Below are 72,089 nucleotides of genomic sequence, written 5' to 3' on the forward strand. Positions count from 1 at the left end.
ATACATTTGTCCAATAGTAAATGTGTGGCATAAAAGGAAAAATCTGAAGCAAGGTTAAGTGGATGGTGGAGCCCAAATATGTGTCATAACACACTCATGCGTTGAGAAGATGGTTCTTACAGTGAGTGGGGTGTCAGGCTTCCGGATCAGATTGTCAAACCATCAAAAAGTAAAATGTTTGGGTGTTGTAAAGAGCTTAGAAGTGGAGGCATATGATGCAAAGGCAGTGGTTGATTTTCATGTGATGCAAGCGGGGTTGGGAGCATATCCTATTATATTGGGCAGGCCATGGTTACGTGCAGTGGGAGCTGTTCAAGATTGAAGACGTGGTACGATTAGCCTCTATGGAAAGACAAGTGCCAAGAAGCTATATAGTATGGACACAAGGAAACGATTGGAGGATCTCTATGAAGGTGAAGATGAGTCTAGTGATAAAGAATATTCCACAGTGTCTGACGAGGATAGGGATAGTACTACTAGCAGTGATGAGGTGCTGATGTTGCATTTCTTTTGATGGACAAAGAAATCAAGGAGTCTGGTTTAGTTGCATTTGCAAATGAGGTTGAAGATGAAAAGGAAGGGCCTTATGAAGTGATTGAAGGGCTGATGCAAACCAAGATCGAATTTTCAAAGAAGCAAGAATTGATGACACAAATGATCAGTGGAGACCTCTCACCTATGGAGAAGGAGATATGTTTGCACAGGCAGGTCTATGCCAAAGTAATTGATGGTTTTCTGAATGCAAAGTTGATATATGGCATCTCTATAGGTTTTCCTTGGAAACCGGGTGGAACCTTGATTAAGCTTTTGATGCAAGGAATGCCAAGTGTTTTTGTGTGGGATCCAGGTGGAATGCTCCTCTCGTTTTGTTGCTGCTGATCATGAGTGATCTAGCAGGCTAGGGGATGGGCAAATTATATCAGGAGTTTTTTGGAGCAAGGGATTGTTCATATGTACATACCCATGCATGGTGCATCGAATAAAGGATTGCCCATTATCCAGAGCCTGGTGGTTACGTGGGGCCCACATGAGTACAGGTAGGACAACGTGTACATAGTGCATCGATTTTCACTATTACTAGTACCAGTGTGTTTTTCTACAATAATGAGGAGTTCGTAGAGCGTGAAACTTCTCGAGGAAGATATCCGCGGACCGACGACATGAGGTAAGTAGGTGCGTCAAATGGCATTGAGTGGCGTCAGGAGGCCGAACGGGGTCAAGACTTGCACGTGGATAAGTATGGACACAACGTTGGTGTTTTGTTGTGATAATTATGCAAAACGATCATCATGAGGACCATATTTTGGGGCCACTTCACGTGGTGGCAGGATACATTATTGGAAAAAGATGAGTGCCAGGTGTGTGGATGATGCAAAAAGGTGACAACTATGCACTGCGAGGTCAGTTTTTGGCCTGTACGGGGTCCGTTTGAGGTCATCTAAAAGGCCAAGGGTGCCCAAGTAATAAAGCTAAGTGTGGGAACTGAAAAAATAGAGAGAAGACTAGAAAAAATGTGGAGAGAAGAGAAGGAATAGCCGCAACTGTGTTTTGGGGGTTTTTGGAGCCTGTTTTGGCCGTAAACTGGTCATCCGAGGTCGGATTTGAGCACTTTGACATTGTAGACTAGGGTTTTGGGCTGTTCCGGAAGCGATGGCGCTGTCCATTTTGCCAAATTCCTCACTCTTTTTCTGCTATTTTGGCTGTGTAAGTTTCTCCTATGAGCGAAGCTTCTGCTCCAATTTGTGATTGTATCTGGCTTATTTTACCCATATCGTGTGAGCTATTTGCCCCATTGCTATTGGCCCAAGCTCAATTGTATATAAACATCAGAAATTCTCCTCTTTTGAGATGAGTTTTTGAGTATGTGTGTGTGTGTCTCTCTCTCTGTGTGGAGTGGGCAAACGGATAGTCTCTCTCCTCTTACTCCATAGGTGTGTTCTCTGTCTTGGCCAGGTGTGTTGTGTAAGCCGAGTGGTGCCCCATAGTGTGTGTGTATATCATTCCAAGAGTGTGTGTCAGGTCGTTATAGAGGCATTCTGTGTGTTTCCATCCCGCTCACAATGCCAAGCTTGAGCGGTTCCAGTCTCTTCGCGAAGAGCTCTTCCGTGAGTTTTCGAGTGAGTTTTCTCTCTATCCGTGTGTCCGTTTTGTGATTGCTTTATGTCGTTGCGTTCACGGTGAGTAGAACTAAACTTTAGGACTAAAAATTTCCAGATTCGACGATGTGTAAATTTCGGCCTGTCTTTGTACGCGATTTCTGCACCATATGTTTACAGGTTGTGGATTAGGTTAGAAACTTCGGGGAAGTGTCCTCTAGGTGTGTAGAGTAATATCCTTGAGTTTGGTGACGAATCGACAATGTTTGACCATGTTTTGGTGAACAGAATTGTTGTAGGAAAGATTGCAGTTTAGTATGATTAGAGTGCTTTAGAATGATTTCCTTTGGTAGTGATTGTCTAGAGAAGGTCGAATAGTTGAGTGACAATCAACTATTTGTTTCCATGTGCCTGTGGATTAACTCCGTCCTAGGTTGACAACTTGTTGTTGGCTTGGTTCTCATTGTATTAGCGTCTGCGAGCAGTGTTTCTGCACGACAACATTGTGCAACCATCAATGCTACTGCAAAGAAAAATCTGCTTCTACAGACACAATACTGCCCACCTCTGAGCATTGTTATGGTGAGGTCAACGGAATTGACATGGGATCACTTCATAGCATGGAGTGGCTGCACCTTGATGTTTGTCATCCATCTTCTCCATAAAGGAGAAGATGGTTTTTGAAATTCTTTCCTTGTTGAAGTTGAGAAGGCTTTTAGGTTTGTAGGTCTAAGTCGATGTTGTCGCATGCATGTTTTTGTGCATTTATTTAAGGCCCTGCCATTCAATGGCACACCCACTATATTTATATGTAATAATATGTCTTTTGAAGCATTACAACCCCTACTAGGAGAGAAAAAGAGATTTTTAGAGGGTATGCATCAGGAATATAAATATTTATGCAAGCTAGGGGCTTCAGGTATTGGGATGTACAGTACTTAAAAGTTTGCACAACTTTGTATATATGCTTTCACCTAAAGCAGTGGATGTGTAAGATACGGAAATGTATACCTCTACAATGCCTTGAAGGGAATCTTGTGACATTTGACATTCATATTACAATACCAAATGATGTCTTTGAAACTGTGCAAGTTAGTGATTGCACAAGCTAGGGGCTTTGGATACGTACTTGAAAGTTTGCACAACTTTGTATATGCGCTTCCACTACGAGCGGTGAGACTGGGAAACGGATACCTCTACAAAGCCTTGAAGGTAATCTTGTGACATTTGACATTCATATTAAAATGCCAAATTATGTCTCTAAAACTATGCAAGTTAGTGATCATAGTCGTTGACACAGTTGCCTTTTTCACTTCAAACATTGCAGTTGCGGTGCAAGCAAACGTCATGGAGGAGGAGTTCTTGGCAATCCAAGCCAAGCTTGTGGAAAATCAACAACCTCTTCATGTTGAGTCACCTTGACTCTGATGCCCCAAACATTCTTGATGAGAGTACACCGTCCATAAACCTTTACCTCACACCAACTATGGACGATGACAATAGGCAGCATGCGGTAATTGCCTTCCTTGTGTAATTGGCCATCCCAATGTATTTTCCTCACACGAACTTTTGCAGGATCTTTTGGACACGGAGGTGTGGGCAGCTCGCAAGGCGGGAGAGAGCAATGTTTTTGGACAATAAGCAGCACTTGCAAACTACATCCGCAAACTACCCATGGGCGACATCTACATTATCCACAAGGACTTCTCCCTTGATGGACATTTTTCTTTGTGGGTCTTGAAGTTTGTCAACAAGCTCTTGTGCTTTTCTACTATACCTGAGACTCTACAAGTATTTTTTCTTGTAGAAAAATACCTTGCAATTTCCACTTTTGGCATAGGTTTTTGTGGAAAGTTCTTAGCCTGTGTAGCTATCAATCAAGCCTTAGTAGTGGAAGACCCACAAGCCAAAGAGACATCGGTCCAAACTTCCATCCTACCTAATGCTGAAGCAAGATGCAAGGAAGTTAGTGCACAGTTTCTCCTAACAGAAAACTTGTAGTGAACCCCTTTTTTAACTTCATATATCAATATAACATCAGCTCCACGTGTATTTTCCTATCTTGACTTACAATTTGGTGTAAATACATGGACTTTAGTGAAATTTAATTTTCTATTCTAAATGGGTTAGCTGTCTTGAATATTTATTTGGTATAGAGACATGGTGTTCCTTATATAATTTTAAAAGCTATGATTGTGTAAGTGCTTTGTGGGTCACTCTCTATCTACTGTAGATGTCGGGGGTCCCAACTTGCCAGGCAGAGGGGTAAGTGTAGAAGCCAATAATTGTCACACGACGTGTCATTAGATTTCAAATGGTATTCTTAATGATAATGTTGTACTGGATTTGTCCCAAAAATTTCAAAAAACCCCTATCAAGAAGGCACCAATTTTTGGAGAAACAACTACACTTGTTTTGCCTAAAATTGATGTCTTGTGGATAGGGGTTTTTAACGGTACTTGGGCCAAAACAAGCATATCTGGTGCCTTCTAGGTGTCAATCAAATACATTTTGGTTGTCTGACAGTCTTCCATAGGTACACGAGATTGGGAAGGTACTAGTAGAAAAAAAAACTATCAATGATTACTTTGTTGGGTTTTATTTTCTAGTTGAAATACACACATATTATTTTTTTTGGCCCTAGTGATGCAGAAGGCCCGTGTCCACAAGGCAGCGAGTTTGGGCCAGATGGGACTCCTTTCTGGCGTAAACTCAGTGCCTTGTGGACAGGGGCCTTTTGCACCACCAGGGCAAAAAAAAAAAAGTGTGCATTTCAACAAATGGCACTTGAAGCCTGTTGTGAAGTTTTTGTAGTACTAGCCATTAAAATACTCATTCACAACTCCCCCCTTCGCGTCTCTCCCTCCGTGTTCAATGACATGGTGTGTAAGAACCACCCAACAACGTAAAGACTAAATAAAACATTATTGAACACAAATTAGATACAAAGAGCTTACTTGACATAAGAAGCAAGACATTCCAAAATGAGTAAGCATCATTTCATTTCCAAATTTGAATTCATTACATATCCATTGGAAAAAGGTGTTGCTATACATATTACTAGCTACAAGTTCGCTTTTATCCGACGGGCTAGTGCCAAATCTTTTTTCATTATAGTTACATGCTTGGCATGGATGGCACACAAGTTGGTATCCTCAAATAAACCCACCAAGTAGGCCTCTGCGGCTTCTTGAGTCCTTCAAGGATAATGGGATGCATGTGTAACTCAATGTTGTAGCTTTGCACCCGCATGTCCACACAAAAGGAGCCCTTTGGATGAGAAGTTCCACACACTTTTAACAATGTCAAATATAAGCAAAGGATCTGCTAAAATGGCACACTCTACAAGGTTTCCTATATAGTGCCACTTGCCCGTCTTACTATAAAACTTTGTTTTGTGGCAGCGCTTGGTGGGTGGGGTTGCACAAAATTTTTGTTTCTAGACTCCTCTTCTTGAGGTCTTAACAATAAAAATATCACGCTCATCCTCTCTAGCCTTCATTACTTCACAATTTGGCATGCGTCAAGCTTGAAAACAAACACCAGCTTAGTTCCAAACACTGCAAGAGAAGAAAGGCAATACGTGAAGGTCATATAATGACAATGAAAGTGAAACCTCACATGATTCTTTCCTCACCATTAGAAGTGCATAAAAGACAACCATTTCTTGTTGAAGCCTCTTCCGATGGACAAAATATTATTTGACATAGAGTAAGGAAACCCCTTGTCAATATTATCAACACAATTTCTTGCATTGGTAGCTTTATTAGCACTTTCTAGAGATTGTACAAAGATAGATGAGGGCATTTTCTCCTCGATGTGCAAATAGTGACCTAGATGTGAGAAAACATCTTCATTGGAATTCCCTCTAGAAAGTTTCACCTTGCGTGGCATTGGGAATACATTCTCAATAACTCCTCACCCCCTCAAAGCATTCTTGAAGAGGCCATGTAATGCAGTGTAACCCTTTGTACTAATTCCAAATTCATCACAGTCCTTCTACAAATCAACATCACTGACGACATTAGAAAACCTACGCATCACCTCCTTGGTTACAACATCACTGATATGTTTTCCTTTTGGTGTGTGCAGAGGAAACTAGTAAGCAAATAAATGGGATCCTCTTGGCTTTGGCTACCACATGTTTCTTGGATGAAATTCTTGCAATAAGAATAAAAAACAAAACAATCACCACAGAAGTGACTTTATACATGTAGGAAATATGATAGGGTATTAAAAAATACACCCTGTAGCTATAACTCTTCTCTTGTGAGCACCATCTTTGGGAGCAAGGGTCTCTATGGATGAGAAGCTACTCTTATTCTCCCTTGCACCTAAAGGTGTCTCTTTCAAACTCAATATGGTACCCTCAAGCTTTGCAATCTTACCATCCTTCTCTTCCACATGAATGATCCTCTGTTGAGACTAGAATTGTTATGAATGATAACTTGGTGTTGATGCATCCACCATTGCACACCATGAGCTCTGATACACATTAACCAAACGGTCATTGGGGTGGAGGCAACCATCCACCCAAAGGTCCACATCTATGTGACATGCACTACAGCATTGTTGTGTTGTATGTAAGTCAAAATGCTTGGAGGGTGCAAGCTCTTTTGACAACCAGTTATGTAGGCGTTTCATTTTTGACCGTGATGATCGTGTTGTGGATGGGAGATTTGTATTTTCATTTGTATCCATATCATGGAGAGATGGGGTTGTATAGCATAGAATGAAGGAGGTAGAGAGGGACCAAGGTAGAGATTATGGGCTATATATTATGGGATGCAAAGGCCATTGTGTGCTATCAGATCCAATTGACGACAATCGTTTGCAGTATCCAAGAAGACTGTGAGCCCCTCTATCTACATATTGCAAGAATGAATCAAGGCTATTAAATGTTGGATACACATTGATGGATGGATCATTAGGATAGAGGAAAGCATGCACCCAAAAGTCCGCATTGGTGTGACCTACACCACGACGTTGTTGTGCATTTTGCAAGTAGTGACGCATTGAGGGTGCAAAGTCGTTTGGCGGCCAGACATGTAGAGAAACAATCTTCAAACTTGACGATCATGCTATGGATGGAAGGGTTGTCATGTCACCTAGCTCCATGGAAAGGGGAATAAAGATGGCCTCGAGCAAGAGTAGAGAGCTACAACAGAGCCACGAAGGGGAGAGGTGAGCTATGGAGTGAAGAAATATGGGATGCAGAGCTGCATGAGATCTATGGAGTGGAGAGGAGAGCTATGGAGCGGAGAGATTTGGGATGGAGAGCTGCAAGAGAGCTATGGGGAGGGAGAGCTGCAACAAAGCTATAGAGTGTCCTTGCAACAAGGAGAGGGAAGGAGGAAGAGTGTGTGCTAAAAAGTAGGAGAGAGAAGAGAGAGGGAGAGGAGTGGGAGAGGGAAGGAGGAACAGTGTGTACTAAAAAGTAGGAGAGAGAGGAGTGAGAGAGAAGGGAGTGATTTTGGAGGGGAAAAGAAAACGTGGAAAGTTTGATATTTTGCAGGTCTAGCAGTGAGATTTTGAGAGTGAAAATTGATTTTTGGGTATACATATGGGTCGGGGAGAAGTTTTAAGTAAAAGTGAGGTTTGTTTTTTCTTGAAATAAGTACTCTTTGGGGCTGAGGCTATGAACGCCCTTGATGGTGTGGCAACAAAAGGGAGGGAGGGTAGTTATTATCATAAGGACAACCACTCTTTTGGGTAGAGAGAGAATGTACATATCCTCCCTCCCTAGCCTCTATTTCAACCTACAAAAATCCTATGACAGTCTTAAAAAAAGCCTATGAGAATACCCTCATTCAATGGCCTTGTCTCCTAAACACACACATTTTTTGTCTTAATCCCTTAAAATTAGGGATCCTTACAAGGTCCTTTTGGGATTCATATTTTTCCTAATGCTTTTCAAATTTTGGCGTTTTCCTCCTCTCAATAAAAATTAAAGAATATTATATTTTTCTTTAAAAAAATAGAAAAGATATGAAAACATAAACAACTAGCTATTTAGGATTACACTTGGTTACAATTAAACTAATCATTGTCACTTGATTAACATAATTGTGCATGTTCACAAAATTAGAGAGAGAAAGAGAGGGGAGAGAGAGATGAATGGATTACACGACCAAAAAATTCATAACTTAAAGTATGCAAAATGTTTATGAGTCATCTTCCAAAAGTTCCCTACAAGAAGCATCATTTAATTCTAAGCCCATGGCTCCTAAATTAATAAAGAGAGAAAAGGAATTATTGTTTGTGGATGTGTTGGCTTCATCATCTTTGAAATCATCATCCTCCATCTCATCATCTTCATCATTATGAAAATCATCCTCGCTAAGACTGTCCGCCTCCGTGGACTTGATTCATCAACCTCCCTCTCCTCTGTCTCCACCTCATCCAAAGTAGGAGCTAGAAGGGGGTGGAAGATGGTCTCCACTTCATTAGTGAAAAAAAATGGTTCTCCCTGGAGGTGCTATGGGAATTACAAACCAAAGTTTTGGTTGGTGGATTGCTGGGATATAGATGACCTATAGGAGAGAAGATCAAAGTGAGTAACATTTATATAATTAATGCTAGAAACAAATAAGAATAAAAAAGGTAGTCACTCACTTTCTCACAATTGCGTGAAAAAACTAAATTGTCATACCTCCCTGTGTGATGCACAATAGAGTCCACCATGTAGAGGCCATTCTCATGTCGTCTAGACACATTTGCAAACCACTTGCACTCGAAGATGAAGGTATGAAAGGTTCTAAAATTAACCTTTAGTATCCTTTCAATAGCTCCCCGGTACTTGGCTTCATCACCATCTATGTCAAAGTTGCTTATGATGCCACAATCTATGGTGGTTTTGTGCTCGTCAGTGTGGTGTGTACGAAAGTGATGACCCTTTGACCCCATAGAGTTAAAGGAAAGGTAGTACAAAATAAGAAAATATCTTTTATCAATTACAAATATAAAATCAATAAAAAACTATACACCATGGTTTAGGTATATGAGTACTCTATCTTTGGTATTCAACCTCATGCATAGTCCCATTTTTTGTTGGCGATTTCTTCTCCGCGCGCTATTGCTTTGGTCATTCTTTCATGAATCAACACCGCACTAATGAGATTTGGAAAAAATGCAAGGTGTCTAGGCACTGGGGGTCCCCCTCCTTCCTCCATGTGCTTGTTTCCATGCTTCTCTCTCTTGCAAATACCTTGCCTTTGCCACTGTCCACAAGTCCACCCAGTTGGTCATAACCTTTGCATGAGAATACAGAAAGTATTGACCACTCGAGATAGATTCATATCCATGTTAACTAGTTTTCCCTTTCCACTTGGCAGTGTGAGTTCATCCTTGCATCTTCCTCGTTTGACCACATGCGAGGCATTGAAGGATCAACTTGTGACAAATACTCTGGGATGTAAATAAATTCCTCTTTCACGATCCACCCTTTGGCCGTACATGCCTGTGGTTGAGATCATAGCCGCACAATATCTTTGAGAGTCTTTAAAAAGCTCTCTAAGAAGAACATCCATCGTGCGTGCACTACTCCCCATATAAAGATCTCCTCCAGCCCGTGATCCAAGAGGTCGATTTGTTTAAGAAGAGCCGATCGAAGGAATGCATCCTCAATGGTGCACACATTTTTGTTGCAAGTGTTTGAGCAGTACGGATAGCATCTATTTCAATTTCCTTGGAGCTCACAAATTTGCAACAGAAGGAGACACTAAGTGCTAGTTGAGATTATTGTGTACATAAAAAAAGTGTATTTGAGTGGAGTCTTGTGGTGTCTTGTGGTGTACCTTACTAGCTCTCCAAGTTTGAAAATAGCATCCCTGACTTTCTTGTCTCGACATAAATACATACGCATTGGCAACATGAACTAAAATGTAAATTAGGGAAAGGGGAATTGAGAGAAAGTCATATACACAAACTATAGATAGTTTAGGGAGAGAGACATTACTTGAAGCATCTTGTGCCAATCGTGGGAGTTCAACCCATAGAATGGAATGCTTCCACCCTTCTTCGCTTTTGTAAAAGCTCCCTTTAGAGATCTCTTGTATCTTGTTGGTATGCGAATAGAAGCAATGGTACCCTTCACTTTGTCTATTTTGTCTTTGGCTAGCATCTATGGTGCTTTAGGAAGCACAATCTTTCCATTGCGGGGGGCACGGCATGGAGTAGCAGAGGTGGGGAGACATTTCAAAAGCCTCAAATCCTCCCTTGCACCCAACGAGTCCTTCTTGCCAATAATGTGGTCCCATAGTGTTTGGGTTACATTCTTGGATATGTGCATGGGATCCAAGAGGTGTTGTATTTTACTGTCCTTCCAATATCAAATCCTTAAAAATATGGAACACCTTGACATACCTTTTGGCGGCGGACATAGAGCCGGATTGTTGTTGTAGTGCTATTACCAAATGGTTACCCAATTTTCCATTGTGAGATTTAGAGGCGTGTTTCCATTTGTTGGAGCCTTGTTCTTGCTATGAGCTTGGGGTAAGAAACGATGGTTGTTTGGATAGATTACCTTGCACAATGCATCGGGCCTCTCTGTCACCAATGATGGCCCGCAAGTAGGAGATGCATTGTGACCTGATGTGGAAAACCTTTCATACATATCATATCGTTAGAGAGATAGAGGCCATAAAGGGAGAGACAAATAGAGAGAGAGGAGAAAGGATATACCAAAATCTCTCCAAGCCCAGGATAGTCGTGCATAGTCCACATAAGGATTCCCCTTATAATGGCTTCTCTCTCTCCCTTTGCAAGTGAGACATCTAAAACATGAATGCCTCTTTATAACTCCTGGATGGGGGGCTCAAGGTAGATGTCAATATTTGACACTTTGTACTTCCCTGGCGCAAGAAAAGAAAGAAGTATGTTTCTCTTCTAGGTTGTCTCCCATGGTGATATATTGTAGTTGACGATCACCACAAGCCAAGTGCTCCTTGAAGTAGACTTAGTGCCGAAAGGGTTGACACCATCACTTGCTAACCCAAGCCTCAAGTGTCAAGGCTCCAACCCAAACTCTCGCCATTGAGTTTGGATGTGCCTCCATAAAGGTGAATCGGTATGGTTTGTTGCATAAGAATGCTTTTCTCATATACATTACAACCTGTTCCTTTGAGGTAGATCCAACTATTTTCAAGGATGATCTTTCTCTTTACGTCATCAGCCATGGTACATACAATAGGTCTTTCTTCTGAGCGAGGGACTCCTTGTTTTCTAATTTGAGTACCATAAGCCATGATTCTAGACATGCCAAAGTATGTAGCAAAAAACTCTTCAATAGCAATCGCAAGAGATTGGGGTGTTTCCATGCTTTCCTCCTTGATTCCACGAATGACGATGTTCTTTGAGCGTTTTTGCCGTTTTTGCAATTCTTGAGTGTCCATATTTTCTACATTCTTTGCTTGGACAATGGTGTGATAGGAGATGTAGAAACCACATTATCATTACATATCTCAGCCCATGATTTGGATGCACTTCTCATCTCACATACATCATGTCATATTGTATTTATCGTTTCCTCTTTCAATACTTGATCACTCTCAACTTTCCTCAAGCGCTCTTTCAATAGATTCATGTCCACAAGAGAGCACTTACATTCTTGAACTTCATTCTCAAGATGCAAAAAATGTGTTGTTTGCATTTCAAGGACCTTCTTGAGGTGCTCATTCTCCACAACGAGAACTCTTAAAGTGCCATTATCCATTGCAAGTGCGCGCAACTCTTCACCTTGCTTGTTGACGCTTTCTTGTAAATGAGACCAAGTAAGCCATAATCATTGCTTCCGTTGTTGTAGACGATGTGGTTGGATTAGCATCCAAATTCCTTGGATATTTAATATCATTCTCCATGGTGAGTGTGAATTTTCCACCCTTACGAGTTCTGTCCGGCATTGCCTTCAAGTCGGTAACAAAAACGCAAAGTTTTGACAGTTTTTTCAATTCTGAGATGCTATTACAACAAAGCCTTTCATTGCTCTGAAAAATTCTATCTTTACATCAATGAGTAGAGGGCTTTGTGCTTTTTCATTAAGGCTAGAGAGAGAGAGATAAAGAGAGAAATAGATAGATAGATAGATAGATAGAGAGAGAGAGAGAGAGAGAGAGAGAGAGAGAGAGAGAGAGATAAAGAGAGAAATAGATAGAGGGAGAGAGAGATAGAGAGGGAAATAAAGAGGGAAAGAGAGAACGATATAGAGAGGGAAAGAGGGAAAGAGAGAGAGAGAGAGAGGGAGAGGGAGGGAGGGAGAGAAATAGAGATAGATAAAGAGAGAGATAGAGATAGAGAGGGGAAAGGGAGAGAGATGGAGATAGAGAGGGGGAGAGAGAGAAAGAGGGAAATAGAGAGAGAGGGATATAGAGGGGGGAGAGAGAGAGAAAGAGAGAGAGGAAAAGAGGGGGAGAGAGAGAGAGAGGGGGGGGGGGAACATAGATAGAGAGATAGATAAAAAGATTTTATTATCATCCTCGGAGGTCAAACATGACCTATGGGACCAAAGTTACATGTGATGTAGTATGTGTATGGCTAATGAGTGACTCTTGATGCTCCAAAATTGAGGTGATGAGAGTCGGAATGGAGAGCCCACACTGTGGCTAGGAGAGGAAAGTGTGTAGGTCTAGGTTATGGCTGAAAATGTGAGAGAACAAAGTTCGGATTTGACCGCACTCTAGTAGTGTGTGGTACTCAAACTCTTGAGCTTGTAGTGAGCACAATGTGCACAATTGATTTGACTCTTCTCCATTGCCCCAATACCCTATCTCGCATCGAAGGAAATGGGAGCTAATCCTAATGGCTGTGATAGTGCGTAACGCTGACAAGGGGATAGGCTTAAGCATGTGACTGTGAGTATGGTTTCCTCTTGCAGCGAAGAACATGGTTTCGTAGTTGGGGGCAATATGGGTGGTGTAATGTATGAAGCGTGACCCACCGGATTTCTCCCAAGCCGTTGGTGTAGCCAAAGTGTGTCAACTCTAGAAGATGGAATGGATAGATGTATGCAGGTAAGCAAAAGCATGGCAAAGGACTAGAGAAGCCAGGAAGGTCACGGGATAGCAGGTAGCAGCGGAAGTGTATGCATGATGCGGCTTATAGGCCAAGCAAGGCTACATAATGGGCTATTTAGGGTAGTAGGTGAAGGAGATGCAAAGTGCAACTTGTGGGTCTAGGAATGAAGAGCTTGAAGTGCAAAAGGAACAGGTCCAGACGGCTCATCAAACCGAGCTACGGAGCCCAAGTTATTGAAGGTTGAAGATTTGGTGGGTTGCAGATTCTTGCCGGACAGGGCAACTGGAGACAGGTGGTCCGAGTGGATCTTGAGGTATAGATGTGTAGAGCTCAATTCATGGATCCTACCCGTCTTTTTGGATTGCGGATTGGAGCCATGGTTTGCAAGATATGGTCAATTGAAGTTTGTCCAAGGGCCGGGTCTGAGTCCACTTGACCGCATTGGAGAATGTGCCATTTGGCATCTTCTGAGCCTTGACAAAGTTCTAGAGTAGGGTGTACATCATACGAAGCTAATAGGAAGAGACTGCATGCCAAACGAAGTCCGGAGCAAGAAGTTACAGCAGTTGTAAGATTGGGTATCTTTGGCCGAAGTTGATTGCAGATGGATTGACCGTGTTTTGGTCGCATTGGATCTTGGGCCTGGAAAAATTGGGTAGCAATGAGGATTATGGAGAAGCAAGGCCGCAGTGCAAGATTTCACCCGGGCATTGTGGCTTAGTAGTACGACATGGGAGTAGAAAATGGGAGCCAAGCAAATGCAAGCAAAAAAGTTCTTGGTTAAAAAAAGAAGAAAACAATGGGGTTTTGCTTATCTTCAAGGGCTTAAGGCTCAAGGCACTGGGTGCTGCCACGTGGCGGGGGTAAAAACCCATATGCAAAAGCAGGAGCGCTCGGGTTGTGGTATATAGGCTGGGGAGTGGAGAGCTCTTGGAGCTCGTGGCTATGGCGCGTGAGGATCACGGCGCTGCAGTGGTGACTGATGGCGGGTCGGGCGGCGGTTTTGGACGGTGCTGGAGAGGCGGTGGCGCTCGTGGCCGGCCGCATGGCGGTGAAGTTTGTTGGTGACATGGCAGGTAGCTAAGAGGCGGTGTGTGCGCCCGTTTGGGCCAGAACGTTTGAGGTAAGGGGTGTACCCCCTCCCCCCAATAGCAATATCGCTATTGCCTTGAGGGGAAGGGGCCAACTGCAAGGAGGTGGCGGTAAAGACAGTTGGCTAGGATACTCAAGGGGCAAGGAAAAAGAAGTCCGGCCGGCCAAAATAAAAGGTGCGAAGGGCAAGTGTGCACACCATGCAAAGCTTTCCAAAGTGAGCTAGGCCAAGTGTTGGCAATGCAAGTTAATACTAAAAGGAACTTCAAATGGATTCCGCGACATGGAATGACACCACATTTTTCTTTTTTGAGATTTCTAGACACACTCCTATAAAAGGAGGTGTTGGTTGATTTTTTCGGGATCTTTTTTGGCCAAAGAGGGCTTTTGGACCAGGAGGGTTTTTTAGTCAAGGCTTTTGGAGCTCTTGTTTTTTGGTTGCCGAGGTTTATGCCGGCGGTGTGTTGGTTGTACATGATATTGCCTATGCTAGTAGACTATTCCCTACTGTTTCGAGGCGTCATTCCCCCTTCCCCCCTCTCTTCTGTGCTTGTGTGCATGTGTTTCTGAGCGTGGGTAGGCGTGTGTAGGCGTGTGTGCCTCCCGAGGTTGGTCGTGCAAAGAGAAATAGAGAGGTGTTGTATTAGTGTGGAAGGCTGTGAATTGAGCGAAGCGGAGTGATTGAGTCTTTCTGGTGAATTGCAAGGCGTATGTGCGTATGGTTGTGTGAAAGCGGTGGTTTGTTTGCAGGTATTGTTGAGTTTTGAAGGTGAACTCTAGTGGATTGGGGCGCTGTGTATAGCTTGGGCTATAGTGAGGCATTGAGTTGTGTGCTGGGTGTGTTCCCCTTTTCGCCTCTCCATCTTTTGGTGCCCCCACTGAGGAGTTGTCTGATGCTCCAATTTGCGGTTCGAAGTGGTGTTTTTAGCCAACAAAGAGGTTGGCGGATGGTCGAGATGTTTGATGGTGGTCAAGTCTGAAGATGACAGAGATGGTTGAGCCAGGTTTTGAGCCAGGTTTTGGCCCGATATTTACGGGCGTCGAAGATCCCGAGGATTGGTTAGCAGATTTTGAATTATGGTTGCTGACGATGCGTATGTTGACGGATTCTAAAAGGGTACAGACGGTGCCGTTGTTAATGCGAGGACGAGCCAAGGTGTGGTTCGATGGCTTAGAGAGCAGTGATCGAGAATCATGGAAAAGGTTGGAGAGTCAGTTTCTGGAACGGTTTCGAGAGGTGATTACGGCTGAAAAAGTAGGTGCAAGGCTGAAGGCGGTACGCCAGGATGTAAGTAAAGATTTCTCTCTTTTCATTGAGCAGTTTTAAGCTTGTTGAAAGCAGGTAGAGATTGCGGCTGGGGTCAAAAGCACTCAATCTTTGAAGCTATCAAAGCTATTAGAGTGCTTGCATCCGAGGATTAGAGAAAAGGTCGAAGATTGTGCCGATACCTATGAAGACATGGTCTATCTCACAAACATAAAGAGCAGAAAGGTGAAGCAGAAGTTGGAGTTGGTAATGTTAAAGCCAACAGATTATATGCCTGTTGTTGTGGAGGTAGCGAAGTGCTCTTGGGTCCAACGAAAGGTGATTTCAATTGTGCAAAATGCACGGCCTGTGGAGGTAAGACCTATTATTGGTTATGTTCCTTGGAGGTTTCCGGTTTGTGATGTGCATGTGCCAAGGGTGGAAGAGCTTGTCAACGAAGAGAAGCTTCATGTCGAGGTGAACCAAGATGCAGAAACGGTAGCAGATGTGGAGGTTCCAGTACGGATTGAAGAGGTAAAGCATGGTCTTGTTGAAAGTTTGCATGGAAAGGTAGCAGAATGCAATCGAAATGCAGATGCCGAGGGTTCAAAAGCTGATGAAGAAATTTTGCAAAGTGGTGAAGATGTTCAAGCTTTTGTGGAGCAGCAAGTGGATGCAGATGCTGATATGGAGTCGGTATATGATGCCGATGCCGATGATGATACAAGCTCGATTTGCTGGGAGACAAGTGAGGAAGATAGAGCGGATGAGCCCACATCCTATGACGAAGAGACGGAATCTGATGATCCCAAACTGGTAAGGTAAATCTGCCCTCTTATATGTTTGATGATATGGTAGTAGCCCATGTGCAAGAAGAATAGGGAACAAAGAAAGTCGAGATAGCTGATGAAAGCCAAAACATGCGGTCTAGGCCTACATATGATGGAATGCAGGTGAAGGTGGTATGTGGTGCCATGCTAATGGCAGTGCTAGTGAAAGTAGCGGTGGAATGTGCCATGGTGGTGCAACATGTGTGCAGACTTTTGCCAAGAGAGATAAAGTGACCGTGTCTATGGAAGAACTAGAGGTGGATGCGGTAGAGAACGAGTTTCTCTTTTCCTTGGAGGAGCATGATGCAGCGGTAGGAGAGCTGATTGAAGAGCAGGAGACTGAAGCTCGACAGAAGGAAGTGCTGAGCGACCTTGAAGGGCCAATCGATGAGGAAGGGCTTAATGATAGTGTAAGTGAGTTCGAAGAGGAGGTGCAAGAGAGCATGAATCCAGTGCAAGAGATGTGTTCTATAACATATGGAGGAGGTTCCCACGATGTGTCCAAGCTTTCAAAAGAGATATGCGACCCATGGTTGAAAGGTATGCTTGTAAGTGCAACTGTGCAGTATGTTATCCGTCAAATACAGGGTTCCCTTGAGAGGAGCTCTACTTTACATGGCTGGGAGGGAGGGTCAAAAGTGTTGGCTAGTACAGATGATGTGGTTGCAGAAACAAGTTCTTTCGGTTGGTTTGAGTAACCTTTTGGCAGAGCCATATAGGTTGATGAGGTAAGATGATGTCCGAAGAGGTGCTAAAGTGCTATGGGCCTTTGGTGTGCATGGATGGCTACGTGCTTGGGTAGGTCACTATTGGAGGTTGTTGCAGATGGATGAAAGTGAACAGAGCCAGGTGTTCGATCCAGGTGGAAGCTATGTTATGCAGGCGGTGGGGCAACCCACTTGAAGTTTTGGCCATAGGGTAATATAAAACAGTGTACATATGGTTTTAGTTTTCTTATAGTGTGTGCCAGGTTTTGCAGTTTATAGGAGAATAAAGCTCTTATGTGGATAAGCATGAATTCTCAACAAGGGGGTGGGCAATGATGGTGCAGCCAAAGAGTGTCGACTCTAGAAGATGGCATGGACAGATGTATGAAGGTAATCAAAAGCATGGCAAAGGATTGGAGCAGCCAGGGAGGTCACGGGATAGCAGGTAGCAGCGAAAGTGTATGCATGATGCGGCTTATAGGCCAAGAAAGGCTACATAATGGGCTAATTAGGGTAGCGGGTGAAGGAGATGCAAAGTGCATCTTGTGGGTCCAAGAATGAGAGCTTGAATTGCTGAAGGAACATGTCTAGACGGTTCATCAAACCGAGCTATGGAGCGCAAGTTATTGAAGGTTGAAGATTTGGTGGGTTGCAGATTCTTGCCGGACAGGGCGGCTCGAGACAGGTTGTCCAAGTGGAGCTTGAGGTATAGATGTGTAGAGATCAGTTCATGGAGCCTACCCGTCTTTTCGGATTGCGGATTGGAGCCATGGTTTGCAAGATATGGTCAATTGAAATTTGTCTGGGGGCCGGGTCTGAGCCCACTTGACCGCATTGGAGAATGTGCCATCTCACATCTTCTAAGCCTGGACGAAGTTCTAGAGCAAGGTGTACATCATACGGAGCTAATAGGAAGAGACTGCATGCCAAACGGAGTCCGGAGCAAGAAGTTACGGCAGTCGTAAGATTGGGTATCTTTGCTCGAAGTTGATTGCAGATGGATTGATCATGTTTTGGTCGCTTTTGATCTTGGGCAAGGAAAAATTGGGTAGCAATGAGGATTATGGAGAAGAAAGGTAGCAGTGCAAGATTTCGCCTGGGCTTTGTGGCTCAACAGTAAGACATGGGAGCAGAAAATGGGAGCCGGGCAAATGCAAGCAAAAAAGTTTTTGGTTTAAAAGAAAAAGAAAACAATGGGGTTTTGCTTATCTTCAAGGGCTTAAGGCTCAAGGCACTGAGTGCTACCATGTGGCGGGGGTAAAAACCCATATGCGAAAGCGGGAGCGCCCGCGTTGTGGTATAGAGGCTGGGGCGTGGCCCTTCCATAAGCATCCAAGTGAGGAGTGGAGAGCTCTTGGAGCTCGTGGCTATGGCCCGTGAGGCGCCCGGCGCAGTAGTGGTGACTGATGGCGGGTCGGGCGGCGGTTTTGGGCGGTGCTAGAGAGGCGGTGGCGCTCGTGGTCGCCCACATGGCGGTGAAGTTTGTTGATGACATGGCAGGTAGCTAAGAGGCGGTGCCCACGCCCGTTTGGGCCAGAACTTTTGAGGTAAGGGGTGTACCCCCTCCCCCCAATAGCGATATCGCTATTGCCTTAAGGGGAAGGGGTCCCACTGCAAGGAGGTGGCGGTAAAGACCGTTGGCTAGGATACTCAAGGGCCAAGGAAAAAGAAGTCCGGCCGGCCAAAATCAAAGGTGCAAAGGGCAAGTGTGCACACCATGCAAAGCTTTCCAAAGTGAGCTAGGCCAAGTGTTGGCAATGCAAGTTAATGCTAAAAGGAACTTCAAAGGGATTCCACGACATGGAATAACACCACATTTTTCTTTTTTGAGATTTCTAGACACACTCCTATAAAAGGAGGTGATGGTTGATTTTTTGGGGATCTTTTTTGGCCAAAGAGGGATTTTGGACCAGGAGGGTTTTTTAGTCAAGGCTTTTGGAGCTCTTGTTTTTTGGTTGCCGAGGTTCATGCCGGCGGTGTGTTGGTTGTACATGATATTGTCTATGCTAGTAGACTATTCCCTACTGTTTCGAGGCGTCATTCCCCCTTCCCCCCTCTCTTCTGTGCTTGTGTGCATGTGTTTCTGAGCGTGGGTAGGCGTGTGTAGGCGTGTGTGCCTCCCGAGGTTGGTCGTGCAAAGAGAAATAGAGAGGTGTTGTATTAGTGTGGAAGGCTGTGAATTGAGCGAAGCGGAGTGATTGAGTCTGTCTGGTGAATTGCAAGGTGTAGGTGGGTATGGTTGTGTGAAAGCGGTGGTTTGTTTGCAGGTATTGTTGAGTTTTGAAGGTGAACTCTAGCGGATTGGGGCGCTGTGTATACCTTGGGCTATAGTGAGGCATTGAGTTGTGTGCTGGGTGTGTTCCCCTTTCCCCCTCTCCATCGTCTGGTGCCCCCACTGAGGAGCTCTCTGATGCTCCAATTTGCGGTTCGAAGTGGTGTTTTTAGCCAACAAAGCGGTTGGCGGATGGTCGAGATGTTTGATGGTGGTCAAGTCTGAAGATGACAGAGATGGTTGAGCCAGGTTTTGGCCCGATATTTACGGGCGTCGAAGATCCCGAGGATTGGTTAGCAGATTTTGAATTATGGTTGTTGACGATGCGTATGTTGACGGATTCGAAAAGGGTACAGACGGTGCCGTTGTTAATGCGAGGACGAGCCAAGGTGTGGTTCGATGGCTTAGAGAGCAGTGATCGAGAATCATGGAAAAGGTTGCAGAGTCAGTTTCTGGAGCGGTTTCGAGAGGTGATTACGGCGGAAAAAGCCGGTGTAAGGCTGAAGGCGGTACGCTAGGATGTAAGTAAAGATTTCTATCTTTTCATTGAGCAGTTTGAAGCTTGTTGAAAGCAGTTAGAGATTGCGACTGGGGTCAAAAGCACTCAATCTTTGAAGCTATCAAAGCTATTAGAGTGCTTGCATCCGAGGATTAGAGAAAAGGTCGAAGATTGTGCCGATACCTATGAAGACATGGTCTATCTCACAAACATAAAGAGCAGAAAGGTGAAGCAGAAGTTGGAGTTGGTAATGTTAAAGCCAACAGATTATATGCCTGTTGTTGTGGAGGTAGCGAAGTGCTCTTGGGTCCAACCAAAGGTGATTTCAATTGTGCAAAATGCAAGGCCTGTGGAGGTAAGACCTATTATTGGTTATGTTCCTTGGAGGTTTCCGGTTTGTGATGTGCATGTGCCAAGGGTGGAAGAGCTTGTCAACGAAGAGAAGCTTCATGTCGAGGTGAACCAAGATGCAGAAACGGTAGCAGATGTGGAGGTTCCAGTACGGATTGAAGAGGTAAAGCATGGTCTTGTTGAAAGTTTGCATGGAAAGGTAGCAGAATGCAATCGAAATGCAGATGTCGAGGGTTCAAAAGCTGATGAAGAAATTTTGCAAAGTGGTGAAGATGTTCAAGCTTTTGTGGAGCAGCAAGTGGATGCAGATGCTGATATGGAGTCGGTATATGATGCCGATGCCGATGATGATACAAGCTCGATTTGCTGGGAGACAAGTGAGGAAGATAGAGCGGATGAGCCCACATCCTATGACGAAGAGACGGAATCTGATGATCCCAAACTGGTAAATGTAAATCTGCCCTCTTATATGTTTGATGATATGGTAGTAGCCCATGTGCAAGAAGAACAGGGAACAGAGAAAGTGGAGATAGCTGATGAAAGCCAAAAGATGCGGTCTAGACCTACATATGATGGAATGCAGGTGAAGTTGGTATGTGGTGCCATGCTAATGGCAGTGCTAATGAAAGTAGCGGTGGAATGTGCCATGGTGGTGCAACATGTGTGCAGACTTTTGCCAAGAGAGATAAAGCGACCATGTCTATGGAAGAACTAGAGGTGGATGCGGTAGAGAACGGGTTTCTCTTTTCCTTGGAGGAGCATGATGCAGCGGTAGGAGAGCTGATTGAAGAGCAGGAGACTGAAGCTCCACAGAAGGAAGTGCTGAGCGACCTTGAAGGGCCAATCGATGATGAAGGGCTTAATGATAGTGTAAGTGAGTTCGAAGAGGAGGTGCAAGAGAGCATGAAGCCAGTGCAAGAGATGTGTTCTATAACATATGGAGGAGGTTCCCACAATGTGTCCAAGCTTTCAAAAGAGATATGCGACCCATGGTTGAAAGGTGTGCTTGTAAGTGCAACTGTGCAGTATGTTATCCGTCAAATACGGGGTTCCCTTGAGAGGAGCTCTACTTTACATGGCTGGGAGGGAGGGTCAAAAGTGTTGGCTAGTACAGATGATGTGGTTGCAGAAACAAGTTCTTTCGGTTGGTTTGAGTAACCTTTTGGTAGAGCCATATAGGTTGATGAGGTAAGATGATGTCCGAAGAGGTGCTAAAGTGCTATGGGCCTTTGGTGTGCATGGATGGCTACGTGCTTGGGTAGGCCACTATTGGAGGTTGTTGCAGATGCATGAAAGTGAACAGAGCCAGGTTTTCGATCCAGGTGGAAGCTATGTTATGCAGGGGGTCGGGCAACCCACTTGAAGGTTTGGCCATAGGGTATAATAAAACAGTGTACATATGGTTTTAGTTTTCTCATAGTGTGTGCCAAGTTTTGCAGTTTATAGGAGAATAAAGCTCTTATGTGGATGAGAATGAATTCTCAACAAGGGGGTGGGCAATGATGGTGCAGCCAAAGTGTGTCGACTCTAGAAGATGGCATGGACAGATGTATGCAGGTAATCAAAAGCATGGCAAAGGATTGGAGCAGCTAGGAAGGTCACGGGATAGCAGGTAGCAGCGAAAGTGTATGCATGATGCGGCTTATAGGCCAAGAAAGGCTACATAATGGGCTAATTAGGGTAGCAGGTGAAGGAGATGCAAAGTGCATCTTGTGGGTCCAAGAATGAAGAGCTTGAAGGGCTGAAGGAACAGGTCTAGACAGTTCATCAAACCGAGCTATGGAGCCCAAGTTATTGAAGGTTGAAGATTTGGTGGGTTGCAGATTCTTGCCGGATAGGGCGGCTCGAGACAGGTGGTCCAAGTGGAGCTTGAGGTATAGATGTGTAGAGATCAGTTTATGGAGCCTACCCGTCTTTTCGGATTGCGGATTGGAGCCATGGTTTGCAAGATATGGTCAATTGAAGTTTGTCTGGGGGCCGGGTCTGAGCCCACTTGACCGCATTGGAGAATGTGGCATCTCACATCTTCCAAGCCTGGACGAAGTTCTAGAGCAAGGTGTACATCATACGGAGATAATAGGAAGAGACTGCATGCCAAACGGAGTCCGGAGCAAGAAGTTACGGCAGTCGTAAGATTGGGTATCTTTGCTCGAAGTTGATTGCAGATGGATTGATCATGTTTTGGTCGCTTTTGATCTTGGGCAAGGAAAAATCGGGTAGCAATGAGGATTATGGAGAAGGAAGGTAGCAGTGCAAGATTTCACCTAGGCTTTGTGGCTCAGCAGTAAGACATGGGAGCAGAAAATGGGAGCCAGGCAAATGCAAGCAAAAAAGTTTTTGGTTTAAAAAAAAAAAGAAAACAATGGGGTTTTGCTTATCTTCAAGGGCTTAAGGCTCAAGGCACTGAGTGCTGCCACGTGGCGGGGGTAAAAACCCATATGCAAAAGCGGGAGCGCCCGCGTTGTGGTATAGAGGCTGGGGCGTGGCCCTTCCATAAGCATCCAAGTGAGGAGTGGAGAGCTCTTGGAGCTCGTGGCTATGGTGCGTGAGGCGCGCGGCGCTGTAGTGGTGACTGATGGCGGGTCGGGCGGCGGTTTAGGACGGTACTAGAGAGGCGATGGCTCTCGTGGCCGGCCGCATGGCGGTGAAGTTTGTTGATGACATGGCAGGTAGCTAAGAGGCGGTGCCCGCGCCCGTTTGGGCCAGAACTTTTGAGGTAAGGGGTGTACCCCCTCCTCCCAATAGCGATATGGCTATTGCCTTGAGGGGAAGGGGTCCCACTGCAAGGAGGTGGCGGTAAAAACACTTGGCTAGGATACTCAAGGGCCAAGGAAAAAGAAGTTCGGCCGGACAAAATCAAAGGTGCAAAGGGCAAGTGTGCACACCATGCAAAGCTTTCCAAAGTGAGCTAGGCCAAGTGTTGGCAATGCAAGTTAATGCTAAAACGAACTTCAAATGGATTCCACGACATGGAATAACACCACATTTTTCTTTTTTGAGATTTCTAGACACACTCCTATAAAAGGAGGTGTTGGTTGATTTTTTGGGGATCTTTTTTGGCCAAAGAGGGCTTTTGGACCAGCAGGGTTTTTTAGTCAAGGCTTTTGGAGCTCTTGGTTTTTGGTTGCCGAGGTTCATGCCGGCGGTGTGTTGGTTGTACATGATATTGCCTATGCTAGTAGACTATTCCCTACTGTTTCGAGGCGTCATTCCCCCTTCCCCCCTCTCTTCTGTGCTTGTGTGCATGTGTTTCTGAGCGTGGGTAGGCGTGTGTGCCTCCCGAGGTTGGTCGTGCAAAGAGAAATAGAGAGGTGTTGTATTAGTGTGGAAGGCTGTGAATTGAGCGAAGCGGAGTGATTGAGTCTGTCTGGTGAATTGCAAGGCATATGTGCGTATGGTTGTGTGAAAGCGGTGGTTTGTTTGCAGGTATTGTTGAGTTTTGAAGGTGAACTCTAGCGGATTGGGGCGCTGTGTATACCTTGGGCTATAGTGAGGCATTGAGTTGTGTGCTGGGTGTGTTCCCCTTTCCCCCTCTCCATCTTCTGGTGCCCCCTCTGAGGAGCTGTCTGATGCTCCAATTTGCGGTTGGAAGTGGTGTTTTTAGCCAACAAAGCGGTTGGCAGATGGTCGAGATGTTTTATGGTGGTCAAGTCTGAAGATGACAGAGATGGTGGAGCCAGGTTTTGGCCCGATATTTACGGGCGTCGAAGATCCCGAGGATTGGTTCGCAGATTTTGAATTATGGTTGTTGACGATGCGTATGTTGACGGATTCGAAAAGGGTACAGACGGTGCCGTTGTTAATGCGAGGACGAGCCAAGGTGTGGTTCGATGGCTTAGAGAGCAGTGATCAATAATCATGGAAAAGGTTGCAGAGTCAGTTTCTGGAGCGGTTTCGAGAGGTGATTACAGAGGAAAAAGCCGGTGCAAGGCTGAAGGCGGTACGCCAGGATGTAAGTAAAGATTTCTCTCTTTTCATTGAGCAGTTTGAAGCTTGTTGAAAGTAGTTAGAGATTGCGACTGGGGTCAAAAGCACTCAATCTTTGAAGCTATCAAAGCTATTAGAGTGCTTGCATCCGAGGATTAGAGAAAAGGTGGAAGATTGTGCCGATACCTATGAAGACATGGTCTATCTCACAAACATAAAGAGCAGAAAGGTGAAGCAGAAGTTGGAGTTGGTAATGTTAAAGCCAGCAGATTATATGCCTGTTGTTGTGGAGGTAGCGAAGTGCTCTTGGGTCCAACCAAAGGTGATTTCAATTGTGAAAAATGCACGGCCTGTGGAGGTAAGACCTATTATTGGTTATGTTCCTTGGAGGTTTCTGGTTTGTGATGTGAATGTGCCAAGGGTGGAAGAGCTTGTCAACGAAGAGAAGCTTCATGTCGAGGTGAACCAAGATGCAGAAACGGTAGCAGATGTGGAGGTTCCAGTACGGATTGAAGAGGTAAAGCATGGTCTTGTTGAAAGTTTGCATGGAAAGGTAGCAGAATGCAATCGAAATGCAGATGCCGAGGGTTCAAAAGCTGATGAAGAAATTTTGCAAAGTGGTGAAGATGTTCAAGCTTTTGTGGAGCAGCAAGTGGATGCAGATGCTGATATGGAGTCGGTATATGATGCCGATGCCGATGATGATACAAGCTCGATTTGCTGGGAGACAAGTGAGGAAGATAGAGCGGATGAGCCCACATCCTATGACGAAGAGACGGAATCTGATGATCCCAAACTGGTAAATGTAAATCTGCCCTCTTATATGTTTGATGATATGGTAGTAGCCCATGTGCAAGAAGAACAGGGAACAGAGAAAGTGGAGATAGCTGATGAAAGCCAAAAGATGCGGTCTAGACCTACATATGATGGAATGCAGGTGAAGTTGGTATGTGGTGCCATGCTAATGGCAGTGCTAATGAAAGTAGCGGTGGAATGTGCCATGGTGGTGCAACATGTGTGCAGACTTTTGCCAAGAGAGATAAAGCGACCATGTCTATGGAAGAACTAGAGGTGGATGCGGTAGAGAACGGGTTTCTCTTTTCCTTGGAGGAGCATGATGCAGCGGTAGGAGAGCTGATTGAAGAGAAGGAGACTGAAGCTGGACAGAAGGAAGTGCTGAGCGACCTTGAAGGGCCAATCGATGATGAAGGGCTTAATGATAGTGTAAGTGAGTTCGAAGAGGAGGTGCAAGAGAGCATAAAGCCAGTGCAAGAGATGTGCTCTATAGCATATAGAGGAGGTTCGCACGAGGTGTCCAAGCTTTGAAAAGATATATGCGACCCATGGTTGAAAGGTAAGCTTGTAAGTGCAACTGTGTAGTATGTTATCCGTCAAATACGGGGTTCCCTTGAGAGGAGCTCTACTTTACATGGCTGGGAGGGAGGGTCAAAAGTGTTGGCTAGTACAGATGATGTGGTTGCAGAACCAATTCTTTCGGTTGGTTTGAGTAATCTTTTTGCAGAGCCATATAGGTTGATGAGGTAAGATGATGTCCGAAGAGGTGCTTAAGTGCTATGGGCCTTTGGTATGCATGGATGGCTACGTGCTTGGGTAGGTCACTATTGGAGGTTGTTGCAGATGGATGAAAGTGAACAAAGCCAGGTGTTCGATCCAAGTGGAAGCTATGTTATGCAGGGGGTCGGGCAACCCACTTGAAGGTTTGGCCATAGGGTATAATAAAACAGTGTACATATGATTTTAGTTTTCTCATAGTGTTTGCCAGGTTTCACAGTTTATAGGAGAATAAAGCTCTTATGTGGATGAGAATGAATTCTCAACAAGGGGGTGGGCAATGATGGTGCAACCAAAGTGTGTCGACTCTAGAAGATGGCATGGACAGATGTATGCAGGTAAGCAAAAGCATGGCAAAGGACTGGAGCATCAAGGAAGGTCACGGGATAGCAGGTAGCAGCGAAACTGTATGCATGATGCGGCTTATAGGCCAAGAAAGGCTACATAATGGGCTAATTAGGGTAGAAGGTGAAGGAGATGCAAAGTGCATCTTGTGGGTCCAAGAATGAAGAGCTTGAAGTGCTGAAGGAACAGGTCTAGACGGTTCATCAAACCGAGCTATGGAGCCCAAGTTATTGAAGGTTGAAGATTTGGTGGGTTGCAGATTCTTGCCGGACAGGGAGGCTCGAGATAGGTGGTCCAAGTGGAGCTTGAGGTATAGATGTGTAGAGATCAGTTCATGGAGCCTACCCATCTTTTCGGATTGCGGATTGGAGCCATGGTTTGCAAGATATGGTCAATTGAAGTTTGTCTGGGGGCCGGGTCTGAGCCCACTTGACCGCATTGGAGAATGTGGCATCTCACATCTTCTAAGCTTCGACGAAGTTCTAGAGCAAGGTGTACATCATACGGAGATAATAGGAAGAGACTGCATGCCAAAAGGATTATGGAGAAGGAAGGTAGCAGTGCAAGATTTCACCTGGGCTTTGTGGCTCAGCAGTACGACATGGGAGCAGAAAATGGGGGCCAGGCAAATGCAAGCAAAAAAGTTTTTGGTGAAAAAAAAAAAAGAAAACAATGGGGTTTTGCTTATCTTCAAGGGCTTAAGGCTCAAGGCACTGAGTGCTGCCACGTGGTGGGGGTAAAAACCCATATGCAAAAGCGGGAGCGCCCGGGTTGTGGTATGGAGGCTGGGGCGTGGCCCTTCCATAAGCATCCAAGTCAGGACTGGAGAGCTCTTGGAGCTTGTGGCTATGCCGCGTAAGGCGCGCGTCGCTGCAGTGGCAACCGATGGCGGGTGGGGCAGCGGTTTTGGACGGTGCTGGAGAGGCGGTGGCGCCCGTGGGCGGCCGCATGGCGGTGAAGTTTGTTGATGACGTGGCAGGTAGCGAAGAGGCGGTGCTCGCGCCCGTTTGGGCCAAAACTTTTGAGGTAAGGGGTGTACCCCCCGCTCAATAGAGACATCGCTATTGCCTTGAGGGGAAGGGGTCCCACTGCAAGGAGGTGGCTGTAAAGACAATTGGCTAGGATACTCAAGGGCCAATGAAAAAGAAGTCTGACCGGCCAAAATCAAAGGTGCAAAGGGCAAGTGTGCACACCATGCAAAGCTTTCCAAAGTGAGCTAGGCCAAATGTTGGCAATGCAAGTTAATGCTAGAAGGAACTTCAATTGGGGTCCACGACATGGAATGACACCACATTTTTCTTTTTTGAGATTTCTAGACACACTCCTATAAAAGGAGGTGTTGGTTCATTTTTTGGGGGTCTTTTTTGGCCAAAGAGGGATTTTGGACCAAGGAGGTTTTTTTGCCAAGGCTTTTGGAGCTCTTGTTTTTTGGTTGCCGAGGTTCATGCCGGCGGTGTGTTGGTTGTACATGACATTGCCTATGCTAGTAGACTATTCTCTACTGTTTCAAGGCATCATTCCCCCTTCCCCCCTCTTTTCTCTACTTGTGTGCATGTGTTTCCGGGCGTGTGTAGGCGTGTGCGCCCCCTGAGGTTGGTCGTGCAAAGAGAGATAGAGAGAGGTTGTATGAGTGTGGAAGGCTGTGAATTGAGCAAAGCGGAGTGATTGAGTCTGTCTGGTGAATTGCAAGGCGTATGTGCGTATGGTTGTGTCAAAGCGGTGGTTTGTCTGCGGATAGTGTTGAGTTTTGAAGGTGAACTCTAGTGGATTGGGGCATTGTGTATACCCTTGGCTATAGTGAGGCATTGAGTTGTGTGCTGGGTGTGTTCCCCTTTCCCCCTCTCCATCGTAATACATTGGTGTTGTAAAGAGCCTTCACTCACTTGGGAGTCAATTGAAGCATCATGCAGCAAGTGTAATGCATCCCATCTCCCAAACCACGTCTTTATGTCTTGCATCCATCTCGTTCTTAAGATCTTGCTTTTATGCGTCTTTTGATTTTTTTTGCTTGCTTCCCATGCAATTGTAGGAAGTCAATGTGAGGGGTTTTGACTCATCTATCATGTACTCCACAACCATTTCCATGCCCATAACCTCAATTGGAAAAGATACCGACTCAAGAAGTAGGAGCATATATGGTGTTTGCGTCTTAACTTGGAGAAAGTTTGTAAGAAAAGGATTTTGGACATCCTTGAACTCTTTCAAACTAGATTCCGCCCCACACTTCAACTCCATAAAGAAGAACCGGTGTCATCAATGCATCAAAAAGATACTTCTTGTGAGCCCAACACTTGATGTTTCCCACATTACGCATGTTCTCAAATGCATAATATGCTCTCTTTCCTGCTTCCAAATGACGCATAGCACATTCATGCCACTTGTGATTGGACGGAACCTCAAGGCCAAGGTACTTTAAGCTCTCAACAACTTCAAGTGTCTCATTGTTGTACACAATGCATGGCTTCTCCTTATGTTTGGTTTTCACAAGCATAACCTTTGTTTTGAATTCATTCACAATCAGCCCACTATGCAAGAAAAAGTTCTCAAGGACAACCATAAGCTTTTGTGCATCTTCTAAAGTGTGTTCTAGAAGCACTACATCATCCACATACAACAAAAGCATGATTACCACATTGCAAATAGTGACCTCTTCAATGCCTTATTCTTGCATAAAGTCAAGTACCATTTGTTCCAATTGATTGATGCATAGACCAAAGAGAGTTGGTGAAAATGGACATCCTTGTTTAACCCGTGCTCACATTTTTTTTTTTGAAATTTTTCTTCCCATGCACAATTGACAAATCACCTTCTCATAGATTCGAGAAACCATAAGCATAAACGCATTTAGCACTTGGAGTTCTTCCATTCTTCTCCACAAATTTTTATGTGGAATCATAACAAAGGATTTCTTAAAGTCCCCAAAACAACAATACAATGGCTTGCCTTTCAACCGACTTTCCTCCATGAAAACACGAAGAGTGACAAGAGTGACAAGATGATTAAAGTCCCCAAAACAACAATACAATGGCTTGCCTTTTAACCAACTTTCCTCCATGAAAACACGAAGAGTGACAAGATGATCAATGGTGCTATAGCATCGCCAAAAACCTGCTTGTCCCTTTGCATGCTTTGTTGGGGTATAAAGCCCAATGTGGTCACCCAGGTAAGTGGGCGGGCCGCCAGGTATGTACACATATTCTTTTGTAAAAACCTAATAAGAACTCACTATGCTCTACACATTATAGTAGAGCGAGTTCACCATATTGTCGTGCTCTTCTTCTCACACTCTCTCTCGCGTCGCACCTCCGCTCGTACTCCTTCAATTGGTATCAGAGCTCAGATCGAGGCTCGGGGCAGCACTGCAGGAGGCTAGAGTCACCAGCTCAGATTGGAGTGAAATTTGACAGGCAAAGACACGGTCCCAAATCTTGTGGGTGAACTCGTAGGGCTCGGTGTGCTCAGAATTTCATTCTGAGGTCATCTCGGTCACCGTTTGGCTTCGACAAAGTTTTGCGCAGGCCATTTTCGACTACGTGGTCTCAGCGGGTGCAGATCCGACTCTGCAAATTTGGGGTTTTCGGCCTACGACTGCAGGTGCTGAGGATATCGCAATCCCAGAGTGTTGATTTGTGGCTGTCTACACATCAAAGGACGACTCACAATTCTTGGAGGTGTGTCACATACGACACGGGCGCATCTACACACAGACTGTAGGCGACATCCACTAGCTCATCAGGTAGCTTGTGTTTGCTGCTTGATATTCCAGATTTCATCCTGAAATTGCAGGTACTTCCACATGGGATGTATTGTCAGAGATGATGTATGTCTGTTGAGGGTTTGCTGGCTGTGAGTCACGCAGCAAACAACCGCTGCAGCGGTTACAGCATACAGTGGGAAATTTGTGGATGTATGACTTTGTGGGAAGTCTATGTACTGTCAGATTTACTACAGCCTTTGTTGAGGGTCGAGTGAGGTTTTATTGAGCTGGGGGATTCTCGAATGTTGAGATCCTTTCGGTGATACAGGTCTTGGAGCGATCCCTCGAGCACCCTTAGATAGGGAGCTAGGATGTATTGACTGTGAGTTAGACAGTTGGGATTGCATCTTTGCTTTACTGCCGTTGAGGCATTGTCGTAGTCTATGATTACAGGATAGTGACAGGACAGTCAGAGACAGTACAGGTGCAGGACAGGTTTACCCACAGCTTATAGTGTTAGAGAGACAGTGGTTTTTTGAGCTGTTTTTTGGTCTCTTTTTAGTACACCAGAGCCATTTTACAAAGGAGACTCTTCCAAAATCTCTGCAGAATCTGAAGCTTTCTTGGTTCATTTGACAGGTTCATATTGGTTCAGAGGTCAGTTTATGGGGAAAACTCTGCCGAATTTTTCCCAGGAAAGTAAACTACTGTGAAGCGTAGCTATGGCTGGATCACAGGACACTTCTCTTTACAATATCAAGAAGCTGGATGGAACCAATTTCCCATTGTGGAAGAAGCAGATTTGGCACGTGTTGGTACAAAAGAAGTAGATAAAACCTATAAAGCTCAAGGGGATAAAACCAGAAGATATGGACGAAGATGAATGGAGCGAAATGGATGAATTGGCACTTTCTACCATTATGCTGACTTTGGCAGAAAGCGTTTACTTCAATGTAGCAGACGAGATGTCGGCTTATCAAGCATGGTTAAAGCTGAGTGATCTTTATGAGAAGCAGAGTGCAGCTTCACAGGTATACTGGCTTAAGAAGCTTGTTGACTTGAAGATGAAAGAAGGGACACCTATGTCCAATCATCTGAATGAATTCAACACAATCTATAGTCAGTTGTCAGCTCAAGGTTTCAAGTTTGATGAACCTGTTAGAGCTATGTTTCTATTGATCACATTGCTGGAAAGTTGGGACACTTTTCGCACAGCTTTGAGTAACTCTGCACCTCCAGATGGTTTGAACATAGCAGGTATAGAAGGAAGTCTGCTTACTGAAGAAACCAATAGAAAGACAATGGACAAAGGCAAAGGAACAGCCTTAGTTGTTAGGGGAAGGACCAAAGAAAAGTACAAAGGTGGAAAGAGGAATCAGTCTCGTAGCAAGTCCCGCAGTGCTAAAGGCAAGAGTGACATAGACTGCTACCATTGTGGCAAGAAGGGTCACATGAAAAGAGACTGCAGAGAATGGAAAGCAGAAAAAGGCAAAGAGAAAGCTGAAGACCATGGTGAGAAGAACAAGTCCTCATTGAAGATTCAAGAAATAAATGTGACAAACACTGTTGCAGAGGATGACAGTCTAGTGTCAGGAGACATCTACTTCTTGAAGAATACAATGGACTCAGCTCTTCTTACAGCATCTCATGGAAATGCACTGAGTGACTGGATTATAGACTCAAGAGCATCACTTCATGTGTCTCCAAACAAGGAGTGGTTTACCTCTTATGTGACCACTAAAGATCATGTTCAGCTAGGCAATGGGCAGACATGTGAGATCTTAGGTGTTGGAGATGTTCAATTGAAGTTTCAGAATGGCTCTTCTTTCACGCTGAAGAATGTGAGACATGTTTCGGCAATTACAAAGAGCTTGATCATCACAGGTTTACTTGATGATGCTCGCTACGTCACCACTTTTGGATAGAACATGTGGAAGATATCCAAGGGTTCTATGACAATAGCACATGGAGTAAAGTCTGGAGGACTTTACATGATCTATGTATCAAATATCTCTAAAAATGTAATCAATGTAACCGAGGAGCCGAACGTTTCTTTGTGGCATAGCCGGTTAGGACATATGTCCAAGAAGGGAATGGAAATCTTGTCTCGTTCTGGTTATTTGCCTGGCTTTTCATTTAATGATTTTGAATTCTGTGAACATTGTTTGTATGGTAAGCAAACACAGCAGCCACATAAGCATAGAAGCAGTAGAAGAGATACACAGTTGGCACTTGTTCATAGTGATTTGTGTGGACCTATGCCTAGCCTATCTTTAGGGGGAGCTTCTTACTTTATGACATTTATAGATGATTACTCGAGGAAAGTATGGGTTTACTTTCTCAAGAACAAGGATGAAGCGTTTAGTGTTTTCAAAACATTTGTGACACTTGTGGAGAATCAGAGTGGCAAGAAGCTTAAATGCTTACGCACTGACAATGGTGGAGAGTATGTTTCAAAGGCCTTTCAGGACTTTTGTGAGTCAAAAGGTATAAAACGTGAACTTACTGCTCCTTACAATCCTCCTCAAAATGGTGTTGTTGAGAGGATGAATAGGACCATACAAGAGAAGGTCAGAAGTATGTTGTCTAATGCACAGCTGCCAAATGGGTTTTGGGCTGAAGCTGTATCAACAGCTGTTCATCTTGTAAATAGATCTCCTAGCAAGGTTTTGCAGAAGGATTCAGTGCCAGAGATGGTATGGTCAGGCAAAATGCCCTCATACAAGCATCTCCGAGTCTGGCTGTGAGGCATATACTCACGTTCCAAAGGAATTCAGGAACAAACTTGAGCCAAAGAGTAGAAAGTGCATCTTTCTAGGCTATGGTAATTATGGTGAGATGGGGTACAGACTTTGGGATCCCGAATCCAGAAAGGTTGTCCGCAGCAATGATGTTCACTTTAATGAATCCAAATATCATTCTAAACCAGAGAGGGTGAGGAGATTAGAAGAGTTGTCTTCCAAGAAGATGGACCTGCACGTGCAAGACAAAATGTCAGGGCTCAAGAGGAGCAAGGACAGGATAGAGTGGAACCACAGGTTGTGGATGAGCCTGACCCACCTATTGTGCATAGATCTGGACGTGTCATGCGACCTCATGATAGGTTTGTTCCATCTATGAACTATGTCATGTTGACTGATTGCAATGAGCCTTCATGTTACAAGGAAGTAGTGCAAATGAAGGACTCTGGGAATTGACAATTGGCCATGCAGTCAGAGATGACAGCTCTGCATAAAAACAAGACATGGAAGCTATTTAAATTACCACAGGGCATGATAAGTTCTCTTTCCTTTGGCTAAGATTATCATGCTTAGTTGCTTTTTCACATGAAATGTCAATACATAAGGTGCGAATGGTCCAATTCCGGGATCCATTGGCCAAACATAAAACTCTTTATGCGGTACATAATGGCTTCGGAGAGTAGCATATAGTCAATCACACTGTCCCCATTATGTCTCCTACATGTAAATCCATTGGTTCCACTCCACAAGATACACCATTGGCATTGAGCATACCCATGCTATAACACATGTGTAAAATTAGCTTTTCATAGTGATCCGGATCTTTCTCATCCATTGAAATATGATTATATAAGTGAACTTCCTCCAACTCCCTTGAAATGTATGGCATATCAAATTGTTGAGTATCATGTTGCAATGTTTTCGTGCGAGCATTCATATCCCCAAATACAATAACATCACCTTCACCTTTGAAATAAGCAATGTCCTCTTCTAAATCAAAAAATTGTTGATCTCTATCCATGCAAGCATAAAAGGGGGAATCATGATGAGGAATGTAGCAACCGGCTACAAAAATGGTTGATCTTTTTGGTGTCATAATTTTCAGCCATACATAATGTTTGTACTTGTCATCTTTCACAAGTGATTCAAAACCTTCCAATCCTTTCTTAACCATACATGTTACCCCTCCTTGTTCTCTTTGCTGATTGAGATTCTTTGACCACATCAATGAATGTACATTGTAATCCTCCAAGCCGTTAATCCTTTCTGTATCATGCTCCCAAGTTTCAACAAGAAGTACAACATTGGCTTTGTTTGTTAGTTCATCAATGCCAACCCCCGCATTCCATGGATATCCATTACAATTCCAAAAGCATATTTTCAATTGTCACTTGGTCTCATAGGTCACTCATCCCTATTTGCTCAAGGGACTTGCCTCCTCCTTGGGCATATTTTTTTCATGAGAGATCAACTTGTTTTTCTTATTATTTTCCTCATATGCCTTGCAACGCATGTTTTGTTGCTTAATAGTGTGATCTTCACATAATTTTTTTTTGTATCCCTTAAATAGATCCAACTATTATCAAGGATAATCTTTCGCTTGATTTCATCTGGCATGCTGCATACAATTGGCCGTTCTCCCGAGCGAGGAGCTCCTTGCTTCCCCACTGATAGACTATAACTCCGGACATGCCAAAGTGGGTTTTGAATAAATCTTCGATAACAATGGCAAGAGAAGAAGGTGTCTCTAACTTCGTTTTGGGATTTCCACGAATAACAATGTTCTTGGAGCATCACTCCCATTGAGAGAGAGAGAGAGAGAGAGAGAGAGAGAGAGAGGAAGATAAAGAAATAGGGAGATAAAAAGAAATGGTTGTAAACGTAGCAACCATTTTGTGGTGTTCCAGCGCGGGTATGCTTCTGCTTCTATAGAGTGCTATGAAAAAGACTTTCTTTATGTGAAGGTGCTGGAATTTAGAAATTACTTTCTACACTCTTCTCCTTAGCTTTTCTATCTTTCCTTCTCTCTTCCTATCTCTTTTTCCCCTCAAAATAGGCATTAAGGTGGACAGCTTTCAATGGTATCGCACCTCAAAATGGAGGCAGCCATGCAATGTGCAAAGTAATCCCTTGAACAAGGAGCTGCTATGAAGAGATGCTACGCAAGAAGCACAATAAAGAAGCTCTTGCTCATAGCACTCTACAGAAGCAAGGGCACTCTCGCGTTGTGCACAACACAAAACGATGGCTACATTTACAACCATATCTCTTTATCTCTACTCAAAATGATGGGTACATTTACGTAATTGTATATATGTTTGTGTGTACATATACATTTATTGATGCATGTATGTAGGCACTAAGTAAGGGAGCATAGCACCCGAAGGTTAGATGCTTCCTCTTGGATATAGTCCTTTTTTAATCGTGGCATTGCGGTCATTGATCCAGTCATGCATGGATTACTACAACGTACATTTGATTTTACCACGGTTGAGACTGTGATGATATCTATAGAGGTGCCACTTGACCTTTGGTACTACTAGCCTCTACTTAGGTCTACTAGTATGTAATGTATCTACGTGCTTGTGTGCTAATATACTTGTGTACGTATTTATAGATGAGTGAGTAGGGGAGAAAGCTAAATCTCATATTGCTCTTTGTAATGTAGATGTTAGATGAGAGACCACCTGGTGGGGAGCAGCCATTTGACTCTTCTTTTGGTTGGTTCACATTCTAGGTGGGCTCCCACCCGGGGTGGACATCGCCTCCAGTAGACCCGAGTCTTGAGGCAGTGAGAACAAGTAAAGAAATAAAGATTGTTTTTTGTTAGCTAACCTTAAACCATGAGAGTCATAGGTTTATTTTTGGTATTTGCAAACATGGCCATCCTACATGTCTCTACTCAGGTTCCTCCACCGATCGTAGATCGAGACCTACAACGGGCTCTATCTTCACAAGAACAGTACCTCCATTTGACAAAGGGATTTTTTGTTCGTTACACTTTGTAGCACCTTGCGACCTACAGTCTTTCTCTGCAGTCCACACCATGGGGGAGTCAGGGAGGGACTCCTTACATCCAGAGCCTCGCACCGACGGCACCTTAGTCTATGGCCCCTTCTTATCGTCTACTTCCCTTCCATCGTAGGGTCCCACTCCCATGGCATCACAAGGTCCCATGCCACTCCATTCCACTCTTGCTTTGCCAAAACATCGTCGATACACTTCCTCTAGCTGCATGCATCGATGCTCGTCTCAAGGCAACGAGTATTGGGAGAGACGAAGTGGCGAAGGATCTTGTGGCTTCTCTTGTTTTGGTAGTGGTGGGGGTACAAAGTCCCCCATTTCAAAGCGTGACGACCGTGACCCAGAGGATGAGGATAGTGATGCAACCATGCCAGACATACATGGGTGCTACTACATGGTAAAATATGGCAGGGAGGTGGATTTCGGTACAGCATAGGGCAGGGTGTTTTGATGCCATATTCAAATTCTTATACATTCGAGGTATAAGAAATGTTTTGTAAAGTTTAGAGACTAACTACTCGATCATGTAGGCTACATTGAGGATGCGCTGCATGCTAGATTTCCAAATTCCCCGATCAATGTTTTCTAGGACAGTGGTTGGAAAGCAACATAAAAACAATTTTGAAAAACAAGTAGTCCAGTGTAAGGTGCACAATAGAAAACCAGGTTAAAGATCCATACAGCAGCTATCGCAGTGAAAACATGACAGATGCAGACTGGGAATGGGAGTGGAAGTGGGCAATTCAAGAAAAGAGAGATCAAGCTACAAGAGGCTCATCCTACAGACAAGAACGCGAAGCTCACTCCAGACAAACTCCCACATATTATGGCTAGAGAGGCAAAGCATCCTAGAAGGACAAATATGTAATATTGATTAAATTATAACCTAAATCGGTGATTATAAAGATTATAGTTGATGATTTGTTATTGTTATAGCCAACTTAGGAAAATATCACTCTTACTCGACCAACTAGAGAGATGGTTCAGTATCAAGAGCGACATATAGAATTTGATACTTGGTGATGGCTGTTTGAGAACAACCACATCTCTGACGAGCAATTTGACGTAGTGGTTGGATCACTACAACCCATAAGTTTAAACAAATAATTTTGTTTCAATTGTTTTGAGTTGTTGATAATTGTTTAATTTGGCTTGGGTGTATGTAGAGTCAAGGCGATCAAACGTACGTGCCTCTGGACGACGAAAAGAATGAGGAGGATTATATAGAAAATATTTGTCCAAACTTTTCTAAAGTCCCAATGTGGCACAATGTATGCACAACTAATTTTCTTTTATTTTCAACTTTTTTAAATAGATGATCTTCTACAAATTAAATTGTGAAGGTAAATTAATTTCAATTTCAATTCTTTGTTTTTTTTGTATATTTTTTCAAAAAACAATTGATGTTTCATTGTTTTATGTATGCAAAAAATAAAGGTTCTCAATTGGGCCACCCAATTTTTGGTGGCCCAAATGAGCACCTTTATTTTTAATAGGTGTCTAGCAGTAATTAGCTCTGCAATAGAAGTGGCAATGGATACGGTAATAGATGCGGGTATATTACCAAAGCTATTATCACAATTATTGCTTTCAAACCACTACCGCAATATGAGCCGCGTTTATTGCCATGTATGCAATATTTCTCTTTCTATTTTTCTTTGTTTTTTCACAGCAATGCTAGCGGTTATAGAGTACTCCTCTTATAGTGATAGAAATAGAATTGTCATTTATGGATGTGTTGGTTTCATCATCTTCAAATTCGTCATCTTCCATATCATCATCTTCATCATCATGACAATCATCCTCGCTAAGACTTGCGGCCTCCAGACTTGAATCATCAATCTCCCTCTCCTCTATGCCCTCCTCATCCAAAGTAGGAGGTGGAAGAGGGTCGAAGATGGTCTCCACTGCATTAGTAGTAAAAAAGGTTCTCCTCGACGTGTTACGGCAATTATGAACTAAAGTTTTGGTTGGTGAATTGCTGGGATATAGATGACGTATAAAAGATAAGCTCGAAGATGGTCGAAGATGGTCTCCACTGCATTAGTAGTAAAAAAGGTTCTCCTCGACGTGTTACGGCAATTATGAACTAAAGTTTTGGTTGGTGAATTGCTGGGATATAGATGACGTATAAAAGATAAGCTCGAAGTGAGTAACATTGTTGTACTTGATGTTACTAGCAAATAAGAATAAAAAATGGAGTCACTCACTTGCTCACAATTGCGTGGAAAAACTAATTTTTCATACCTCCCTATGTGATGTGCACTAGAGTCCACCATGTAGAGGCCATTCTCATGTCGTCCAGACACATTTTTTGCATCTTCTTCTTTTGATGCCCTAATTTCCACCTCCTCCACTTCAAGGAAGCCAAAGGACGAGATAGAGGCATTTTGCTTGCATAACACTAGGTATTTTGATGGGGAATGCGTGTTGCAAGTGTATTCTAAAGGATTTTGGGTCTTCATGTGTAGCATGCAGCTATCGGGCCTCATGAAATTCAAAACCCTGGCAACCTTGACAAACATTCAAAGGGGAGACTTATTGGTTTCAAGAACCATAGAATCAATGGCATAGTGGTCATTGTTCAACACATGTACTCTTGGCCTTCCATGCGCTTGAGGAATGGAAGCTCAAGATATTTCCCAATAAATTGTAAGTCGTAAAACATTGTTGCTTACGGCTTCTAAATGCTTGTCATTTCTTTTTGACTTCATAGTTTTTGGTGTTGTCGTAGATATGTCCCCATCCAACTTTGTTGAGGGACAACCAATCAAGAGTCTCACAGGAACCTTCAACGCTCTTCCTAGCCGACACTGGTGTTATGATTCTTCCCAACCTCGCCACCTTCGATTTTGTTGCAACGCAAAATCTTCTTCTACTCACACATGTATGTAGTGCCGGCCTGGAAGGATGGATATGGTAAGATCATTATTTTTGAGAAAAACCTTCATTTACTGATCCTGAAATGGCCACAACCCGATGCGTGGTCACTCTTCTCAGTGAAGGAGAGGATGATTTCTGATATTTGTCGACGCAACGGTTGGATCACTACAAGCGATAAGTTTAACCAAAAAATTTTGTATCAATTGTTTTGAGTTGTTGATAATTTTTTAATTTGGTTTGGGTGTATGTAGAGTCAAGGTGATCAAATGTATGTGCCTCTCGACGACGATGAGAACAAGGAGAATTAGATAGAAAATATTTGTCCAAACTTTCGTAAAGTCCCAATGTGACACAATGTATATACAACTATTTTTCTTTTATTTGTAACATTTTTAAATAGTTGATCTTTTGTACATTAAATTGTCAGGGTAAAGTAATTTCAATTTCAATTCTTTGATTTTTTCTAAACTTTTCTTTAAAAAAATTGATGTTTCATTGTTTTATGGAGTTCAAAGATAAAGGTTCTCATTTGGGCCACCTAATTTTTGGGTGGCCGAAAAATGAGGACTTTATTTTTTAATAGGCGTTTAGCAGTAATTAGCATCATAATAGAAGCTGCATGGACACGGTAATAGCTGCGAGTATATTATGCTATTACCGCACTTATTGCTTTCAAACCACTATCGTGATATGAGCCGCGTTTATTGTCGCGTACACAATATTTTCTCTTTCCATTTTCCTCTGCTTTTAACAACAATGCTAGTGGTTATAGACTACTCCTCTTATAGTGATCATCCAATTCTAAGCGCATGGCCCCTAAATTAATAAAGATAGAAATAGAATTGTCGTTTGTGGATATGTTGGTTTCATCGTCTTCAAATTCGTCATCCTCCATCTCATCATCTTCATCATCATGACAATCATCCTCGCTAAGACTTGCGGCCGTCAGACTTGAATCATCAATCTCCCTCTCCTCTATCTCCCCCTCATCCAAAGTAGGAGGTGGAAGAGGGTCAAAGATGTTCTTCACTTCATTAGTAGTAAAAAGGGTTCTCCCAGAGGTGTTACGAGAATTACAAACCAAAACTGGTTGGTAAATTACTGGGATATAGATGACCTATACAAGATAAGATCAAAATGAGTAACATTGGTTTCATTAATGTTACACACAAATAAAAATAAAAAAGGTAGTCACTCACTTGCTCAGAATTTCGTGGTAAAACTAAATTTTCATACCTCCCTATAAGATGCACAGTAGAGTCCACCATATAGAGGCCATTCTCATGTAGTCTAGACCCATTTTCAAACCACTTGCATGCAGAGATGAAGGTATGAAAGGTTATCAATTAACCTTTAGTATCCTTTCAATAGTTCCACAATACCTGGTTTCATCACCATGTACGTCAAAGTTTCCCATGATGCCATAGTCCATGGTGGTTCTACATTCCTCAATGTGGCGTGTACAAAAGTGACGACCCTCTGACCACATAGACTTAAAGGAAAGATAGTACAAAATTAGTAAATATCTTTATCAATCACACAGATAAAATTAGTAGAAACTATACAATATGGTTTAGGTATATGGGTACTCTACCTTTGGTACGTAGCCTCGTGCATAGTCCCATTCTTTCTCGATGATATCTTCTCCGTGCGCTTTTGCTTTGGTTATTCTCTCATGAATCCACACTGTACTAATGAGATCTCGGAAACATGGAAGGTTTCTAGGCACTAGGGGTGCCCTCCTTCCTCCATGTGCTTGTTTTCATGCTTCTGTCTCTTGGACATGCCTTGCCTTTGCCATTTTTCACAAGTCCACCCACTTGGTCATAACCTTTGGATTGAGAATACAAACATTATTGACCACTCGGGATAGATTCATATGCATGTTAAATAATTTTTCCTTTCCACTTGGAATTTGTGAAGTCATCCTTGCATCCTTCTCATCTTATCACATGGAGGCATTGAAGGATCAACTTGTGGCAAATATTTGAGGATCATCCTTGCATCCTCCTCATCTTATCACATGGAGGCATTTAAGGATCAACTTGTAAACAAATGCCTCTTTCATGATCCACACTTTTTCCATACATGCCTCTCATTGAGACCGTAGCCGCATAGAATCTCTGAGACTCTTAGAAACCTCTCTAAAAAGAACATCCATCGTGCGTGCACTATTCCACATATAGCGATCTCCTTCCCATGAACCAAGAGGTGGATTTGACTAAGAAGGACCGATTGAGGAAATTTATTTTCAATGGCACACACAAATTTTGTTGCAACTAAGGCACACACACAATTTTTGTTGCAAGTGTTTGAGCTGCAAGGATAGAATCTATTTCAATTTCATTGGAGCTCACAAATTGGCATGAATACACACAAGAATACACTAAGTGCTAGCTGAGGTTATTGTGTACATAAAAAAGTGTTGTTAAGTGAAGTCTTATGGTGTACCTTACTAGCTCTCCAAGTGTTAAAAATAGCATCCCTAACTTTATTGTCCCGACCTATACACATGGTCACCAAAAGAATGAACTACAATGTAAATTAGAGGGAGGGAAAGTAAGAGAAAGTCATACACACAAATCATATGTGGCCTAGAAAACAAAAAATAGAGAGAACAAAGAAAGGGACATCACCTGAAGCATCTTGTGCCAATCATGGGACTTCAACCCATACAATTGAACGCTTCTACCTTTCTTTGATTTTGTGAAAGCTCCCTTTAGAAACCTTATGTATCTTGTTAGTATGAAAATAGACGCAATGGTACCCTTCACTTTATCCAATTATTATTTGGCTAAAATCCATGGCACTTTCGGAAGAACAATCTTCCCATTGGGCACACGATGTGGAGTAGCAGAGGCGGGGAGACATTTCAAGACCCTCAAATCCTGCGTCGCTCTAAATGAATCCTTCTTGGCAATAATGTGGTCCCATAGGGTGTGAGCTACATTCTTGAATATGTTCATTGTTGTTGTAGTGATCTTCCAAAATGGCTGCCCAATTTTCCATCGTGAGCTTAAGAGGCATCTTTCCATTTGCTAGAGCCTTATGCTTGCTATGACCTTGGGTTAAGAAATGATGGTTGTTTGGATAGATTACCTTGCACAAGACATTCGGCCTCTCTGTCACCAATGATGGCCTGCAAGTAGGACATGCATTGTGGCCCGATGTGGACAACCCTGCATACATATCATATCGTTAGAGAAGAAGCTTCAAACTAAAGGGAGAGAGAATACAAAGAGAAGGAAAAGGGAGATAGTAGAAATCTCTCCAATCCCAAGATAGTTGTGCATAGTCCATATAAGGATTCCCCTCACAATGGATTCTCTCCCCCCTTTTGCAATTGAGACATCTACAATAGGGATGCCTCTCCATAACTCGTCCAACTCCTCATTGAGGGGCTCTTGATAGATGTCAATATTTGACACTTTGTACTTTCCCTAGAACAAGTCATTGATCCACTCATGCATGAATTACCAGAATGTACCTTCAGTTTTACCACGATTGAGACTGTGATAATATCTAAAGAGGTGCCATGTGACCTTTGGCACTACTAGTCCCTGCCTAGATATACTAGATGTATATGTAACTGCGATCTTATGTGCATACATACTTGTGTACACACACACACACACACACACACACATATATATATATATATATATATATATATATATATATATATATATATATATATATATATATGAATGAGTGGATAGGGCTGCCGATTAAGAAAAATATGAGTCCCAAAAGGGCCATTTAGATTAAGGGGTGATTAAGCATGGACCAATAGGAAGAGGGTGGTGGACACAACTAAACCCTCTTAAAAGGTAGGGTAATAAGGGGTATGGGGGCCTATTTGTTTCCCTCATTATAGCTTTGACACCCAGAAAGAGAGAGAAGGAGGAAAAGGGAGGGGAGGGCGGGGGAGGGGAGGGGGCTTTCCCTCCATTTTCATGGGAGTCCATAAAGTAACCCTAAAATTTTATTTTATTTTAAATCTCTAAATCTCACTTTTCACTCTCCAAAAGCTCTCCTAACTAGATACATGGTCAAAAAACTATTGTCTTTGACCAAAATCTGCATTTTGCAAAAGTACCCTCTATTCTACCTCTTTTTTCTCGCCTCTTGCCTCCAATATTTCCATAGATTCACCACTTGTCTCCCTCTTTCATCAACACCATCCCTTTGAACTACTTCTTCTCCCCTTACTCCCCATTGAACCACTTCTTCCCCTCCATATAAGCTTTCCATAGTTTCACCACATGCCTCCCCCTTTCATTCACACCATCCATTTGAACTACTTCTTCTCCCTTTGTTTCCCATTCAACCACTTCTCCACCTGACTTCATTCCTGAAGCAGTAGGACTCTCTCTCTAACACCACAAATTTTCTTCTTTTGGTGCTACCATGTCAACCCCCTTTACTTCAAGGAAGCCAAGGATGAGATAGAGGCGGTTTTCTTGCATAACACTAAGGATCCTTATGGGGAATGTGTGCCGCAAGTGTTTTTCTAAAGGATCTTGGGTCTTCATGTAGCCAGTAGCAATTGGGCCTCATCAAATTTGGAACCCTCTCCACCTTGACGGACATTGGAAGGGAAAACTTCTTGGTTTCAAGAACCATAGAGTCAATGGCACAGTGGTCATTGTTCAACACGTGTACTCTTGCTGTTCCATGTGCTTGAGGATTGGAAGCTCAAGAGATTTCCCAATAAATTTTAAGTCGTAGAACATTGTCTATTGTAGATTCTAAATGCTTGTGATTTGTTTTTGACTTGATGACTTGATAAGTTTTTGGTGTTGTCATAGATATACCCCCATACGACTTTGTTGAGAAACAGTCAATCAATAGTCACACAGGAACCTTCAAATCTCTTCATGCCGACATTGGTGTTATGATGCTTACCATCTCGCCACCTTCAATTCTATTGCAATGCAAAATCTTCCTCGATTCACACATGTATGTAGTGTCAACCTTGAAGGATGGATATGGTAAGATCATTATTGCTGACAAACCTTCAGTACTGAACCTAGAATGGCCACAACTCGATGCGTGGTCACTCTTTGCAGTGAAGGAAAAGATGATTTCTGATATTTTCTCCTCATTAAAATTTGGGAAGGCTTCCAGATCACTAGGGCTCAGTTGGTGCTGCCCCGTACATGTTTTTGTACAGTTGTTCATGACATTGCCATTCAGTATCACACCTACAACGTTTTGTAGCAAGAATGTTATGTATGAAGCACTAAAATTGGTATTTGGAATCAAGGAATGGTTGAGGGAGTGCACCAAGGAGATATGTAGAAGTGTAGGTGGAGGCTTGAGGTATAGCGATATGATATTTAAAAGTATGCACTGCTTTGTACCTACTAAGGAGGTCCGGGGCGGGCAACAAGGGAAACGACTCTAAACACCCCTCAAGGCTCCCATGCTGCTCGATTGGGGCTGGGGCAACCACAAGCAAGAAACAACAACAAAAAACCCACAACCAAACAAGTGAAGGGGTACCACCTAGTTATAGAGCGAACTAGGACGCAAAAGAGGAGAATCTCTGAGCAATACAAGTGAAAAGGAAGTTACACTATCACTAATATCAGTGCTACAAATACACACACCAAACACACACACACACACACACACACACACACAGAGGGAGATTTTTGTGCAAGAATTAAGCTTCAATTTAAATGATTGATACGAGTGTATAAATAGCTTGGAGGAGAGTCAAGAGACACAATTATGTTTGATGATATTGCAATCTTCACATTATCTTAGGGTTATGGGAGCCCTCTCACCATAAAACCCTCTTATAATGTTTTCCCAAGCAAAAAAACAAACACAAAAGCTCTTGAGTCACATACAAGCAAATACTACAAAAGAATCTCAGAATGAAAATGCGTCACCTTATACCAAAGAGGATGAGGTTGCCAAGTGTGAATTGGGGAGACTCAAGAGAGATTTGAACCATGGCTGCACCCAACTTATTGACTCAATTGATGCGAAAAGTAGGTACAACTTTGATTGGAAGTTATGAGTCACTCACTCCCTTGCAATGCTACAACTAGCTCCAATAAGCTTTCCTAGACACCACAAGTAATTGTGCATAGAGAGCTCACTCTCTCTCTCCCTACAACTAAGATGGCAAATGGTATGCTCAAAGTAGTGAGCAATAGTGTAGAGATCATGCTCCTTGCAAAGGGGAAAGGGCTCTATTTATAGGTGAGGTGAGCTCTTATTAGGATTAGACCTAATCAGTATTTTCATAGAAAACTATGTTTATGAAAATTTTTATATGTTCTTATGAGAGTGGGGCTCTCTTATCTCTTGAGTCACATGGATGTGGGCTCAGGGGAGAGACTTATTGAGGTGAAATACAGAAGATTCTAGAGAAGTGAGTGATTTTTTGTGTGAGCTTTCCTACTCCAAGGTAGAGTAGAGTGGGTGCAATTTACAAGAAAGAGTTAGTAGTTAGTGCTAGTAGTTTGTAGTTAGTAGGATGGGGTAAAATTACATGGAATATGCACTCAAGGTGCATTACATGATTTATACAATGATAAAAAGTAAGAGAAGGATGAGAATATACACAATTTGATGGAAACCACAAGATGGAAAAGGAAATTTCCACCTATCTCCTCCATTGAATGAAGCGGTTGTAGACCTTTGTTGGTGTATTTTTTGTGACCATGGAATAGTTGAATTTTCCATGATCAAACTCCTTCTTTTGTAGCTTGAGCTTGGTTATTTGCTGATTTTTTCTCTTTTTGTGAAAGCTTGAAGAGGTTATGGTAATATGAATCTAGAGAGTGTAGAGATGATAATTTTTTGAGCTATGGTGTAACGGAGAGATGGGAATGGTGAAGAAGATGAAACAAGCCATGAAAGTTGCAGGTTTGAGTGAGGGATGGAGAGGAATGAAAGTGTGTATGTGTGGAAGTAGGAAAGGAGGTGAGAGAAGACTATGGGTTACTTTGTGAGAAAAGTGGGCAGACTGGGGTCCACTAAAAAAATCCTATCTCACCGGTGGTAGCTCAAAAACTCATGAAAAACTGTGAGGTGATTTTTTCAGTATGTGGGTTACATTTTCTCTGTTGACCACTTCTTCAAATTCTGAGCGTAGATAGGCGCCAAAAATCTCACCCAAAAGCATGTTTTCCATGCGTTGTCGTGCTGTGACACGTACATAGTGGGAACGCATGCTACAAGAGTTATCTTGTAATTTTTGAGATACATAATTATCTTTCCTATAATGTACATATGCATATTTAAGTATAATAATAAGCCTTTTATCTCATCCTATTATTTTTCTCAAGGATAACCTATTCTTACTTTACCATTAGAAAATACTATGGGAAAAGCATCAATAGCTCCTCCACTTTAACTTGGGGCAAAAAGCATTGATTCTTTATTTCTACTATCTCATTATCATCTCACACACTAGCTAGATCCTATATCTAGGGTAAACTCCAATATATATATATATTCTATGTATTTTTTATACTTGTCTTATATTTCTTTTTAAATAGCTACTAGGAGGGAATCATATCCTAGTGGGACACTAGGTGGCATAATTTCAAAGATATAATTATTTTAATGTATTATTGCAAGCATGGTTACAAAACTTTGTCAAAGAGCAATGTCATGCTTTCATATGGCATGAGGTGTCCTTTGGAATCAAATGAAAGTCTAGGCTAAGGGGACCACATGAAGACTTTTGCTGCCAGAAATGGACCCTATTTTGATGAATTTTTTACACAAGGTTCCAATCCAAATTGAAAAATGATTTTAAAATTAAAATCGTAGCTAATGAGCTGAATTTTCTGTCCATATTTTTACTTTTTATTTGGAGCCATGGTTGAGGAGATATGATCAAAATACTGGACCCTAGTCTGCCCACATCATGCAGGGACAGCTCATTTCCAACTTTTCCAATTCCTATTCACACTGGCTCCTCTCTTCTTGTGTAAACCCTTGGGGGTTCCCTTCACCTATAAAAGGGGACCTCTTCTTTCTTGAAAAGGCAACTCAAGCATTCAAGCCATTGATGAGAGGAATTCTTGAGGGAGTGAGTAGTAATGCCTAATTGTACTTAGCCCCATTAACATAAGCCCAAGCCTACACTTTCTCCTAAAGGAAGACTAGCCATTCTTGTACGCTATCCTTGGAAGATCAACTCTAATCAAAGAAGGTGTTGTACTTGGCGTATCAATCAAAGTGGAGTGCTCCCCTCTTCTTCTCTCTCCATCAATAATGGTGCCGAAGGGTTTGTCAAGTAAGATGTGTTCTACATTGATGTTTTCTTGATTTCTTGTTGTTTTCTTTTTCATCTCTAATCCGACATATATATATATATATATATATATATATATATATATATATATATATATATATATATATGTATCTAATCTCATCTCCTTAACCAAACCTATCTCTTTCATTCTTAGTAATTCATCCTCTCTGCAAATTCTAGGTTCTCTTTTCTACAGGTACATCTCTCCCCGCAGTATCCTTATTGCCTATGGGCAAGAATAGGGCTTGGGAGGGAAACTTCTCATCTCTTCACTTCTCTCATATCTACATTTCTCACATAATATCCTAAATGAATAACCCACATGATGATCATTTCTATCGCTTTCACTCTGTACAATCTATTAGAATTAACGTATGGATTAGCCGTAAAATACACTTTCAACAACGTATAGTGTTTCTCTTTGGCCTAGAAAGACTCAATGAAATACTTCTATCACCGGATCCCATCATACTACCTCTCATAGACTATAATTTTTCTTTTGACGTAAGCGTAGTTATCTTGCTATGAACCAAGAGGATTTGTACACACAATTAATCCCAATCACTAGACAAAATATATATACTACGGTAAGCACAAAGCTACAATTCCAAAGAACAATTCGTAGCCTATTTGGTCATCCAATATTGAATGCCATTAACTCATCTATTAACCCTTTCATACTACCCATGATACGATATAACCATACCCTTGATGTTTTCATCTTTGTGTTGTTTTGACATTCTCTTTTGTGTTCTTTCTTTGTGTGTGTGAGTGCAAGAGAGAAAGAGTGGGTCATCTTTGATTGCACTTCTTCCCAAACCCTAGTCTTCATGGCATCTATGGTTTAATTCCTTCATATAGTTTATGTTGAGTTCTCTCACAAACTCTCACAGCCATAAGCCCGGTGCTTTCCTGGCAAGACCGCAAATTTCTCGACAGCGTGCAAAAGTCTTTTAGTGGCCCCCTCCTTTGTTTAAATTTCTCAATGCATCCAAGAGCAAGCCCCTCCTTTGTCATATCATGATACAAAGCATCCAAGTTACCTTTACACATAAATGGAGGAGGATTATTGGTGAAATAAAAAATATATACATGGTGGGACTAGTGTATGGACTATTCATGGATTTAGCTCAATGAGCACATGATGTTAGAATAATGAGTATATGTTAAAAAAATAATATGGAAGATTTATGGATATGGAAAAAGATATTGGAATCATATGATATGATCCCTCTCTTGTATTATTCTGGGTGAAAGAGGAAAAGGTATGCAAGTAAATAAAAATAATGTAATAAATGTGACTAAGGGAGTAGAAATCAATTTTTTGTTTTCACGAGGGTAAGGGTGAAAATGTGGGGGTGATTTGTATAAAAGAAAAATATAAGGTTAGAGTATGTACACATTGGCAAAAAAAATACACTTATGGTGCAAGAGGATAAAAGAAGGTATACATAGCCTAATACAACACACATTTAAGTATAAATATTAAAAAAATATCAAAATAATTATAAAAAATTCCTATATTTAGGTTACATATACAATGCCAAATATTTACACACAAAAAAGGTCATAATATACTTTTCTTTTTTATTTTATCTATTTTTTTTGCTCAAGTAGCCCAATGAGTAGCTAATTGAGGGTTTTTGAGAAGATATGGAGAAAGTCCCCTAACTCACACACGTCTATATTTAGTGAAAGGGGGAGGATAACCATAGTATTTGAGTGATTTGATAGGGTGAGGTAGCTCACTATGGAAATTTTGAATAACCAAAAAACGGTTATCACTACGTCTCCACTATGAGCGTTGGATGTGTAAGAGTGGAAAGTGGATACCCTTACAATCCAATGTTGCTAATTTTATGACATTTGACATGCCCGTTACTTTTTCAAATGGTGTTTTTAAGATTGTGCAAGTTAGTGAACACTAAAATCTCACCAACATACAAAAACACTTGATTATCTTGGGCTACAAAGATATCAAAGATGCTTACTTTCGTCTCAATTGGTAAAAGGTCAGTTTAGTTTATGTTTTTTCTACATGTGCCAATTGTTAGTCTTATTAAAGCATCTTTGTTGTTTCAAATTGGTAGGCAGATGGAGGCATCCATGAAAGTGCAAGAGGAGTGGAGGGTGTTCTTTTTTGTCGTTATAGTATCACCTTCATTGATTAAGTTTTTTTTTTTTTTTTGGGTGTTTGTGTTGTGTGTTTGTATGTATATCAAAGAGCTTTGGGATGATATCTTTTTCTACAGCGGGTTGCAGGGGGGGAGGGGGTGTATATAAATGGGAGGGGGCTTCTTATTTGTCTCTCAATTCTTGAGAATGAGACAGAGGCAAGGACACACACACACACACTCACACACACACACACACATAGATAGATAGATAGATAGATAGATATATATATATATATATATATATATATATATATAGAGAGAGAGAGAGAGAGAGAGAGAGAGAGACAGAGAGAGAGAGAGAGATATCACCATGGCAACACATGCTAGCGTATCCTCCTCCTACACAATAGTAGCAAATGGAAGATCCACGCACCCCCCTTTTGTGGTTCTTGCTTTTCCTAGAGGACACCAAATATGTTGGAGGCAACGATCTTCACGGCTTCTTCACCTGCACAAATGGAGTTTTCAAAAAACCACAAAACTCCACAATGACACTTTTCACAAAATCATAGAGTATATGCATTTGCATATACTCAAGTATACTATGAACTTTGAAGGCAACTCCATGTTGTGGCTGCCATGTGATTTGGTTTGCTACATCCACAAGGGGAACACTACATTTTAAAAGAGACTAGCTGGCTTTGAGGTGATTGCAAAAGAGGTAAACCACTTTTGCCAAGTGACAAAGGAAGTTGCAGACTCCTTCAAGAAGCACAAAATTGGGCAATCTTTCTTGTCCAAAATTTCCACTCTCTTCTTCCTTATCAATGAGGAGCCCTCCTTGGAGGAGATGGAGATCCCGCATGGCATAGTGGGTGGGGTGATGTAGAATCGTAAAAATCCCAAGCCTGCTCCTGTAGATTTCCAAAGTGAGTGAAGACTACAAGCCACCAAATATCCCCACATCTTAGAAGGGGTAGTTATAGTGAGAGAGCAGATTGCTGGCACCTCTGAGGTGTCTGACCCCGAGATCCGTGACTCTGCAATTCTCAAAGTGGAGATTAGCCGTCTCAGCAGTATAATTATAGAAGATGAAGAGTATTTAATCTTACACGGTCTGGAAAAGGCTTTTGCTGTTCAGCTAGATGAGTTTCTTATCCTCATATGCACCAAGATGGAGTTCCCTCATGCTAACACAATTGCACTAGAGACAGCGGATATTGTCGTTCTTTGCATAGTAGTTTGAAGTCACGAATGAGGATTTTGTTGCAACATAAGACAGGTTTGTTGCCAACAAAACTCTTATTTGCCCTGAAATGTCTATTTCACAAAGCCTCACAAGGTTGATGAGAGAAAATCCTCTATCAACCTTGAAGACACACCAATTATGGATGATGAGGATACAAAACAAGAGATAGTACTAAGCATTTTTATGTTGATAATTCAACCTTTCTTCTTTGCTTTTGTTTAATTCCATTTTTGCACGATGTTTTGGACATGGACCTATGGGCTAGCCGAAAGGGGGGGGAGTGCACACGGTGTTTGGGCCTCAGGTAGCCCTTGCACACTACATTGGCAAACCACCAATGTAGGATGTGTGCATCATACACAAGGATTTCGCCCCCAATGGCCATTTTTTTTTGTGGGTGCTTAAGGCTGTAAGTAAAATCCTATGCTTAGCCACCATCCCTCAAACAACCCATGCTATTATTCCAGTGAAAACATTACTTGCATTTGCCACTTTTGGCATTGGTTTTTGTAGCAAGGTTATGACAGCCATAACACTTAGACAAGCTCTGGGGGTTGATAGTTAAGCCAGATGTACAATCTTTTTAAATGAAAATTATCTCTCTTGTCCACGATATTTTGCAAAGTTCAATTTACTAATTTGATCATGTTCATTGACAAGGAAATCTATGAAAATTCTACCCATTTGTGATATGTGTTAACTATTTGAATGTCGATTTTGTACATTGAGAAAAATTCATTCAAAATTTGGCATATAAATTACATTTTTGTACTAGAGGTGCCCTGAATGTGGCAATTTAGGCCAAATTGGATATGTCCACAAGGCATCAAGAAAATGCCCTGCAAGCAGTTGTCTGACCAAATCTTGCTTCCTTGTGGACACAACCAATTTGGCCAATATTACCATATTTTGGTAAATACAAAGAAAATTTTTTACGTAATGGACAATTTCAAGCCAGTGAGGAAATTGTGTCATATATAGAACTTGTAAGTTTTGAGATTAGTGTTTGGTGGCTCTTGCTCTTTTACTTTATATTTTTATTTTTGTGAGTATAAGGCTTTGTATATACATTCCCTAAGATTGAGAGATTGAGAGGTCAAGAAGGAAGGTTAAGAGGGGAGCAAGTGAATGATGGATGTCAACAAACACTTTTCCCTTCCTTGGGTAGATCATACCTTTTGAAATGATGTTGTCATCTTTTGAAACCAGTTGTTCCAAGTTGTTAGCGTTGAAGACTTTGATTAATAGTTTTTGACTGCCCTAGGCATTTTATCTAGATTCAAGGGTGGTAAGGTACTCTCCCATGATCTTACAACGTGAGGTGCAAATTCTTTCTTGTTTGTATGGATATGTACAATCGTAGGTGGAGGCTGTGTTGAAGCTTCTATTTCTCTATATGAATTACATGAAGAGCAAAAAGCTTCATTTGTTTTTTTATGGTTGAGCTGAGCAAAACAAGACTTTTTCACTTGGGTACCCAAACTAGCTCCGGATTAGGTGTATAGTGCTATGTGATCTTTCCTTTCCCACGATCTTCAATCGGCTTTATCGTCACAAGATTTGACTCACAGGGGTCAGGTGACAGGTAAGAACACAATTTACGTTTTGGCACCCAAATTTGATCATTTTCTTGATAGTAGTCTTGGGCTTCCAATAGTCGTTCAGGAATCCAAGCAACGTTTTCTTACATTTATGGGAGCAAGTGTGGCATTTATTACAAGGATCTTGTTTTTTAGCATCAACAATGATCGCTAAAGAAGCTTTAGGGACCCACATACGTTTTCTTCGTTATATTAGGATGGGTCTTGTGTGTATCAAGCTTTGTTTCTCAACTACATAAGTTGAGGCTCTAGAGATTTGGGCTATAGGGACATATGGTTCAACCTCGTGGACATGCAATGTTTTGGGTTTTATTTCCTTAAGAGTCAATATCTTAAGGACTATGGCTTGAGTGGTAGGGCTTAGAGTTGGTTTCTGTGTTGTGACACTCCCGGTCTCCAATCAATAGTGCATTTGGTGGCTATCATCCGGCACGTCCTAAGTTTATATTGCCTTCTATAGTTCAAGCAGGCATGACCAAAAAGTCTTCAGCTACAACACCGTTGTCATAACTGACAGAAGTGTGCCGGATTCCATTTTTTTTTTTTTCTTGTTGACACCCTTGACTTGGATAGTACTCTTGCATAGAGATGGCTTTCCTAACTAGCACCACACCCCATATGACAACATATTCTATTTAGCACCCGTGTCCAATAAGGTGCTATATAGCACTTTCCCATAGGTGCTATTTAACTCAATAGGGATTTGAAGAGGTGTTTCAGAGTCCAACCAATCATCCTAAATGTGAAATACATGTGTAACTCCAAGGTTGGCCTCTCATTGGCGCCCTATACGTTGTTGTTGCTCTTTAGCCTCAGCTTGAGCTTGTATCTTCTTTAAATCTGCTTGTGCCTTGGCTACCTTTTTTTTATGGATGACACGTAGCTCCTCTTCGCTTAAAGGATCATAATATCTTTTAAATTTCCTCCCATTGAGGAATCCAATGGTTTCAAATCCATCAAGATTTTCCACATGAATGGTACCCTGTGGGGTGATTTCACATACTCTAGATATGGTCCTTTTCTCGCATATTTCAACTTCTTCTCTCATTACGCACTCCATATATAAGGAATTATCACCAACATTAATATTTTTTTTTTTTAGATGACGGTCAAACCATTTCTTTCTCCTATCTTTCTCTACAAGTGCATTTTGCACAGCCAATTGTCTTTCTTCTTCTAGCCTCTTTAGCCTCTCAAGGATATATAAACACTCAACTAAAGGGTTACCATCCCAACCGTCTTGTGAAGCTACACGTAGACTAGGAATTACAAACTCCCATGGCATAATTGCTTCTTGGCCATATACCATTTTGAATGGTGTACAATTAATAGCCACTTTGTAAGAAGTACGGTAATCCCATAGAGGTGATGTCAGCTTCAAATCCCAATCTGTGCAATGAGCTTCCACTATTTTGGTCAAGATAGAAATTTAAGGTCTTGTTAGTTCTCTTAGCTTGGCCATTTGCTTGTGGATAATATGGTGTAGACTTATGGTGAGATATCATGAAGTTTGTCGTGAGTTCCTTTATCACTCCATTTATAAAATGAGTACCATTGTCACTCACAATTTCAAAGGGACAACCAAATCTTGTAATGATGTTCTCAAAGAAAAACTTGGTAATTCACCTTGCATCAGCCTTACGTGTTTCCCTAGCTTCCATCCATTTTGTCACATAGTCAGTGGCAATGATAATATATCGAGATTGAGTGTTACAAGTTGTCGAACTAATTGGGCCTACAAAGTCTAAACCCCATTTTTCAAATGGTTGGGTCGCTTTAACATGATGTAAGGGAATCTTATCCTTTCGTTGTGGGATCTTGTAACGTTGGCATTCATTCCATCCTTTTGCAAAAAGTGTTGCATCCTTGAATAAGGTGGGCCACCAATAGCCCGATTGCAACACCTTTCTAGCAGTAAGTTTCCCTGAGAAATTTCCTCTGGGTATACCCATGTGTGCTTCTTTTAGTATGTATAAATACTCATTCTCACATGAGCACAACATCTAAGAATATTGTCCTTCTCTAGCTTGTAGAGATTTCTTGCAATTAGAGAATAAGGTTCACATTATTTAAACAATTTTTGAGCCATATCCTTACAAATTTCCTTAGGTGGAAAACCATTAACTGGAAAGTTCACAATCTTCTTACTCCATTCAGGCATGGTTTTGATTAGGAATAGGGAAGCATCGGGCAATTCATCATCAACTCCAGTAGGGATTCACCACTGGGTATGCAAGACAAATGATCTGCCATGACATGTCTATTACTAGGTCTCACCACAATGATAAAATCAAACTCAAGAAGAATTAACAACCATCTTGTAATTCTTCTTGTGGAACAAGGTTTATTTACTAGGTACAACAAGGCTTGATGATCCACATAGAAAACAAACTTGTTGGCAAGGAGGTAGTAGTGAAATTTCTTTAGTGCATAAATCATAGCTAAACCTTCTCTTAGCATCATTTAATTTACGACTTGCAAAAATAATGGGGTAGTCCAATTTATGTTCTCTTGGTTGAGTTAGAACACACCCAGTAGAAAATATCGATGCATCCATATGCACATTGGAAAATTACATTCCAATCGGGCACTCCTAGAATGGGAATGCTTGTCAAAGTCGTTTTCAATGACTCATAAGCATGGTCACACTCCGCGGAGTGGAACTCAATAAGAAGCTTGTACAAAGGAAGAGCTATCTCGAGAAAGTTTAAAATAAATCACCAGTAATAACCAATGGCCCATGAACCTTTGAACTCCTTTATGGTTTGTGGGTGGTGGCAAATTAGCAATGGCTTTAATTTTGTTCTCCTCTGTGGAAATCCCATTTTTGGACACTATATTCCCTAAAATGACTCCATGTTTAACCCAAAATTGGCATTTGAAAGGGTTTAAGGAGATGTGATACAATATGCACTTCTCAAACACTTCTTTTAAACATGATAGATGTTCTTTCCAAGAGGAATAAACATAAAGGTCATCTCAGAAATGTCCGCAAAACTCCCTCAAATATTATCTAAAAGCAATTTTTATTAATCTTTGGAAGGTAGCAGGAGCATTGGTTAAGCCAAAAGCCATAACACAAAATGCGAACACTCTGAATTCCGTTACAAAAGCCAACTTAGCTTGGTCCTCTAGTGCAATTGTGATGATTGTATCCAGAGTACCCATCTAAAAAGCTATAAGCTTCCTTCCCTGCAACTCTTTCAAGCACATGTTCTGAATATAGCTTCCTAGTGGCTGCATTGACCTTTTTGAGCTCCATGCACATTCTTAGTTTCCCATATCCTCCTAGTGGCTGCATTGACCTTTTTGAGATCCATGCACACTCTTCGTTTCCCATTCGTTTTTGGCAAAATAACTATTGAAGACACCCATTCTGAGTGCTCAATAGGGTATATGAATCCTCATTCGACAAGCTTTTCAATCTCTTCTTGAACAATCTTTGCATACTTAGAATTCATTGGGTAGGGTTATTGCCAGACTGGTTTAGCCATGCTACTCATGGGAATTGTGTGTTGCACCACGAAACGTGGAACACCTTTCATTTCATGATATGTCCAATCAAATATATCCTTGAACTCCTTGCAAAATTCTTTAGGTATGTACTCCTCAGTCTCTGTCAGGTCTTGGAAAATGAAAACAAGTTTGGACTCTTTTCCTAGGTATTCTAACTCTATTTCCTTAATTGTCGTTGGACTATCATATACTCCATTCATTCCATTGATAGTTTTTCTTTGAGCCTTTGTATACACAAACTTACGCTTCTCCGTGGTGTATGATTTGCAATGATTGGGTGCAGGTTGTAAGTCTGTGGGGTCTTGGTATTCTGTGGAGTGTGTTTTCACTCTCACTTCCTTTTCTGGTTGAGCTAACTTCTGATTTTGTTGTCTCCTTATGATACTTCTCAACTTTGGCTTCTCTGTAGCCTCTAGCTTTGCGATGTCAATGGGTTGTGGACTACACCACATAACGCTTTGAAGGTATTCAACCCAACTATCTACCAGCTTTTGATGAGTATCACATGACCCTATATAATTAATCCATTGTGTGATAGATTTATTTTCATTTATTCTAGCACACACATTTTCTTGATAACGTCGGTCCCTCTTATATCTCTTACTCTTCTTGTCTTATTTTTAATTGCGGTTGATCCCTAGTGAAGAGTCACTAGATGAATCGCAACACGTTGTAAGCGGGATGGAAACACACACAACGTCTCTATAATCACCCAAAACACACTCTCCAGATGATACACACACAGAGTATGGGACACCACTCGGCTTACACAATCCACCTGGTCAAGATAGGGAACACACCGATGGAGTGAGAGGAGAGAGACTATCCATTTTCCCACTCAACAAAGAGACACACACACACACACACACACACAAATAACTCAGCTCAAAAGAGAAGAATTTCTAATGTTTAGGTACAATTCACTTTGGGCCAACACCAATGGGGCAAATAGCTCACAAAATATGGATAAAATATACAAGATACAATCACAAATTTGAACAGAGGCTTCGCTCACAGGAGAAACTTACACAGCCAAAACAACAAGAAAAAGTGAGGAATTTGAAAAAATGTTTAGTGCCATTGCGGCCGGACCAGCCAAAAACCCCAGTCTACAATATCAAAGTGCTCAAATCTGGCCTCGGATGAGCAGTTTATGGCCAAAACAGGCTCCAAAAACAGCAAAACTTGATTTGCGGGTGTTCTTCCTCTTATCTCCTATTTTGTTGGTCTTTACTTAGGTTTTTCGGTGTCCACACTTCACTTTATCCCTTGGGCACCTTTGGTTTTTTCATTGACCTCAAACGGACCCCGAACATGCCAAAAATTGACCACGTAGTGCATTTTTGTCACCCTTCTACATCCATCCGCACACTTGGCACTCAACTTTTTCCAGTAATGCATCCCACAACCATGTGAAATGTCCCCCAAATATAGTCCTCATGATGACCTTTCTGCATAATCATCACAAGAAAACACCCACGTTGTATCCTTGCTTATCCACATGCAAGTATTGACCCCATTCGACGTCCTGACGCCGCTAGATGCCATGTGACGCACCTGCTTACCTCATGTCGTCGGCCCGTGGATAGATTCCTTGAGAAGTTTTACATGCTACCACCTCCTCATTATTATAGAAAAAACACACTGGTACTGGTGATAATGAAAATCGATGTACTATGTACATGCTGTGCTACCTGTACACATGTGGGCCCCACACAACCACCTGGCTCTCGGAAATGGGCAATCCTTTATTCGATGCACCATGCATGTGTATGTACATATGCACAATAACTTCTTCCAAAAAACTCCTAACATAATTTGCCCATCCCCTAGCCTGCTAGATCATTCATGATTAGAAGCAGCAAAAAGAGTTATGAGACTCGCCATGTCACAAGTCTCCTCATCCCTCACATACATTACTTGTTCTGCAGACAACTCATCTTGCTCCACCATCATTAATCTAGCATGATATAATTTAAGATGCAATCCATTTACCCTTGACTTATGTAGAAGTCCATCCAGGTTAGCCAGATGATATGTACCATTCGGAAAACACTCCACTACCTTAAAAGGGTCTTCCCACTTAATTTGAAACTTCTTTTGGATGTCTTGTCCTGCTTACTATTGTAGCACAAAACCAAGTCATGTTTCTTGATACCTTGCTTTTGAACTTTTCATTTATCTTTTCTAAAGCCTTATCTTGGATCTGCCCATAATGTTCCAATGCGCTCATCCTATCCAACTCAACCTCTTGTAATTTTAAGAGCCTCTCTTTGAATGCATCACTAGATTGCCCAAGAAACTTCTCTAACATCTTGACCGCAGGCAACTCTACTTCCATAGGCAATAGTGCTTCCTTTCCATATACCAATTGAAATGGAGTAAACCATGTACCTGTCTTCACCGAAGTCGGTAAGCCCATAATGCACTAGGCAATTCCAAATCCCAGTTCTTTCTTTGGTGCTCTATCACTTCCAAAAGAATTTATACCAACTCACCATTGAATCTTTCATTTAAGGCATTACATTGTGGGTAATAAGGAGTGGTATGCTAGTGCCTAATATTCATCTTTGCGCATAAAAAGTCTAGTAGTTTAGCTTTAAATTATGGCCCTTTATCCGAAAGTAGCTCCAATGGCACCCCAAACTTGCAACATATTTCATCATACACAAATTTTACCACATCCTTTGCAGTGATTTGTTTTACTGCTATAGCCTCTGCCCATCTAGAGAGATAGTCCATTGAAGTCAAAATACAGTTTTTGCCCCTGCTCGTGATAGGTAATGGGCCTATTGCATCAATCCCCCGCTTTTCAAACACATCAAACTCCATAATGGTTTTTCGTAGCTCTGGCTTCAACACTCTCTTCCCAAATGCTTGACACCTATTGCACGACCTACACCGATGGTGAACATCCTTGTGCGGCTCTACATACCCCTCTTGCAAGATCTTATGTAAGGTTATCTTTAGAGAAAAATGTCTGCCACATGCGTCTTCATGATTTTGTTTCAACACTCTATAAAGCTCCTCCCGCCAAGGTAGACATCTCAACACAAGATCAGCCCCTTTCATGTACAAGACATCACCAATCAATTTTTACATGGATTCTCTACACACAAAACCATATTTCTTAGTCTTCTGAATGTCCTTCAGAATGATTCCTGTTAGAAAAAACTCCTCTTCTTGAGCCAAACTTTCCCAGCCATGATAAAGAGGTAAATTGGTCCTCAACACAAATAGCTCCGCAATCATGCTTTGAGATTCTTCATGTGCATCTCCATTTAGAGCACGTTCAATGTGTCTGATGCTCCATGCTTTGAAATTTTTTAACAGGCCTTTAATTCTGAAACACATTTTCTTCAATGAGGTGTTCTTGCTCTTCCACACACCCAACACTTGCTTCACAACTAACAAGGCATCACCTTTTATGTTCAACCTTCTAATCCCATGCTTCAAACAAATGTGTAATCCGGCTTCCAAATTAGCATATTAAGCCTCATTGTTACTATGCGCATCCAATTTGAACCCTCTCTTGCATACTAGCTTCCCCTCTGGATCATAAAGTTCTATACCCCCTGGAGGCGCATCATGGCTTTTTCTGTATGAGCCATCAAAGAACAACACATGTGCATTGCTGATCTATGACACTTCTCCAACTACCCTTCTCACCACCTCTTCCTTAACAAGGAGGGGATTCTCCTTGTAATTCAACAAATCAGCTAGGTTAGCCCTTCCACTAAAAAAGAGAACTCAAACTCTTGCAACTCAATTATCCATTTCTTGACCACATTTGAAATATTAGTACCATTAATTAAATGTGGCAAAAAAGTGTAACTACTTAAGAAAACAAAAGGTCGTGGTAGCAAGTAATGATGAAATTGTCGACAAGAAAATATTACATTGGCCATCACTAGCTCTACTTCCGAGAATTTTCTCTCTGCTACCAACTTCACTCGGCTTGCACAATACACTGGCCTCATATAATGGATGCCCTTCCCCTTTTGAAATAGCATGGCTCTAATAGCATCATCCCCTACTGACGGATTTACATAATACACTTGCTCCCAATCATTAGGAGCCTGCATGGCTGACAACCCCCCTAACACCTCTTGAAACACTTCTTCACACTTGTCATCCCATTGCAATTGATCATGATTTTCCACTTGTTGTAATGGATAAAGGAGTTGCGAAGACAATGGAATAAACCGTGTCATGTACTTCACTTTGTGTATAAAGGTTTCCAATTGCTTCGTACTCGTAGGTGATGGAAGAAGAATAATAGACTTAACCTTGTCTTGATCAGCCTTAATGCCATTTTTTGACACAATATGGCCCAATAACTTCACCCTTGGCTGTGCTAGATGACATTTCTTTGGATTTAGTTGTCCTCCACCTTCATCATATCGATCCAATACCATCTGCAGCTTCTCATGGTGTTCAGCCCTAATGCTGTAGACATAGAATTCATCCATAAAAGCTTTAACACAACTACTAACAAATGGTTCCAATACCCAATTTGGGCTGTCTTGATAGAAAGAGGGTTCTTTTGACAACCCAAATGGAAATACCATGTAGCAATAACAACCCCATCGGGACATAATAAAAGTTGTCTTTGTTCGTTCTTTAAGAGCAATCTTCAATTGAAAATAGTCTGAAAAACCATCACACACACTGTCCCTCTTATAACCTGCCACTAAATCCAAGATCTGATCGATGAATGGAAGAGGATATGGGTCTTCTTAGTGGCTTCATTTAAGGGTTTAAAATCTACAAAAATCCTCCACTTTTCATCCTTCTTTGGACTGACTACTACTAGACTCACCCATTCTGTGGTTTCCACTGAAACTATGAACCTTGCCTTCAATAACTTGTCCACCTCTTACCGAAAGGCTTCCATTTTCTCTTGACCCATCCTTCTTAGACTTTGGCACACTGGCTTAGCACCTTTCTTCAGCTCTATATGCATCTCTTCTCCTTTGAACCCTCTAATCTCTTCATATGAAGTAATGAACAAATCAGAAAAACTAGCCAGCATGTGCAAATATATCTCCTTCTCCATAGCTGAGAGGTCTCCATTGATCATTTGTGTCATCAATTTCTGCTTCTTTGACAATTCAACCTTGGTTTTCATCAGCCCTTCAACCACTTCATAAGGCCCTTCACTTTCATCTTCAATATCATTTGCAAATGCAATTAAACCAGACTCATGAATTTCTTTGTCCCTCAGAAGAAATGCAACATCAACATCCTCATAACTGTTGATAGTACTATCACTGTTCTCGTCAGACATTGTGGAATATTCTTCATCACTAGACTCATCCTCATCTTCATGAAGTTACTCCGATACTTTCCTTGTGTCCATATTATATAGCTTCTTGGCACATGTCTTTCCATAGAGGCTAATCGTACCAGAGTCTCCAATCTTGAATAGCTCCCACTGCACTTAATCATGGTCTACCCAGTATACTAGGATATGCTCCCAATCCGCTGGCATCACATGAAAATAAACCATGGATTTTGCATCATATGCCTCCACTTCTAAGCTCTTTACAACACCAAAACATTTTACTTTTTGATGGTTTGTCAGTCTGATCCGGAAGCCTGACACCCCAGTCACTGTAAGACCCATTCTCTCAACGCATGAGTGTTGTATGACACATATTTGGGCTCCGCCATCAACATAGCCTTGTCCTAGATTTTTTCCTTTATGCCACACATCTACTATTGGGAAAATGTGTCGTAGCTCATCCATTGCCAATACCTTCACTGAACCTCTCTCTGGTTCTTTTTCCATTGGGTTAACCATCCTCTTCCACTGTTGTTTTAGCTTAGGCACCATCTCTATGAGCTGCCCAAAAGTAGAATATGCTTTCCTGCTTGTCAGATCCTCCTTCAAGTCATAGCTTAATTACCCATCCCCTAATGGAAAATCTGAACATGAAACTTGTGACTGTTCCTTCTTTTCCTCTTGGCCTTGACATCTTCGCCTTCATGTCTCTTTCCTTTCTTCTTACTAGGACCTTGGGAACTTCTTCCTTCCTTATCCTATGTGGTCCTCTTTCCAATAGGCATCACTAATGTATCCTCCATTTTTACTTCCTTCTCAAAGGTGAGTACACTTGTCACTTTTGTCTTTCCCGTTTCCTCTTGGGTTAATCCACTGGTTCCTTCATCTGCTTTAATTTCAATGCCATAATCATTTGACCTAGTTAGCACATGTCTTGGCAATGGATACATGTCTCCCCCATCCTTGGTGGCTTATCACATTGCGGGCTGATGTGGCCCAATTCTCCGCAATTATAACCATTAGGTGAAATTTGGACTCACAAAGGGGCCCCTTAAGGAGTTTGAATTTACCTCACTCTACCAAAATGGGTGCATGGATAAATTTTTGCAAACAAACTCCAAAGTTGGCGGAGGTTTGACAGTTAGAATGTCCTCTTCAAGCTCTATCTACTGATATATAGCACGCCATGAGATTCTTCATATTTTAGAAGATTCTTTTTTTGATTCACCTATGATGTGACAACTCTGTCGAAATCTAAGTGAATCAAAAAAAGAATCTTCTAAAATATAAGGAATCTCATGGCATGCTATATATCAATCTAAAGAGTTGAAGGTGAAATTCTTATTGTCAAACTCCGTCAACTTTGGAGTTTGTTTGCAAAAATTTATCCATGCTCCCGTTTTGGTAGAGAGAGGTAAAGTCAAACTCCTTAAAGGGCCTCTTTGTGAGTCCAAATGTCACCTAATGGCGTGGATGTCTACCTCCAGACTCTAACATTGCTTTGTCCAACACCATTCTTGGGTCTTTCTTCACCTCTTGGCTGATTTGCAAACCTCCCCCAACCTCAATTATTTCCCGCATTACCTAGCATATTTAGGCTTGGATTCTTCATTAAATATCCATCATCTTGCATTGCTGTGATGGCATAACCCGAGGAGTAACAAAAACCACTGGTTCATGATGAATACTTGGCATGCAACCTTGCAAAGAATCCATAGGCTAAAACTCAAACCTCTTGGGCAAAGACTCTACTCCTATCTAACTCATTCTTCTCAGATTCCACTCTTTCTTCCTCGCTACCTCTAATGCATCTTCATATGTCCTAGGATTCTTTAGCTCCACTCTCCAATGTATATTCTCCCAAATACCAGCCAAGAACCTGTTCTTCTTCATCATGTCAGGTGGAGGTACCTTTTGTTCTATGTCCTTGCACACCCGCTGTCGATAAATTAGCGGTCTTGCCGGGAAAGCACCGGGCTTATGGCTGTGAGAGTTTGTGAGAGAATCCAACAAAAACTATATGAAGGAATTAAACCATAGATACCATGAAGACTAGGGTTTGGAAAGAAGTGCAATCAAAGAAGACCCACTCTTTCTCTCTTGCACTCACACACACAAAGAAATAACACAAAAGAGAATGTCAAAACAACACAAAGATGAAAACATCAAGGCTATGGTCATATCGTATCATGGGTAGTATGAAAGGGTTAATAGATGAGTTTATGGCATTCAATATTGACTTACCAAATAGGCTACGAATTGTTCTTTGGAATTGTAGCTTTGTGCTTACCGTAGTATATATTTTTTGTCTAGTGATTGGGATTAATTGTGTGTACAAATCCTCTTGGTTCATAGCAAGATAACTACGCTTACATCAAAAGAAAAATTATAGTCTATGAGAGGTAGTATGATGGGATACGGTGATATAAGTATTTCATTGAGCCTTTCTGGGCCAAAGAGAAACACTATACGTTGTTGAAAGTGTATTTTACGGCTAATCCATACGTTAATTCTAATAGATTGTACAGAGTGAAAGCGATAGAAATTATCATCATGTGGGTTATTCATCTAGGATAGTATGTGAGAAATATAGATATGAGAGAAGTGAAGATATGAGAATTTTCCCTCCCAAGCCCTATTCTTGCCCTTAGGCAATAAGGATACTGCGGGGAGAGATGTACCTGTAGCAAAGAGAACCTAAAATTGGTAGAGAGGATGAATTACTAAGAGTGAGAGAGATAGGTTTGGTTAAGGAGATGAGATTATATATATAATTATATATATATATATATATATATATATATATATATATATATATGTTGGATTAGAGATGAAAAAGAAAACAACAAGAAATCAAGAAAACATAAATGTAAAACACATCTTACTTGACAAACCCTTTGGCACCATTATTGATGGAGAGAGAAGAAGAGTGGATAATTCCACTTTGATTGATACATCAATTGCAAGACCTTCTTTGATTAGAGTTGATCTTCCAAGGCTAACTTGTTGCAAGAATGGCTAGTCTCCCTCTAGGAGATAGTGTAAGCTTGGGCTTATGTTAATGGGGCTAAGTACAATTAGGCATTACTACTCACTCCCTCAAGAATTCCTCTCATCAATGGCTTGAATGATTGAGTTTCTTCCAAGGAAGAAGAGGTCCCCTTTTATAGGTGAAGGGAACCCCCAAGGGTTTACACAAGAAGAGAAGAGCCAGTGTGAACAGGAATTGGAAAAGTTGGAAATGAGTTGCCCCTGCATGATGTGGGCAGACTGGGGTCCAGTATTTTGATTATATCTCCTCAACCGTGGCTCCAAATAAAAAAGTAAAAATATGGGCAAAGACTTCAGCTCATTAGCTACAATTTTCATTTTAAAATCTTTTTCCAATTCGGATTGGAACCTTGTGTAAAAAATTCATCAAAATAGGGTCCATTTATGGCAGCAAAAGTCTTCATGTGGTCTCCTTAGCCTAGACTTTCATTTGATTCCAAAGGACACCTCATGCCATATGAAAGCATGACATTGCTCCTTGACAAAGTTTTGTAATTATGCTTGCAATAATGCATTAAAATAAGTGTATCTTTGAAATCATGCCACCTAGTGTCCCACTAGGATTTGATTCTCTCCTAGTAGCTATTTAAAAAGAAATATAAGAAAGGTATAAAAAATACATAGAATATATATCTATTGGAGTTTACCCTAGATATAGGATCTAGCTAGGGTGTGAGATTATGCTTGCAATAATTATGCTTGCAATAATGCTTGCAATAATGCATTAAAATAAGTGTATCTTTGAAATCATGCCACCTAGTGTCCCACTAGGATTTGATTCTCTCATTATCATCTCACACCCTAGCTCGATCCTATATCTAGGGTAAACTCCAATAGATATATATTCTATGTATTTTTTATACTTTTCTTAATATATATTCTATGTATTTTTTATACTTTTCTTATTAAGAAAAGTATAAAAAATACATAGAATATATATCTATTGGAGTTTACCCTAGATATAGGATCGAGCTAGGGTGTGAGATGATAATGAAATAGTAGAAATAAAGAATCAATGCTTTTTGCCCCAAGTTAAAGAGGCGGAGCTATTGATGCTTTTCCCATAATATTTTCTGATGGTAAAGTAAGGATATGTTACCCTTGAGAAAAATAATAGGATGAGATAGAAGGCTTATTATTATACTTAAATATGCATATGTATATTATAGGAAAGATAATTATGTATCTAAAAAAATTACAAGATAACTCTTGTAGCATGCGTTCCCACTATGTACGTGTCACAGCACGACATCCACCCCCTCTAAACCTGCACATCCTCCGGCATGTGCCAACCTCATGGTAACTTGTGAAAGCAATTGTATCCCCTGTCATCCCATGACCTCCTCCAGGATCATATGGGTAACTCAAAAACTTGTATTGTACTAAGCATTGAGATTTTCCGCATCTTTTAATTGCTCTCGGATCAGAAGGAATTGTTATATACATCTGTCTCCAAAACATCTGTAACAAATCTCCATTATGCGCAAAATCTTCATGACGTAGAGACATAAGTTCCTCATCCTCCTCTTCAAAAAACACTTCCAGGCTTCCTGTAATATAGTTGAAAGATTTTTGAAACTGCACTTTAACCTTCTGACTAACCTGTAAATCCATATGTACCTCTTTCGCATAGAAGTCTGAATCTGCATCTTCATTCTCAAAAGAATCCTCTAGATAGCCTTTCTCAACATCGAGAGAAACCTTAGAAATGTGCATGGTAAACCTCTCATCAATTCTCTCACCTTTTACCAAAAAGCTCTCCAGCTTTATAGCATAAAACTTTGCATACCTCTCAAATATGGTGTCTAATTCCCTTTCCAAATATCCTGGTAGGTATGCTCCCGATCACTTGTAACCGACTGCTCAAAAACCTCCTTGGAGTTAGTCTCTGACACAATATATTCACCCCTTCTTCCTTTTTGACTCATCGCTAAATTATCTTCAACTGAATCTTGTCTCCACTCATCTAGGGAGAACCCTTCTTCATTACATGACTCTGGTGTCAGCATAGAGCTAGCATCCTCTTCTTGCTTCAAGGAATCACCATGTATACCCTGCTTATCCATAGCAGATAGATGCTCACAAACCTGTTTGCAATTTATACCCTGTGACACAAGACCTAAATCCCTTTTATGCCTCAGATATTGTTTGCATATCTGCAGGCAACCGAATTTCTTAGAACCCTGTATAGTAGGCACTTTATGGCAAGCATCTTTATTTGCATCTTCACACAGATAAGAAATATCACCCCCATCACATACCATATCCGAAGAGGTTTCTTGCTCTTCTACTCTATCCTCTAATGTCACTTCAACCTGTATAGCATAACCAAACACTTTTCTATCTTTGATTTGTGAATCTTGAAGATTCATAGCTTCAACTGCAGAACCCCAATCCTCATGCAGAGAATCTGCATCTGTCATTCCTTCCTCTACCATGGAATTGTGAAAGCTTGCTGCATCTAGCTCTAGATGAGTCATCTGCATCACATATGCTACTCCATATATACAAGACATACATATTACTCTGTCAATGCACTCCTCTTCTTTCACCTCGTGTAACTGAGGTACTTCACAATCCGCAATGCGACTAGCAGAGCTATACTCACAAAGGAAGAGATTTTCAGTCACCCCCTCTAAATTAGCACTTTCGCAGCTAGGCATATCCATTTGGGTAGTACCACATGCATCAAACTCTCATAGGAAAGCATTGATAATGACTTCTTCATCCTGGTATATGTCTTCAGCATAGGCATCCGGCTCTTCTAAACTTGGTAAAAGTTCCTGGATCTGCTCAAAAGTAGATTGTAGCACATCACTAATATATCCGTCTTCCACCTGTTTTCCCTTCACATCCTCTGTCAAAACCATAGCATCCTCATCCTTGTATATAAACTCATGTGCATCTTCAAACGAATCAAAAGGAGCGTCCAAATCATCTATCATAGCCGACGAGTTTGCATCATCCTCTAAGTCGCTTTGAGCCATTTCAAGCGCTTGGATAGCATCATGAGAGTCATTATCTTGAGATACAAAGGTTACAAGACCCAAACGTGCATAAATAGCTTTCACTATGTCTGCTTCATCTGCATACAATAAATTTGCATCTTGCAAAAGATATGCATCTATTACTGCTTCTAAATTAGCCTGTATGGATGTGTTGACACTTGCATGGCTTATAGGAGACACCAACTCTAGCTGGTCACATCCACTTCCACTCTGCTCCATCTCTTGGTCTTGATGTTCCAAGCATACCTGTGTTATAGCTATAGAAAACTCACCCCAGTTGCTTGCATATACATTTGCATAGTCTTGAACTTGGTGCTTGAAATCATCACTCACAAGTTCAACAAATGCTGAAATCATCCGAGCTTCTGGAATTGCTTGAAGCCTCATCTCTGTCACATAGCACTCAAGATATCCTTCTGGATCATAGCCTTCGAATATATTAAGCTCATTATATACGGATTGCATAGCGCTTTCAATCGCTTTTTGAATCCGGTCTTCTTCTTCAAGCCATTTGCAGCTGTCTTCAAGCTCTTTCATTTCATCACATAGCTGCTCCACTTTGCTAACCATCTTTATGTACTCTCACCCCGGCTTGTTCGCGTCGGGTTCACCAAAAATATGTCGATAAATTAGCGGTCTTGCCGGGAAAGCACCGGGCTTATGGCTGTGAGAGTTTGTGAGAGAATCCAACAAAAACTATATGAAGGAATTAAACCATAGATACCATGAAGACTAGGGTTTGGAAAGAAGTGCAATCAAAGAAGACCCACTCTTTCTCTCTTGCACTCACACACACAAAGAAATAACACAAAAGAGAATGTCAAAACAACACAAAGATGAAAACATCAAGGCTATGGTCATATCGTATCATGGGTAGTATGAAAGGGTTAATAGATGAGTTTATGGCATTCAATATTGACTTACCAAATAGGCTACGAATTGTTCTTTGGAATTGTAGCTTTGTGCTTACCGTAGTATATATTTTTTGTCTAGTGATTGGGATTAATTGTGTGTACAAATCCTCTTGGTTCATAGCAAGATAACTACGCTTACATCAAAAGAAAAATTATAGTCTATGAGAGGTAGTATGATGGGATACGGTGATAGAAGTATTTCATTGAGCCTTTCTGGGCCAAAGAGAAACACTATACGTTGTTGAAAGTGTATTTTACGGCTAATCCATACGTTAATTCTAATAGATTGTACAGAGTGAAAGCGATAGAAATTATCATCATGTGGGTTATTCATCTAGGATAGTATGTGAGAAATATAGATATGAGAGAAGTGAAGACATGAGAATTTTCCCTCCCAAGCCCTATTCTTGCCCTTAGGCAATAAGGATACTGCGGGGAGAGATGTACCTGTACCAAAGAGAACCTAAAATTGGTAGAGAGGATGAATTACTAAGAGTGAGAGAGATAGGTTTGGTTAAAGAGATGAGATTATATATATATATATATATATATATATATATATATATATATATATATATATATATATATATGTTGGATTAGAGATGAAAAAGAAAACAACAAGAAATCAAGAAAACATAAATGTAAAACACATCTTACTTGACAAACCCTTTGGCACCATTATTGATGGAGAGAGAAGAAGAGTGGATAATTCCACTTTGATTGATACATCAATTGCAAGACCTTCTTTGATTAGAGTTGATCTTCCAAGGCTAACTTGTTGCAAGAATGGCTAGTCTCCGTCTAGGAGAAAGTGTAAGCTTGGGCTTATGTTAATGGGGCTAAGTACAATTAGGCATTACTACTCACTCCATCAAGAATTCCTCTCATCAATGGCTTGAATGCTTGAGTTTCTTCCAAGGAAGAAGAGGTCCCCTTTTATAGGTGAAGGGAACCCCCAAGGGTTTACACAAGACGAGAGGAGCCAGTGTGAACAGGAATTGGAAAAGTTGGAAATGAGTTGCCCGTGCATGATGTGGGCAGACTGGGGTCCAGTATTTTGATGATATCTCCTCAACCGTGGCTCCAAATAAAAAAGTAAAAATATGGGAAAAAACTTCAACTCATTAGCTACGATTTTCATTTTAAAATCGTTTTCCAATTCGGATTGGAACCTTGTGTAAAAAATTCATCAAAATAGGGTCCATTTATGGCAGCAAAAGTCTTCATGTGGTCTCCTTAGCCTAGACTTTCATTTGATTCCAAAGGACACCTCATGCCATATGAAAGCATGACATTGCTCCTTGACAAAGTTTTGTAATCATGCTTGCAATAATGCATTAAAATAAGTGTATCTTTGAAATCATGCCACCTAGTGTCCCACTAGGATTTGATTCTCCCCTAGTAGCTATTTAAAAAGAAATATAAGAAAGGTATAAAAAATACATAGAATATATATCTATTGGAGTTTACCCTAGATATAGGATCTAGCTAGGGTGTGAGATGATAATGAAATAGTAGAAATAAAGAATCAATGCTTTTTGCCCCAAGTTAAAGAGGCGGAGCTATTGATGCTTTTCCCATAGTATTTTTTGATGGTAAAGTAAGGATATGTTACCCTTGAGAAAAATAATAGGATGAGATAGAAGGCTTATTATTATACTTAAATATGCATATGTATACTATAGGAAAGATAATTATGTATCTAAAAAAATTACAAGATAACTCTTGTAGCATGCGTTCCCACTATGTACGTGTCACAGCACGACACCGCGCCCATGCCATTGAAAACTTATATGTACGCATCTACTGGCTCACCTTCCCTTTGCACTAAACCCTAAACTTCGTGCCACAGTTTGTCGGGATCTTATGTCTTCACAAACTCCACTTCCAATCGATGCCTTAGATTGTCTCAACTTAATCTCACAAGTGGACCCGCCGCACACAACTCCTCTTCAAATGCTTTGGACCAAACTCGTGCATCACTCTTCAAAAAGATTCGGAGAAGATGTAACATCTGTGCAGGATCGTGAATCTCATTTCTAATGTAGGCAACCTCGATCTTTTCCAAAAAGTCTTCCATATCTTCATCACTTCTTCCATGAAATTTCGGATAAGAGAAAGGCATGGCTACACAAGTTTCAATGCTTTGAGAATGCCTTCTAACACACATGCAACATTAAAGCCAACCATGCAGCTCGTAAGAAGGCACACCTGACTTATCCTTTGATTTTCCCAGAATTTCAACAGCATAACAGCATAAATGGTAAGACCAAAAACCCAGCCATCACAACTTGGATAATTTTTTACAGAGTTTCCCCAGAAGTTGAGCAGTAAGAACCTAAAATATAGACTGAATATGTATGCATAACCTGCCAACAATAGAACCCAAACATCAAGTAGAAATCACTAGTACATAGCCCATGGTGAGGTCACAAAAAGCGTGCTCCAGCCACCTGTATCATCGAAAGGATCTCACATTTGAGAATTCCCAAGCTCAATAAAACCTCATGCTATCAACCCTCTCATGAAAGCTTATGCAAATCTTGTATAGTCAAGTCTCAAAAATGACTATCTTCCAGACCAGGTCTCAGAAATGGCTCGAATTGACAAATAAAACCAAGTATGGCTCCACAAAGGCTCACAATGGCAGTACCCACAAGTAACGTACAATACAAGAAAATGCGCTTAAACATGCGCCAACTGATGCATACCCACGGCAATTGCAAGTGACTTCCACTTGCGAGTATATATCTCTACTCCAGCTACCTGTACCTATGTGGATGACTTGTACCTGTACCTGTAACCTGTAGTATGCAATCTGCAACCTGTAATCTAGAAGTTGAAGGTACTCGAAGAAGATCCTCCGTGGGGGAGCCAAATGAATGTGAGCGGGATGGAAACACACACAACGCCTCTATAATCACCCAAAACACACTCTTGGGATGATACACACACCTTATGGGGCACCACTCGGCTTACACAATCCACTTGGCTGAGACAAGGAACACACCGATGGAGTGAGAGGAGAGAAACTATCCATTTTCCCACTCAACACAAAGACACACACACATACACACCCAAATAACTCAGCTCAAAAGAGAAGAATTTTTGATGTTTAGATACAATTGACCTTGGGACAACACCAATGGGGCAAATAGCTCACACAATATGGATGAAATATGCAAGTACAATCACAAATTTGAACAGAGGCTTTTCTCACAGAAGAAACTTACACAGCCAAAATAGTAGGAAAAAGAGAGAAATTTGGAAAAATGGACAACTCCACTGCATCCGGAGCGGCCAAAAGCCCCAGTCTACAATATCAAAGTGCTCAAATCCAACCTCGCATGAGCAGTTTATGGCCAAAACAGGCTTCAAAAACAACAACAATTTTGTTGCGGTTGTTCCTCCTCTTCTCTCCATGTTTTTCTGGTCTTTTTCTCAGGTTTTTCAATGTCCATACTTCACTTTATCTCTTGGGAACCTTTGGCCTTTCGATTGACCTGAAACGGACCCCGAACATGCCAAAAACTGGCTACGCAGTGCATTTTTGTCACCCTTCTACATCCATCCGCACACTTGGCACTCAAATTTTTCCAATAATGCATCCCGCAACCACGTAAAGTAGACCCCAAATATAATCCTCATGATAAACTTTATGCATAATCATTAGAAGAAAACACCCACGTTGTATCCTCGCTTACCCACGTGCAAGTATTGACCCTATTCAACCTCCTCACGCCACTCGATTCCATCTGACGCACTTGCTTACCTCATGTCGTCGGCCCACGGATAGCTTCCTCGATAAGGTTTTACACTCTAGAAACTCCTCATTATTATAGAGAAAACACACTAGTACTGGTGATACTGAAAATCGATGTACTATGTACACATTGTCCTACCTGTACACATGTGGGCCCCACACAACCACCTGGCTCTGAAAAATGGAAAATCCTTTATTCGATGCACCATGCATGTGTATGTACATATGTGCAATCACTTCTTCCAAAAAACTCCTAACAAAGTGTCTTCTGCTCTCTTAGATAGATTGTCATCTAGGGTTTGTCCCCACATTTGCACCAAGGTTTAACTCAGATTCTTCATCTTCAAAGTCGATTTCAATTGATAATTTTGACTCCAAATTGTGTGGGCTATAGTCTTGTGAGATGTTATTGGTTTCAATGTTAGTCAAGCCTTCATCTTGTAGGTCATCAAAAGTTGTACGCATTGCTCCTATCATATTTCAAGGTACAAGTTGTGGCATTTCATCCCACTCTAGTGTTACCCACAACGTCCCTCTATTTCCCCAAGTGCCAACAAGAAGGAAGTACGTCCACTTTCCCATGACTTAAAGTCGCTTTCTTTTGGATACACTAGGTATGGTAAGTGATCTATGGACTTTGTCAAGTTTGTAGGGAACACTGTGCCGGTAATCTGGATCTGCCTAGGTGTTGGCTCTAGATCCCTTTGGGTATCTTCTACCAAACTCCTTAATTGCTTAACTCACTTGGTCTCCTCTGTAGGGTTTGGGTAAGTTCCTATCTTCTTCTTGGGTCCTGGCCATTGTGGCTCATGGAGATCTTCCCCATTGGTTTCTTTCCTAGTGGTCGTTTTGGTCTCCATGGTTTCAACTGAATTAGAATCCTCTTCAGCATCATTCATATATATGGGGTCATCACCAGTCCCTATGATAGTGTTTGAATTGGGGTCTGACTTTGCTGCTTTTTGCTATCTCTTCCTTTGTGTTTTCTTCTTCTTTTTAGATTG

This window comes from Adiantum capillus-veneris, chromosome 20 (genome assembly GCF_014529385.1).
Source record: "Adiantum capillus-veneris isolate H3 chromosome 20, ASM1452938v2, whole genome shotgun sequence".
NCBI lineage: Eukaryota > Viridiplantae > Streptophyta > Polypodiopsida > Polypodiales > Pteridaceae > Adiantum > Adiantum capillus-veneris.